The 72,089-nt window shown below is 36.7% G+C and overlaps 1 protein-coding gene and 2 pseudogenes across 2 annotated transcripts in view; 1 reads left to right on the forward strand and 2 right to left on the reverse strand.

Moving 5' to 3' along the window:
* LOC115975493 overlaps positions 1-891 on the forward strand; it is a 12,427-nt gene extending 11,536 nt beyond the window's left edge. Inside the window, exon 9 of one of the 2 annotated variants that reach the window (XM_031096279.1) lies at positions 547-891. In XM_031096279.1, coding sequence (XP_030952139.1) covers positions 547-601 — 55 coding nt within the window. In that variant the 3' untranslated portion in view covers positions 602-891. Of the gene's footprint in view, positions 1-231; positions 495-546 lie in introns of those variants that run through there. The other variant, XM_031096280.1, reaches the window with a different exon arrangement.
* Positions 892-5,843: 4,952 nt separating this feature from the next.
* Positions 5,844-10,715, reverse strand: LOC115975492 (annotated as a pseudogene).
* Positions 10,716-12,566: 1,851 nt separating this feature from the next.
* On the reverse strand, positions 12,567-41,906 carry LOC115963860 (annotated as a pseudogene).
* Between the last annotated feature and the right edge of the window lie 30,183 nt (positions 41,907-72,089).

The following is a 72,089-nucleotide window of genomic DNA, read 5'->3' on the forward strand; positions in this document are numbered from 1 at the left end:
CTCATGGAGGTCTTATATATATTACATATCTAAATTCCTCTTTATATTTGGAAAATCCAAAATTGGATTACATGTTTTTGACATGCACACCAAACTCATTATTCTATCCCTAAATTAATTTTTTTTTTTAAAAAAAAAAAAGAAAAAAAAATTTATAGAACGAAAACTTGAAATTTAAACATTTTATAGATGAGATGGTTATTGATCGATCATCATCTTGATATTTTGCAGGCATGAAATATATAAGGAGACAATTGTCACTAAACAAATCCAATAGAAAGTTATTAAGTATTAAGCGGTGTAATATTGGCAAAAGTTAATAACTTGAACCTAACTAATATATATATAGCGCACTTACTGTGCAAGTATATGGTGTACTGGTACTTAAAGAGGTGGTGGTGTAGAATTCTGTAATTTCTTGGACGTAAACATGTAGGCGGGTGTAGAATTCTGTTTTCTGCTTTATGATGGTATTATATATTAACCCTCGTGTTGGTGAGAATATTTTCCTTGGATTGTAATTATTGGAGAATCATATTGATACAGGAAATGTGTGTGTCTTTGGTCATCCTACGGAGAGACCGCATATGGTGACAAATAGAAGGAAGCAAACACCTTAAGCCATCAGAAGGAAAGAACTTTTTACTGTCTTGAGTATTCAGCCCAAAATTTTAGTTTTTTGTTTCCTCACCAAGTTTTACCTGTAGTAGAACCAATTTTCAATCTTGTTATTTGATAAATCTTAAAGAGTAGTTATTAGTAATAGTGGAATCTAAGAAGAAAAGTTGAGGTTTTGAAATCACTCCTAAAATGAATTGGTGTTTGTAAACTTGGTTGTAAATTGGATTGCAGTTGGATTTGATTTAAATTTATTTACTCCAGGATTTGCTTGCTTAAAAAAATTTTCAAGCTGTTTGGGAGGTCAAGGGGTTGGGTTAGCTGGTTTATACTAACTCGAATTTGGCTAATATATTGTTACTGGCTGAAGCTGGTAACAATAATGGAGATCTAATTATTCGATCATGGTGTTCCTTGAATTTTCATTCATGCATCAATCACCTACCAAATAGAACTGTTGGGAATTGGTAAGATAAATCTCATGATCAAAGTTTACAGCAATACCTGAGTACTTTTGTTTTAATTCTACCAAACAGGTTGAGAATGGTAAAAAAAATAGAGAAGAAGTTATTGGGGATGGGGTTGATGTTTCATTTTAGACATTTGAATTTGAATATGTACTAATGGAGTAATGTTTTATTGCTCTGAATAATCTAAAAGACTAAAACTATGAAAAGAAAATAGGAAAAGTAAAGAAGAAAAGAGGAAGCCCAAGTTAGCATTTATTTTCTTCATTGTAATTTTTGAATGTAGTAATTATCCCATAACACTAGCTTATATATATATATATATATATATATATATATATGATAATAATAGATGTCAGGTCCCAGATGAGATCAATCTCTTTTTTAGTACCTAGCTGAGTGTAGCCTCCTTTTATACTTGGTATTAAAGGGTCAAAGGGAGTTTGCCCAAAAAGCTAAGAATTAGCTTAGCTTTGCAATGGCATCTCCACCCTTTAACTATGGATTGTTAGACAATCACAGAAGGGGACATGCACAATGCTTTGGGTTTGGTAATATTACATTTTTTGCCAAAATGTTGTGCTTATGTTAATACTCAGACAAATCCCACAAAGAGAGACCATAAAGGTGCTTTCTTTGTGCAAAATAATGTTTTTTGGACTTAAAATGACTCCTTTGCCAATATGTTTTTCCTGTGATCTTTCTCCCTGTATTTATAAGCTTAATCTATTTTTGAATTTTAGGCCTATGTCATGTGGCTTTGTGATTAGAACTGATGTAAGAAGTTCAGTAAATCTGACTGTTATTCTGTTCCTTGATTACTTACTCCATCATTGATGGTCTATTTGATTTGGTCTATTTGAATTGAAGGGGAGGGAGGGAGAGAGAGTAGCGTAGAATTGACTCAAAATTAGCTTATTTTTAATCAACTTACTTTACTCCTCTCCATTCCTCCTCAATCCAAACAGGCCTTGAGTATCACATAGGAAAGGTAATGGATTCAGATGTCTCACAATATGTAGTTCCAAAGTGAATATAGGAACCTTCTTTATTTATTAGTTTTGCCAAACTAGAACTTAAACAAAATGGGCAACTCAATATTCTAATTAAAGTTTTTCTCAAAAAAAAAAAAAAAAAAAAATTCTAATCAAAGTTGTTAAAGTATGTCCTATTCTAAAAAATGTTATGTCTTATTCTAAAAATTGTACTTCTCATTATCGGGCATTTAGGACAATTGAAAATTGTGGGGCCCAAACGATTTACGGGCCGGGCCCATTTACCTGGGGAAAATCCAAAGGCCCAAGCCGAGGAGGGCTATGGCCCAAACTCGACCAAATAGCCTATGGACATCGCCGAGGACGGCTCAGTCCTCGGCAGACCCAAAGTTCCCCCTCTGAAAGGAGGGCAGAAACGGTATAGGACCGAAACCAGGACAAAAGATCTAAAATATCCAGGGAAAACTGCTGTTATTGCCATTTAATGCTCTGAACCTGACAGAGCCGCATTCTTTGGCTTTTACAACCATCCCCAACGACTTTGGGGGATAGGCTGATGGGACAAGTATCAATTTTGGAAAGATTGACCCTATACGTGGACGAAGGACAATGAACGCAGGCGAATATAAAAGGAAAAAGAAGTAACCTAAAAGGGGGTTGGGAAAAATGGCCAGAAACCAGGGCCTCCCAGCCCACCTCCAGGAGAAAGACTCCAGGGGTGTAGGAAAGCTTAAGTTCATACGAACACCGCGAAAAACCCACCGCCTATCGAACAAGGCCTAGCCTTCCAAACCCACGCTCTACAAATGATATTGTTAGGGGCCTTTTCACGTGCGAACCCGACACTGTTACGGTCCGTCACGAATCGCGTCCTTACAAAAATAATTTTCTATTGATTAGAAAGATCACTCTCTTTCAGGGTTGAAATATTTTCATACCGAATAAAACAAAAACTTCTAGAATGACAAAAATGTATTTAACATATTGTCAAAATCTCTGTAATGCCATTGAAACTGTCAAAATGACCAAAATACTTTCAAAACTTCTAATATCACAAAAATACTCCCTAAAATCCTCTGAAATGATTAAACAAATCTCTAAAATGATAAAGCTACTCCTGAAAATTTTAAAATGACTAAAATATTGAAAATTTTAAAATGACTAAAATATTTCCAAAATCTACAAATTAACCTTGATACCTTCAAATCACCAAAATGCCTTCAAAACCTTGAAAAAGACTAAAATACCCCTAAAACACACCAAAAAAAAAAAAAAAAAACCCCTCTCAAAACCACAATAATGTTGATCATTTAGTAGGTGTTAGAGACATTTATAATTTCATATCTGATGATATTTTTTTTAGTTAGGGATAATAATAATTGGGACAGTTATTTCATATGTTTTGAGATTGACAATAATCATTCTTTTTCAAGTGAACTGGAAAACTCTTTTTCTAATTCTCTAAATTTTAGTTATCTAAATAGTGTATCAAAGTAAAATAAATGCCTCTTGAAATCTCTAAAATGATCTTGATATACCTCAAAATTTTGGAAATTGCCCCCAACTTTAAAAAATCACACAAAACCAATTCTCAAGAGTTTATAGTTATGCATATAAATGTGTAAGTTTAGTTGATAGTTTTTGTTGTTTGTTTGTTTGTTTTTTTTTTTTAAAAATTTATTTTATTTAATTAATTAATTTATTTTTTATCTTCACCACTTATATTTTGATTGTCAATAATTTTATTTTGATTGTGTTTTTTTAAGGTTGATTTTAGTTGTTTTGCATTGATATTTGAAAGTGTTGAATTAAAATTGTTATTTAATTAATATCAATGTAAAAGAAAATTTGTGATTTTTCGTACAAGTCAAATGTCGGAAAAAATGATTTCCAAAATATTTTCAAGAACACAACTGAACATCTTAAAACAACCAGTTTTTTTGAAAATGTTTTTAGCCAAAAATATTTTCCCACTAAAATCATTTTACGCCAAACAAACTAAAGCGAGTAATAATGTGGCACTCATAATGGTCACTAGTTTCGTGTTACACAAAATATCTATGGGTGGGTCTCAATTCTAGCATGTGACATGTTCTTACTAGCTACGGACATGATTGTTTTTGTGTCAAATATGATCATCTCTTAGTTCTGAGATGAAGTGGTTGCAGAATTTGATTAGCCTAATTAGTGTAAAATGAAGCACATTTCCAATTATGGCTAGTCCTTTTTCACGGTCTTCTTTTTCCCACATAACTTGGAGATTCTAGCCTTTTGCCCTTAATTTTGAAAAAAATTAGCAATATGCCCCTTTTTTGAAACTATATAGGGATATGCCCCTGTTTCGATACTCGATTACTTTAAAATCGAGTTTCATTAAAATATTCGATTCGTAGAAAATCGAGTTATTACAAATAAAACTAAAAAAAAAAAAAAAAAAAAAGCATAGAACTCGATTTTAGGGAAGTCGAGTTCCAAAACGCCGCCATAGGGCTTTAAAACGTCACTATAGGGCTTAAAAACGCCACTATAGGTCCCCTTGAACTTGGTCTTATAAAATTTTTTTGCAGGAAAACGCTGCTATAGGGTTCCAAAACGTCACTATAGGGCTTAAAAACGTCACTATAGGGCCTAAAAAAAAATCACTATGGGCACCCAGAACAAAGCGATTACACTTGTAAAAATTTTTGCAGAAAAACGCCGCTATAGGGCCTTAAAACGTCACTATAGGGATTAAAAACGCCACTATAGGACTCCCTGAATATAGAGCAATCACACTTATAAATTTTTTTTTGGCATGGAACTCGATTTCCTGGAACTCGAGTTCCATGGAAATTTATTTTTTTTTATATATTTTTTTAAGTTTGATCGGGCATAACTCGATTTTCTACAAATCGAGTATTTAATTGAACTCGATTTTAGGATAATCGAGTATCGAAACAGGGGCACGCTCCTATATAGTTTGCAAACAGGGACATATTGCTAATTTTTTTCAAAATTAGGGGTAAAATGCCAGAATCCTCCACATAACTTGCATGATTATGTTTTGTGTAAGTGAGGATTTGACAATCTAATTTCCAAATGTGCTCATGAAACTTCATTTTTCATTTTGTCCCATCACTGTTACTATCGTTACCTTTATTACTGTTTTCTTTTGGAATTGATTATTTGTCTTCATTTTTTTGCTAAACTGATTATGGGTCCGTTTGGATTGAATTTATTGTTGTTGAAACTAAAAACTGAAAACTGAAAATACTGTAGCAAAATAATTTTTAAATGTGTGAATAGTACCGAGGGATCCATTTTTAATATTTTTTAATATATGAACAGTGCAGCTACAGTGATAAACGGTGCATAAATAGTAAAATTTGTCTCATGAACAGTAAATTTTGCTCCCTAAAACGCGTGAAAGCAAAAAAAAAAAGAAAAAAAAAGAAAAAGAAAAAAAAAAAGGAAAACGTGACGCGGGATTCAGCGGAAATGCTGAATCCAAACCTACACTAGGGTCCGTTTGGATTGAGCTTATTGTTGCTGAAACTGAAAACTGAAAACTGAAAACACTGTAGCAAAATAATTTTTAAATATGTGAATAGTGTCGTGGGACCCATAAAAGTATGTAAACAGTACATGAACAGTGCTTGAATAGTATTTTTTTTTCCTGTGCAATGATTTTACTGTTCACGTGCAGAGGGAAAAAAAAAAAAAAAAAAGCATGAAAACGCAGGGCTGAAACGCAACTTTCAGCCCTGCCCAAACGCTCACTATGTCTTCATAATTGTTCGTAGAGCAGATTCAATAGTAGCGGGGTACAATTTAACCAAGAATTGAATATTTGTTTCAGTAAGACATTCAATAGTAGCGGGGTACAATTTTAGACTAGCTATAGACCTTGCCTCTGGTAGTACAGAATACAGATATAAACAAATTAGTTACAATTCCCGTAATTTTATTCCAAGCTTCAATCTCCTTCAGTTCAAAAACATAAGTAGGAGATGTTCAACTAATTAATGGTCTCTAATTTATTTTTTCACCCGAGTTGTCAAGCCTTTGGAGCCTAATTGCAGAACTCGAACATGGAGGCATGTAAGGAGGGGGTTCGCGGATACTCGTCTCACGGGTGCCACCATTTTTCACTATAAAGACAGTGTCCATACCCCAGCTTAGATGTCGATCCAAATGACAGTGCCATAGCCATACCCCTGCAAGAATTTATCCATTTATGAATCTAAGTTAGCATACAAAATAAAAGATAAGAAAATGCAAGCTTCTAGTGTGTAAAAGAAATCACAAATGGCTAACTCCACGGAATAAAAATTAGGTGACATACCAGGATTACTTGCTTTGAATCTAAGGGCAACCCATCCTTTCTTAGGCAGTGAAACTGTATTCATCTTAGGCGGATCAACCAAATTGTAGCCTTCTGGGTCAGTCACATTATCAAAGTTCCCATAACCTGAGCCAACCACATAGAAGGTGTATCCATGCAAGTGCATTGGATGATCTTCTGATGCATCAAAAACATTAGTACCCTGAAACACTATCTCCACCTCTTCATCATAATCAAATATCTTCACCTTGGTCCCTTGAATTGTAGTCGTGGTATAATCGGGTACCTCATCTGCAGTGAAGTTGAAAAGAACCGGTGGATAGTCTGGAAAATCTGGGGTGTAAATCCCACTCATGTTCCTGTGTTAAAAGATTTTGGCATAATGTCATTTAAACTACATAAACATAGTGTTTACTGGGTTAACTAGTTAAGCTCACACAACAATTTAGCCAGAAGTTATTTTAGTTTGTAATTTGATAGTATATGTACAAGAAATTGCAATACCTGTAATAGGCAAGTAGAACATCAGTGGAGGGGTTAATCCAACTGACATTGTTTAAGCTTGAAGCAAGACCACTTTTAGTAGTTCCCTCATAGTCAAAGGTAACAGTGTTCATGGAAGCTGCTATGTACATTCTGGTAGTAATGTTTTTTGGGACATTAACCGGGTGGTCGCGGTTCGCTAAGCTCCTAAGACGACTCGTGAAGCTCATTGCAGGAGCGAAGTCTTCATAGGATGGAAGGGTGCTCGGAAATATTGGATCTGCTGAGGGAGTGTAGTTGCCTCTATATTCAAGAATTGCTGTGGCATTTGTTTGATCATAGTCTGTAACGTCGGACCTAGCACTATCATATTGTCTAGCAGCCACATAATAGCGACCAAGAGGCTGCTTTGCTGTGACCAACATATCCATTGTTTGTCCTGGAGCTATCATCACAAATCCAGTGATTACAGGTTTAACGTATGATCCGTCCAGTCCTACAACGGTGAGGTTATGTTGAGCAATTGCAAAATAGAGTTCTGCATTCATGGCTGCATTGACTAAACGAAGAAGATAGGTCTTGCCATAATCTACTTGCCAGCGGTAAGTACTTTCTGCATCACAAGAATATTGATTGTATTTTGGAATGAGTGGCAATAGTTACACAATGTTTGTACTGGACACATTACTTAAATTGTGTTTTCAATTATAATTGTGAAATCATGAAATTGTGAATTTCACAATTATAATTGAAATTGTATTTTCAAATTTCAGTTGGAGTGTGTATATTAGTAGTGTATAACTTAGCGTGTGCAATAGTAATTAATGTTTAGGAGTTACGTTCAATAGTTTGAGATTTTGTGCATCTTTCCTCATTCAGCGTGAGTGTGTCCACCTACCGTTAGAGCACACACAAAAATCTCCCGGTTGGCCATTGATAGTGTAAGAATCAGATCGAGGAGTATCAGCACCATTTTCGAGGTCTTCGGCAACTTCTTCATTTACGTCACCCACATACCAAGATCCTGCAAGTACAAGAGAAGAAATGCATGATATTAGACATTGTTCGAATGGGATTACATATTTATATCTTTATGCGTGCTAATACATCAAGGTTAGCAAACAATCCGAATACCTAAATGGCTAGGACAGGATGGAGAGATAAAAAATTTGACCATGTTGTCATTGCACCATAGTTAACAATCATATAAGGGGTTTTAAATATATTTATCTGTTTATAATACCATCATATAAGGTTAGATTAAATGGCGTTGAATAAGCGGTTTTATGGAGTTTCAACAAGTACTAATAGTTTAAGCATATGAGAACAACAAACGTTTGCGTTTAGAAATTCTTAAGTTTGAAAAATTCTAGGAGCATTAAGACTGTTTAGATTATATTGAATACCTAACACGAGAATTTCTTCTCCATCAGGCTTAGGAAATGGAAAACCGGTCTCCTCATTTGGCAAAACGACAATAGCACCATGCACACCAGCTCGGGTCCAGTCACTATGAGCATGCCACCAAAGGGTTCCTTCCTCATCCGAAAATATAATTTCATAAGTGAAGTTTGATCCCGGTTCTATTGGACATTGTGTAATGTACTCTGGACCATCCGACCATGGGTTTCCTGGTTGATGCACTCCATGCCTGTAGAAAACATAATTTCTTTAGATATTTTTATAATATCTTTCAATAATTTCATTATTTGGTAATGAAATTCTTTAATTTTGGTTTACCACTATAGTGAAGACCACTAGAAAATTTTCTCTATTTTTTCATGTTTGTTTAGAAAATAAGAAGGGAAAATAAAATTAAGAGCCTTATAATTTAACTAACACTTCCTATGTTTTAAAAAGAAATGTCTAAGTTTTTAATCCCTCATTCCCCAACTATTGAATTATAAAAATAAAAAAAAAAATAAGAAAAAGGAATAAAAATGATAAAAGAAAATAATTCAAAATGTTATTCATACATCGCCAAAATTTTAGTTCTAAAATAATTGGGATTCCGAGAGAAAGTTGGTAACATTTTTTTTGTTGTTGAATTATCTATATTCTTTGTAATATAAATTTTTACTATTTCATTTTCGTCTTTTATACAACATAAACCAATAGAGTGGTAGGCTTATTTATTTTGCTATTTGTCAGTTTTGCATTGTTTTATTTATTTCTATAGTAAAAGAGAACAAGCATATATAGAAGACAAATTTTGGAGCAACATTATAGTTATAGACCTAAATTTTAATACATACTCTTGAATGAGGATGAAGGGGCATTTTTGTTAAGAATCTAATAACTTAGTAGTATAACATGTTTTCCTTTATTAAGAGGATTATAGTTCAAATCCCTCCTTTGTTGAATAACTATCAAATTACCACAAAAATAAAACAAAGTTTTTTCCTTATGAATTACAATGGTGGTGATAAATAGAGGGAGCAAAATAAAATAATATTCCATTATTCCTTTTAGTCATAACATAAATAAATAAATATGTACTAATTATTTACAAAAAAGGATTGGTGTGTGGTACTATTTATTTACTAACCGTTCGTATGTTTGTAGGCTAAAGATCCTTTGTGGCTGTTGCCACTTGACACTCCATTGACCATTGACTATTGACTATTGACCAACGAGTATAGTATATGGAATTACAGTTGATGTATATAACTATATATTCAGGTAGACCTAAGGGTCAATGATAAGACTTACTAAATTGGGAATAAGACAATAAGACATGCATAAACGGAATCTTTTTTTTTATTTTATTTTTTATTTATTTTTTTTTATTGGAGAATCTTTTTCTCTTTCAATACCATAACCATGTAGGAGTACTTATATTAATACTAATATAGGAAAACATCTATGCTAATTTTTTGTACAGATAAATCACTCTTAATGGCTGAGATTAAAAATTGAAAATAACTACTTTTAATAAATAAAAAAATGTTAAAATGGTACAAATATTTTGCGGTACAAATATTAAGTAGTATAAATGTTTTTAATCTCAATCATTAAAAAAAAGAAAAGAGAAATAGAAAAGGTATTAAAAAAAATGTTAAAGTGGTACAAATATTTTGTAAGTGAGGGAGAGAGAGAGAGTCTTTACCAATGAATAGTAACACCATAGTCTCCTTGATTATGTACATTTACATACACAGTATCCCCTTTTGTTACACGGATCACAGGGCCCGGAAGACTTTCATTTACAACCAACAGGCTCTTACTGCTACACAGCCTTGTAAAGTTGGTCTCCGTCAACTACACAATTTGAACAAATAAAATTTTATTTAAATATTAAAAGCGGAAGAGTGTATCACATTTTTACATGAGAGAATGGAATATATATGCATTTATTATACTTTCATAGTATTCAATATGAGCACAATTAATTACACATATGGTATATGTGCTCTATGTCATTTGAAACTGTGGATTCAAAACATAATTTCAATTAAATTATGAAATCATGTTTTCAAGTCATGTTTTCACAATCTTAAATTTATAATTAAAATTGTGTTTTGGAGTAGTGTGTGTACTTCACAGTGTGCAACAACCATTTCTCATTCTATATTACCAATGTCCGGAAACAAAAACCAAAAACCGAGAGAGAGGTACTCACAATAAAGTCATGGTAATGGACTTTAGCTTGAGCCAAGCCAAGGAAAAATATCCCGTAGAGAAGCAGAAGCTTGACGAACCCTGAAGGCAAACTCATAATCTCAGTTCTGGAGCGCCACCCCTATACTGTTTAAGGGTTTAAGGACCAGTTGTTCTAATTTCTGCAATGGCTATTGGCTATGTTGTCTTTGAGAGCTAGTTATTTATGAAGGTTGAACTTATGTGTACTTATTATTTTTACTTGGATGGTTAGGTTGAGTACGTCCTGTCTTAGTTATGTTGAATTCTTGTTACGATGGTTTTAAGTACAGCTTGAAATTTGAACTCTGGTTGTAGGTTAGGTGGGGGTGTCTTCTTTTCTCTGTTACTAGCTACCTGCTGATGAGAGATAACAAAAGGGCAAAATATTACTTTATATTTATTCGAGTATATTTTGTGTATGTAACATTTTTAATTTACACTTTTTATTTTTATTATTTACTGATGTATACGTCTAAAACGTGAAATGAGTGATATTTACACACCATTTACACTAACGAGTGTGAGAAAATAATGTCATATATAACAAAAGACTTATATGTACTTTGTGCTTAGTAGTCCGTTTGCCTTTACATTCTTCTTTTTAATTTCTTATTTAGCTCTAATTTTGTGTGTATAATTTTTAAAATTATTCTCACTATTTTTAAGTACGACATAACTTTATTTAACTTAATTTTGACAAATAAGTAACAAATAATCCAAAAAAAAAAAAAAAAAAAACATTGAAACCTCGATAATTTATAGAGTTTTATCAATAACATCACTTCCACTGCCAGTCATTTACCATTGGTCACTATATGGATAAGCAGCCTATTTCACCTAAAAAAATCCAGGCTCCCCCGTTTTTGGTCATTTTCTTAAAACCAAGGTAGTCGATATGGTATTGGTACCGGCCAGTATGTATCGTACTGGTATCGAAACACCAACGTTTCGTACTGGCCATGTATCAGCTAATTTTGGGCATTACCGGCTAGTACAAAAAAAAAAGCTTTTTTTTTTTTTTTTTAAATTTTTTATTTATTTTTAGTTTTGTAATTTTTGAATTTTTGTAAGGACAAAATGGTAACTTATTTGCATTAACTTATTAGTATTATTTGTTTTCTTAGTATGCAATGAACAATTAAGTTTTCTATTATTTATATTGTGTTTTTTTTTTTTAAATTGATGCTAAAGTCTAAAACCATGAATAATTTGTTATGAATTGAGGTAATGTTTTATGGTAAACTTTTATATTTATTAATACACACACACACACACACACACACACACACACACACACACACACATATATACATTTATAAATATAAAAAATAACGGTAAACCCGAAACGGTACATCGATATTGACTGGTACCGAAATATATCGTTCCACTGGTCAAACCAATACAGCCTCCGGTACAAGATTGACTCCCTCGCTTAAAACACATTATGTGTAATGACGTAACCTCATGGGTTACAATACATGTAATTTTTTTTTTTGGTAAACCAATACTTGTAATTTTATTCAAATAACTACAACGTCTCCTTCAATTTAAAAACATAACATATACTTCATGGGGGAAAATGGGCTTTTGCCCTTATTTTGTAAAAAAATCTAGCACAATATCTTTGTTTTGAAACTATTAAGCACCGTGTTCCTATTTTGAAACTAGATTTTAAAAAAATCGAGTTACAGGTGGAACTCGACATTAGCAATGTCAAGTTCTATGCATATTTTGCCACTTAATTAAAAAAAAAAAAATTAAGTGAAACTCAACTTTGCTAAAGTCGAGTTTTAATTAAAAATTTACATATAACTCGATTTTGAGGATATCGAGTTTTATATAGAACTCGATTTTGTTAAAATCGAGTTTCAAAAACAGGGACACGGTACTTAATAGTTTCAAAACAGGTACATTGCGCTAGATTTTTTTTTTTTTTTTTTAAAATAAGGGCAAAAGCCCATTTTCCCCATACTTCATGTAGATGATGTCCAACTATTTAACCGTATCTAATTTATTTCCATCTAAGTTGCCAAGACTTTAGAGCCTAATGGTAGAACTCTTGCATGGAGGCAAGTAAGGAGGGGGTTTGCAGATACTTGTCTCAGGGGTGAAGCCATTTTTCACTACAAATACAGTGTCCATACCCTAGCTTAGATGTCAATCAAAATGACAATGCCATTGCCAAACTCCTACAAGAATTAATCCATTTTATAAATCAAAGTTAGTATACTTAAAAAAAGATGGGAGAAGCTTTTAGTGTGTTAAAGATATAACTCCACAAAATAAAAGTAGAAAAATGATTACTGATGATGCCAAAAATCGTCAGTGAGCTGCACAGTCCTCACGTGCTCTAGATAGAACTTGCGAAACAGAAATAAGGAAGACCTTGCAGAGAGTATCGGTGTGGTACCGGCCAAATACCCTCTAAAGTTTAAGTTAGAGAGAATTTTTACAACTCTAGAGTGCCAAAGCTGGGAAAATTACGCGTACCTTGATTTGTGAGGACTTTGGGGTTTTTATAGTAGTGTAGAGTTGACATTCGTTTCTTGGTGGAGAAGATCTTTCCTTGTAGGGAAGATCCTCATTAATACACGTATTTTGCGGGATCCTTTCCTTGTAGGGATTCCTTTGATTAGGGTTGACTGAGAGATACAAGATATTCCCTTACATAGATATCTGTGGGGGTCAAGTTTAAGTCAGGTTGGACTCGTTAACCTCTCCACATCTATCAATCACCTGCTTTGTTCAAGAATTCCCGTCGGCCTATGGAGACACCTGTCAATTATTGTGGTGAGGTCGTTGGTTTATGATGTCGTCGCTTTCTCCATTTCGTTTATGCACATGAAGCTGTCGAGCCCGTAGGAATCGTCAGCTTCCTTGTGTGACGAATTTATTTTGCAAGAACACCCTTATCAACTACCCCCTACTTCGTGGTCCCGTCGGCTTTGGCTGACAAGCCGCGGAGTATACGAGCATTTATGACCATTAATAGGTTTTATAGGAGCTTGTGTCATTAAATGGCATAGGTAGCTCTGGGTTAATAAGCGAGGTGACATGTGGTGCTTGCTGGTTGGCCTCGTTTCCAATCATGAGCGTCGCTTCATATACCGCGCTCCTTCTCTCTATAAATAGTTCCATGTTCTTCAGTCATTCTTTTCTAATTTGCTTTTCATTATCTGAGAGCTTGGGAGATCAGAGCTGCCATGTCGCGCCGTCATTTTCGTACAACTGTCACTTTTCGTACAATCGTCATACAATAAGTTTCTTCGCCTTGTCATCTATTTTTATCTACCTTCTTGTTTGTTGTCGCTTGTTTAGAGACTAGTCAAATAGGTTCCTAGAATACCTTCGTCGCTTGTAGGTGAATAGATGTCAGGTGGTAGAGAAGTGACGAGTGAACAGTCATCGTCAGTTTGTGAAGGCACGGGCTATGACAAGGTCTATCCATCAGAACATAAGCTCGAGGAGGATTTATTCTGGTCCTTAGCAAGGGAACCATTCACCCATTCTCCTATTGAGGAGGAAGAAGGCTGCGATGAGGAGGAAGGGGATGTTAAAGGGGAGGAAGGAGATGATGAGGAGGGAGGATATGATGACTAGGGAAATGAGAGTGATGGGGGGAGTGAATAATATGATGAAGGGTCAGTAAGCCGAGTTAACAGTAGTGGAACTAGGCCCTTCATTTTACCAAGTATATGGACGGTAAACGACTTTTACCCGACCATGACTAGGAAAGTTTTTAACACCCTTCGTGTCACCAAATTCTAGACAACATTCCCCTCTGTCTGCCAGGAAAGTTTGAGAAATATTATTCAGGGAAGATGGAAGATGTGGGAATGTATGACGCCATGTTTGTTGCTGGGTTGAGATTATCGTTAACGGCGCTGCATCGTCAGCTTGCCAATTTCCTTGGCCTATTCATTAGCCAGATCGCCCCAAACGCCTAGAGGATCTTTATAAGTGCCGAGGTGATATGGGGTCAACTAAGCGAAGGAAACCGTTGGCTTACACTTGACCCAGTAACTCACTTCGTCAAAAGACATTTACCATTTTTTGGCTAGAAAGTTGTCACTTAGATTAGTGTCCAACATGCCATACTCCAATAGAAATTGGAAGAATATGTATTTTTTCGTTAAGGGGATGGAATGGGTGTGCAGGATTGAAGAGTGGGATGGCATGCTTGACGGGTTTGACAATACTTGGGGTATAGTTAAGGAGTTTGGTGAGTCGTCGATGTCCCTTTTATGTCGCTGTCGCCTTGTCAGCCTAAATTGTGTACCTAACCTTCTGCTTTTTTGGTTTTTCAGCTCAGGTTCGTCTCGAGATAACTGACGAACAGGAGAATTTCCTTAAGAGGGTTTGGCTGATCCCTTTAGAACAAAGGAAGTGGAAGGATTTGGTCACCCTCGACACCCTTTACACTTATTGTGGTGGTCCAGAGCTAACTTCCGAAGCTCGACGATTGCATGCTTCTTCCTGTCATCGTAAGTCCCTTTTTTCGTCTACTTCTATTTTTACTCCTTCTGTCCACATAACTCACCTTATTGCTTTTTCAGAGATGGACATAGGTAAGCAAAGAGCTTTGGTGAGGAAGGTAGCTGCCACTTGTAAGTAGCAGGAGTAGGCATTGAGATCAGCTCCTAATGTGGGCTCTAAAGCCACACTTAAGGGAAAACACAATGCCAAATATGACCCTTCATCGAAGAAAGAGATGGGTCCACTGATTGGGGAGCAACAGCAGAAGGCTCCGTCACCCCTTCCCCCTCCTCATGGATCTGGGAAAGGTCTAATGACGGGGAAAGGGCTTGTTGATCTTGACCCCATCCAGAGGCTTGTTACTCACAAAGATTATGCCGTCGAGATGGTCACTTCGATTATCAAGGAGATGGACTTGGATCTGTGTGGGGGGCATACTTCGGAGGACTTGGGGGCTTCTGGCCTCTACAACTTGTCAAGGGTATGTTCCCGTCGCTTATGTTGCACTTTAATTATTCTTTTGATTTTAACCGTCATGCTTTGTCTCAAGCATTGGTGCACATGAAGGCCCTTCAAGATAGGTACGTGGCCAGCGAGGGGATGATCCGACGATTTCACAAGCGCCAGGAGATTGAAAATAAGGAGCAAGCTCAATACTCGGAGGCCGTCTGTACCTTTAACCAGGAGCTGATGGCTGAAACTAAAGTGCTTGCGGAAAAGACTTGTCGGCTCGAGGAGTGGAGAAGGAGAAGACCAATTTGGCAACGAAATTGGCCTCTCTTCGTGAACAGATGTAAAAGGCCAGAGCCGATGCTGTTTTGGAGTTTTGCATTTCCTAGCCCTTCTTTGATGCGTGTGGCATCTATTACGATGAAGGGTTCAAGGATTACTTAAAGCAGGTGAGAGCTGCTCACCTCAACCTTGACTTGTCCCAGATCGCAATAGACACCATCGTCCCGCTGACGCCTGGAGGAGAGGACACCGTCAGCGATGAGACCGTTGACTCCACTCATACAGTTGAGCAAGAGGTAGAGATTGACGGCGTGGTCATTGCCCAACCTGCTCATGGTGGTCCTGACGGTCCGCCCACTGAGAACCCTACTACTGCCGATGGTTTGCCCACAGTGAATCCTACTGTACCTGATGCCCTTCCGTCTTGATTTTTCTTTCTTTTTTGTATTTAAGTATTTTGTGAAATCATTTGTAAGATAGTAATTAAGGCCCTCTCTTTTTGGGATTTTTCATGTAAAGACAATTACTCGTTGGGGTTACATTTACAATCTTCTATCTGTTGCCTATACTTTGTTATATTTTGTCTTCATTGTAATCATGTATGCCTCTATTGTATTGGTACTGTTGATATTTTACTCTATCCGTCCACCCCGCAAGTTGGGCTAAGTAAAATTTGTAAGACCAGGTATCCATCAGTATCCTGGATCATTCGTCCACCCTGTAGGACTTAGAATATTGACTAGGGAGCCGTTGGTTATTGTATTTTAGCCCGTCAATTTTAATAAGAATATTTCAAGGTGACTGTCATCCGTCCACTTTATAAGTTGATCTAAGTAGACTTTTGAGGCAAGCGGTCCGTCCACCTAACGGACTGGTAGAATTTTAAGTTGTACATGGATATGTTCGTCCGCTTAAGGGTGTGTTCGTCCACTTTAAGGACGTGTCTATCCACTTATGGACTTGTATAAATTTTTAAGCCATCCCTTGGGATGTATTCATCCACTAATGGACTTTAATAAATTGCAAGGCATCCCTTAGATGCACCCGTCCACTAATGGACTTTAATAAATTTTTAAGCAATTCCTTCGGATGTGTCTATCCACTAATGGATTTTAATAAATTGCAAGGCATCCCTTAGATGCACCCATCCACTAATGGACTTTAACAAATTGCAAGGCATCCCTTGGATGCACCTATCCACTTAGGGACTTGGTTGTAGATGTGGTTTTGTACAGTCGTATATATGCGCATGATATATCTGAATAACTCCTCTTATTATGATAAACACGTGCATAAGCCAAAAATTGTTCTAAAAAAAAAAAAGGCTACCCTTTGGGCTAAAAAGTACTATAGATAATAAATACAACTAGAATGAAATAAATTGGAAATGAGGAGTGGTCTGCATGCCGTCGTCTACTGGTAGTATTTCTTTAGGTGCTCGGTGTTCCATGGATGGTGCAACTTTTGTTTGTCGAGTGTCTCCAGGTGATAGGTGCCTTTCCTCTGCCACAAAGTGATTCTGTTTGGTCCTTTCCAATATGGTCCTAGCTTCCCTTGGGAAGGATCTCTTGTAGCTCCCGTCACCTTCCTCAAGACAAGATCTCCAACTTGAAAGTCCATGTGTCTGACTCTAGAATTGAAGTGCTTGGCCATAAGGTCCTGGTATCGTGCTAACCTTTGTTCGGCTATTACTCTGACCTCGTCTACTAGGTCTAGCTGTAGGCGCATGGCTTCGTCGTTCCTACTCTCATCATGGTTCTCCACCTTGTAGCTTGTGAGTTCGACCTCAGTGGGAATAACGGCCTTGCTCCTGTATGCTAGCTGAAAGGGTGTTTCTCCTGTAGGTGTTCTGGTCGTCGTCCTGTATGCCCACCATGGTTTTAAAAACCGGTACGGTGAAAGAACCGAAAAATGGACTGGTTACCGGTTTTCTGGTCGGACCGGGGTTCAACTGATGGTCAAACCGGTGACGTCATAAATAATTATAAAATTCATAATTATAAAAAAAAAAAAAAATTTATAACTAATCATTTTAACTAAAAAATTAAACAATAGTAAAATATTAAACTTTGGCTTATCAACTTTTAGACACCACTGAACACAATTCAACCAAAACAAAAACATATACAAGCACCCACAGCCTACAAGCCTACTATAAAATATTGTAGATATTTTTTAACCTTTCAAATAACAAAAAGTAAGTGCACCATGAGTAACAATATCATTGCCCATTTGATATTTTTTCCCCTCCACACATTCTTGATTCTACATATCCCAAGATTCCTAACAACCACACATTTTGAAATCACATCCACACGTTTTGGTACAACAGACAACAATAGTTCCCATCTTACTTTTTGCTTTTCATCTCTTTCTTCAATACTCTCTCTCTCTCTCGTGAATATGTGCACTACAAGAGGCAAAAGCAGCAAAAAATAAGCCTCAGTTGAAGCAGATAGGCAAGACGCAAGAGCAGCAAAAAATAAGCCTCAACTGAAGCAGACAGATCATTACAAATCTGCTTATCTTTGGGCTTCTTTGGTTCTTTCTCAACACAATATAATAAATCTGATATTTTTTTTATTTTCTTTTGAGCAAAAGGTAAGTAAAGTAAATCTGATGTTTTTGGTTCACTGTGAGTGTTTTAGGCTTCACAACTTCATACTTAAGAGAGCATTTTCAAAATCAAAATCTCTCTTCTTAAATCTGAAACAAGATCTCTCTTTTTAATTAATTATTATTTTTTTTTGGGTTAACAGCTGAAGTATTTATGAAGAGATGCTAAAACCGATTTAACCGCATTAGTTTCCGGTTATGCCGGTTGAACCGACGGTTTTCACTGTTCATCCAGTTTTTCTTTCATTTCCGGTTTTAACTAGTAACCAGACCGGATTAAGATCCGGTTCCCGGTTGAACCGACTGGTCCGGTTCGGTTTTTAAAACATTGATGCCCACAGTACACTTGGCAGCTCGTCCGACCTTATACCCTTTGCCCCCTCGAGCTGAGTCTTGATGATTTTGAGTAAGGATCAGTTTGTGACCTTAACTTGTCCATTGGCTTGAGGGTGGGCGGGTGAGGAGTAGTGATTCTTGATCCCCAATTGTGAGCAAAAATTTCTGAATGTTTCGTTGTCGAACTACTTTTCATTGTTCGAGACCAAGACCAAGACCAAGACTCTAGGAATCCCATACCTACAGATGATGTTTCTCCAGACGAAGCTTCGTACATTTTTCTCCGTGATGGTGGCCAGGGCTTCAGCTTCCACCCATTTGGTAAAGTAATCTATGCTGACCACTAGGAACTATAGTTGCCTTATTGCTGTTGGGAATGGGTCCATCATGTCCAACCCCCATTAAGCAAAAGGCCATAGGGCCGTCATCGGAGTGAGCTCTTCTGTTGGCTGTTTGATGATGTTATTGAACCTCTGACACTTGTTGCAAGTTTTGACATAGACTTGGGCATCCTTCTGCATGGTAAGCTAGTAGTATCCTACCCGAATCAGCTTTGCACTAGTGACTGTGACCTCGAATGGTTCTCGCAGATCCCTTCATGAACTTCCCTCATGACATAATTCGCTTCATCAGGGCTTAAGCATTTAATGTACGATCGGGAGAAGCCTCTTTTGTACAAGACATCCTTTATTAGGACGAATTGTGCCGCTTGAACCTTCAGCTTTCTTGCGGCTGCCTTACTGTCAGGTAGTGTACCGTCTTTCAAGTATGAAACTATTGGTGTTGTCCAGTTGCTTTTCGAGCCTATTTCCTACATGTTGACGCCATCTATTAAAGGTGAAAGCTGAACAAAAGAAAGTACCTTACTGGGGATGAGCATGTGTTCTATTAATGCGGCTTTGGCAAGATGGTCGGCTTGCTCGTTCTCTTCCCTTGGGATTTGAACAAACTTGGTCTGAAAGTTGCCCACCCATTTCTTTACTTGCTCCAGGTATTTCTTCATCAATTCGCCTTTGCATTTGTAGTTATCGTCACAATAAACAACTATACTTGTGGCCCCTGCTGCTTAGGCGAGATCCAGTCCTGTCACTAATGCCTCGTACTCCGCCTTATTGTTGGTCGTAGGAAAATCGAGATGAACCATGCACTCGATTTCATCCCTTTCTAGAGAGTAAAGTACTATTACCGCTCTGCCAGCCCGTTTGTTGGACGATCCGTCCATGTGGATACTTCATTGAGGATGCTTTCCTGCCCCCCGGCCTTCCATATTGGTGAATTTCACAATGATGGTGGTGCGCAGACGGTATTGTACGTTGAATTCGCTTAATTCAATTGCCCATAGCATTATCCGTCTAGCGGCTTTAGGATTACTCATCAGCCTCCATAAAGGCTTGTCCGTTAGAACGACCACAGTGTGGGCCTGAAAATATGGTTTAAGCTTGCGAGTTGCAGTCACTAAGGCGAAGGCTAGCTTTTCCATTGGGGGGTACTTCTCTTCTGCTCTTCGAAGTGCTCGGCTAGTGTAGTACATGAGCTTCTATATCCTGTCTTCTTCTTTGACCAAGGCTGCACTGACAGCAGTTGGGGAGACGGCCAGGTAAAGAAATAGCTCCTCCCCAGGTTTGGAAGGACTCAACAATGGTGGGGAAGAGAGGTATGCTTTTAGGTCGTCGAATGCTTGTTGACACTCGACCGTCCATTTGAAGGACTTCTTCCTGTTGGTCTCTAGTTCTAGTCGTCTTCCATCTCTTGTCTTGCCATGCATCTTCTTGCCTTTCCCTTTTCTTGGGTTTTTCCTCTCGGGTCAGTAACGCATCCTTCGCGTTCATGCACTTAGTGGCTCAATAAAGCACATTTGACATGGTCTTTGGCTTGTTTTTGTACAAAGAGAACAAAAACTTCCCCTTCCGTAATCCATTGGTGAAGCAGTGACAAGTATCTTGTAATTAGCTTCGTCTATTGACAGGGCTGCTTTGTTGAAACGTGTTATGTAAGACCTTAGTGTCTCGTCCTCCCGTTGCTTGATACTCATCAGGCATGCTATGGACTTCTTATACTTGTGCCCCTCGATAAAGTGCGACGCAAACTGCGCACTTAGCTTCTTGAAGGTACTGATGGAGTTAGGCACCAACCTGCTGAACCATACCCCTGCGGGACCCTTCAGAGTAGTTGGGAAAGCTTGGCACATGATCTCATCCGCAACAACTTGTAAGTGCATGAGGGTTTTGAATGACTCAAGGTGATCTAGGGGATCCTTAGACCCGTCATAGGCTTCTATCTACGGCATACGAAACTTTGGTGGAAGGGGGAATGAAGTGATGGGTGCAATAAAGGGCGAGTCTGTCGAGGTCGTTCGACACCCATCCCCTAAGAGCATTCATCATGAAGTCCATCATCTCCTTCATCATTTGCATCTCTACAACCATATGCGGTGGTTATCTATGACGGATGGAAGTTTGGTGTCTTGTCCCTCTTGTCTGCTCGGGGCATTGCTGCCTTCTAGTCCTTCTCGGTCCTTCATTTCAACGCTGGTGCCTTCTTGCTCCTCTCCGTGATTGTTAGGCCTAGCATCCCTTTGGCGTAGCTGTTTCTCCAGGTCGTGGTTTTGCTTAGTAAGGCATTCCACAGCCTCGACTAGAGTCTGTACCTGTCTTTTGAGGGCAGTAGTGCGTAGTTCATCTCCTTGGTGGTTGTTGGTTGCCATCAAGCGAGTGAGTATCATACAACTCTTTGTTAGGGAAGTGGTAGTGTGGCTTTTACTACTAGAGTCTTTCCCACAGACGATGCCAACTGATGATGCCAAAAATCGTCAGTGCGCTGCACAATCCTCATGTGGTCTAGATAGAACCTGCGAAACAGAAATAAAGAAGACCTTGCAGAGAGGACCAGTGTGGTACCGGCCAAAATACCCTCTGAATGTTAAGTTAGAGAGAATTTCTACAACTCTAGAGTGCCAGAGCTGGGAAAATTATGCGTACCTTGATTTGTGAGGGCTTTGGGGTTTTTATAGTAGTGTAGAGTTGACCTTCGTTTCTTGGTGGAGAAGATCTTACCTTGTAGGGAAGATCCTCATTAATACACGTACTTTGCGGGATCCTTTCCTTGTAGGGATTCATTTGATTAGGGTTGATCATGAGATACAAGATATTTCCTTACATAGATATCCGTGGGGGTCAAGTTTAAGCTAGGCTGGACCCGTCGGCCTCTTTAACCCCATCGGCCTCTCCACATCTGTCAGTCATTTGCTTCGTTCAAGAATTCCCGTCGGCCTATGGAGACGCCTATTAGGTATTGTGGCGAGGTCGTCAGTTTATGTTGCCATCGCTTTCTCCATTCCGTTTATGCACATGAAGCTGTCGGGCCCGTAGGAACTGTTGGCTTCCTTGTGTGACGAATTTATTTTGCAAGAACACCCTTATCAATTACCTTACACTCACTATTGCAATTTTAACTGAAATTGTGTTTTCAAAACATGACTATCACATTATTTCACAATTTACTATTTTAAAGATAGTGTATACGGAATGTGCAATAGCTAGCATTTAACAAGATTGACATAGCAGAATTGTTTGATTCGAATCTAAGGGCAGCCCATCCTTTCTTAGGTGCTGAAACGATATTCATCTTAGGCAGATCAACCAAATTGTAGCCTTTTGGGTCAGTCACATTATCAAAATTTCCATGACCTGAGCCAATGACATAAAAGGTATATCCATGTAGGTGCATTGGATGATCCTCCGATGCATCTAAAACATCAGTACCTTGGAACACTATCTCCACCACTTCATTATAATTAAGTACCTTCTTGGTCCCTTGGAGTGGCGCTGTGATATTATCGAGAAATTCATCTGCCGTGAAGTTATAAGGAGTTGAATAGTCTGGAAAATCTGAGTTGTAAATCCCACTCATGTTCTTGTGGTAAAAAGGTTTTGGTATAATATCATTTCAACTATACACTACAAAAAACTGGTTTCACAGCCGTGTTTTTGTACATAAGCATAATGTTTAGTGGGTTAACTAGTTTTGCTCACATAACTATGTAGCTTGATGTTATTTTACTTTGTAATATGACTATATATAAACTAGAAAATGTAATGCCTCTACAGTAATGATTATTACATTCTTGCTATTGTACACTCACCGTATACAAATTGTCACATGGGCTAAAATAAAACACGATTTTACCATTTTAATTAAAATAGTGTTTTCATGATTTCAAAGGGAGTGTGTAAAAGATTTTCCCATACCTATAGTAGGCAATTAGTACATCTGTGGAGGGGTTAACCCAACTGATGTTGTTTAAGCTAGAAGCAATACCAGTTCTAGTATTTCCCTCATAATCGATGGTAATGCTATTCATAGAAGCTGTTATGAACATTCTGGTAGTAATGTTTTTTAGGACATTAACCGGGTGGTCTTGGTTCACTAAGCTCCTAAGACGACTTGTGAAGTTCAATGCAGGAGTGGAATCCAATTAGGTTGGAAGGGTGCTAGGAAAGATTGGATTTGTTGAGGGAGTGCAGTTGCCTCTATATTCAAGAATTGCCGTGACATTTGTTTTGTCATAGTCGATGATGAAACCAAAAATCATCAGGTGGGTCACTCGTCCAAATCTGGAGCATTTGACGATCCTTTAAGATCAACAAGAAAAAAGAGAGTTGATCAAAGAGACCACCAGGTTGTGCTCGGTAGGGGAGTTTTCGATGCTTAAGTCAATATCAGCTTATATATTTTGTATATGCATGGTGTTTTGTAGTCTTTTTTCTCGTACCTTAGCAAGTGAGGTAGATTTTCCCTTTTATAAGTGACTTGGGTAGCTGTTGTACATAATGAGAGGTGATTATTACCTCGAGTGTAATGTCCATCGTCTTGATGGGAGTTTAAGGCCTTTGAGTAATGGTCACCATTGAACAAATTGAATGTGCTTGAGCTAATACTTATCTTTCTTTGATAGCTTGCTTGTGCCTTAATGTCATCTATCAAGGTGGATGACCAATTGATTTTCCTGGACTCATTAGTCTTATCATCAGGCCTAACACTATCATATTATCTTGCAGTCACATAATAGCGACCAAGAGGCTGGTTTTCTGTGACCAAAATATCCATAGTTTTGTAAGTTCTAGTTAGCTCAATTGGTAAAGTCTCTGATAGTTGAATAAGAGATCTGGGGTTCAATTCTCGCCTGCACCAAAAACTGATTAGTGTCTTGGTCTAATGATAAAGAGCATCATCAGAAATAGACGTCATAGGTTAAAACTCTAAAAAAAAAAAAAAAAAAAAGTTCCATATTTTTGTCCTAAGTTATCATCACAAGATCAGTGACTACGGATTTTACATATGATCCACCCAATCCCACCCACCACGGTGAGGTTATATTAAGCAATTGCAAAATAAAGTCTGCGTTCATGAGTGCATTAATTGACTAAACGAAGAAGATAGGTTTTGCCATAATATACTTGCCACCGATATGTATTTTATGCAACACAAGAGTAATGATTGTAGTTAGGAATGATGTTCAATATACTTATTCCCTTACATGGTTTGAGGTTTTTTGCCTCTTTCCTCGTTCAACGTGTGTGTCTACGTACCGCCAGAGCATTCACAAAAATCTCCCGGTTGGCCATTGATAATGTAAGCAGATTGAGGAGTGTCGGAACCAGTCTGAAGATCCTCAGCAACTTCCTGATTTGCGTCACCCACATACGTACCAAGATCCTATAAGTACAAGACAATGAATGATTACATTTATATCTTTATATATTCTAATACATCAAGGTTAGCCACAGTCTAAATACCTTTGTTGTCATTGCACCATAAATAACAATCATATAAGGTTTATATCAAAGGGGGATTCGCTAGTCGAACTTATGCAGTTTATTTGTATTAAAAAACAAAGATATATTTAAACTCGTTGAATTACAGATTTTTGAATTACATGAGAGCAAAAAACAGTGACAGTTAGTGATGTTTAGTTTCTAAGTTTGATAAATTTTTGGAGCAATAAGAATGTATAGATCAGGGACGGACCCAGGATTTCAAACTGGGGGCGGAGATAAGCGAAAAAAAAAAAAATTCAAATACGCATCTATATAGTATTAATAAACTATCAACCAAGACAAATACTAGAATCTAGGTAATATGCATGATGCATTTAATTATAAATTTAGTAGTTCTCACTTCTTTTCAATTTATAAATTTATCTTATTTAGCATTATGAGTTAATAATAGGCGCAAGTGAATCACTGTTATTTTCTTAAATTTGTGTGACAATTTACTATATTATATGATTTGTTTTTGTCTTTTGTCTTTGTGTTGCTACCTTTATTTATCTCTTTGTCTTTGTCTTGTCTCCATATTTTTGACACTCACCCAATCCCCCTACCAACACTATGAATTTATTCTGCACTACCAACAAAAACTTTTCCTAACTTTACCATTTTTTTTTCTGTCACTTGTCCCTATTATTGCCATACTACCAGTCAACAAACAGTCAAACACTACACTAATATATTCTCTAATCTCTACAAACTCTACTCTCTCTCTCTCTCTCTCTCTCTCTCTCTATAACATAAGAGAGAGAGTCACAAACACAGAGTGACAGAGAGTCACAAAGCCAAAAAGCCAAAAAAAAAAAAACACCACAAGCAATCAGGCACAGATTCAATTCACAATCACGGATCACCAAAATTAGTATAAACACAAACACCATAAGTCCACAAGCACAGATTGTTAGATTATGAGATTCACAAACATTATATAATGTTTTGAAGGAAATGATAGATTAAATACTTGTGAACTGTGAAGGCTGGAGTAACGAAGCTGGGCTGGGCAAATCAAGTAACTGATGGCAAGATAGGTCTCGTGTGGTGGTGTTGGTGTGGCCGTTTCCTGTTTGGGTATGTGACAACTGAGAGGGACGGGTTTGTGAGATGGGTCTTGCATGATGGCAGCATGGGCAGTGAGATGGATCTCTCTCGCGTGGTGGCGACGTGGCGATGTGGGCAGCGAGATCGTCGAGATGGGTCTTTACTCTGAATACTCTCTAAGTCTCTTGCCTCTCACTTTATTTTCTTTTCTTTTTTTCCTTCGTTTTTCAGATTTTCCATTTGGTTTTGGATTGTTGGTTTTTTTTTTTTTTTTTTTTTTTACATGGGCTCCTGCCTCCTGGGCTAGCCGGCTAGGATAGGGATGGTTCATGATTTTTGGAGGGGGGCTAAGCTACAAAGTAAGGGGGGCTCAAGTCTTTTTTTATTTTTTTTGGGGCCCAGGGGGGTCTTGGCCCCCCCTTAGGCCCCTACCTGGGTTTGTCCCTGATTTAGATCATATTATATACCTAACACGAGAATTTCTTTCTCCATTAGGCTGGGGAAATGGATAACCGGTCTCATTATTAGCTAGGCAAAACAACAATGGCACCATGCACACCAGCTCGTGTCCAATCACTATTGGCAATTTGGCATGCCACCAAAGAGTTCTTTCCTCGTTTGAAAATATGATTTCATAAGTGAAGATTGATTATGGTTCTATTGGACATTGTGTAATGTATTCTGGACCATCTGACCATGAGTTTCTTGGTTGATAATACTCTAGTAGAAAACATAATTTCTAGCCATTATGTTTGTCCTTTAGCATTTGATGTCTTGTTACTTGTTAAAACTGAAAACATTTTGTTAAAATTATTTATTTGATGCATATATAGACGTGTTCTGTACATGGACACTATTTTTTTTTGTCATTTGGAATGGCTACTGCACAAACATGAGTTTGTGTATATGTCTTTTTTCCCTTTTTTTTAAAGGAAAAAAAATGTTGAGAGAGAGAAGGTGGCGTCTCTTACAACGCTATGTGTGCATCCCCACGTGGGCTAGATACAAGAGTGTTTTAAATCCCGTACTTAGATTTGCCTCACCCCACCTATTAGTGAGACGTGAATTCAAGTACTCATGGTGAGAAACAGGGCCGGTTCAAGGCATTGTGGCCTAAGGTGACTACTTTAAGTGGGGCCTATTCTTACATTTTGAATATAAATAAAAGATTTATTTAACTTTAAATATTTAATTAATTTAAATTTTATTTTTTTTAGGTGCAAAATTATCAATTAAATCAAATCAATCGTATTAGTCAATGACTATACAACTAAAATAAACACTATCTATTGAGTGAAGCAACCAAAAACTAAAAACTTATGATTGAAATTTTAAATTTATTTACTGGCGGGAGATTAATAAGTTCTGTAAGGTTGAATTTATTCAACCATCTAATTGGCTTTATTCCGTACCAAATTTGTTTGTATTTCAGCATTTAGTAACCCTGTATTTAGGTGGGCTTGTTGTAAGGGTAGTGAGTGAGATAGAGTGAAGTTTGCTCAAGAGTGTGCAAGAAAACAGAGACTCGCGGCTTGGCCTCGCGGGTGACTCGCGGCTGCAAGCCACCAGACGCAGCATACGTGCCAAGCATGCCGGAAGGTGAACAGTCATGCTAGCTGGAGCACTACAGGACAACTGGCCATACGGTTATCTCGTAACTGGATCTCGCGACTTAGTCAAGTCGCGAGGTCAAGCCCCGAGCCACCCTTGTTTTGTAAAACCTGACGTTTCATATTCCTCTTTCACTCCAGTATAAATACCCCTTTTACCCACGAATGTAAGAGAGCTTCCAGAGAGAATTTTGAGAAAGAAACCCTAAAGAAAAACAAGATTGATTCACCCACAATCTATACATTAGAGTCTCTTCAAATTCCTCAACTCTCTTCCTCTCCATTGTCAAATCTTTGAGAGGCATTTTACCAAACCTTATTCTCACCATATTCATCATTGTGAGAAGAGCTGTTTGGATTTCTGGGAAGCAGTTAGGAAGGAACCAATCTTCATTGGTTGATGCTACGGTCTAGTAGCGGAATTCGGGAAGCTAGAAAAGAAAAAGGTTCGGCGCAACCTCGTTGGAGCAAGAAGCTTGGAGGGCTTAGGTGCACTAGGTAGATTAGGCTTGGAGGGTCTATTGCTGTCCTTGTATCCCAACTATATTTTCTAGTGGATTGTTTACTGCTTGGAGGGCGGCGGAGAGGTTTTACGCCGAGGGCTTCGGTTTCCTCTTCGATAACACATCGCTTGTTGTCTTTGTGTTTGCATCTTCCTTCCCTTTTATCTTTGCCTTTTATTATTTGCTGTGGGTTGAGATTTTAATTTGGCTTAGCTAGTTTTTCCAATTCCATATTATAGCTTATGTTAAGTTTCCGCACACTAGTTGTTTGACATAATGCTTGAATTGGTTAAGTTGTAATTTGGGGGTCTAAACGTTCAAGGGTGTTTATACACATATTTGAAATTTCAATTGGTATCAGAGCGGGTACACTATTATTGGTTTCATTACCATTGTGTGATCCTTGACTCCCTTTTGAGATGAATCGGTCTCAATCCCTAAATGCACCTCCATATTTTGATGGTAGTAATTATGCTTTTTGGAAGGTTCGCATGAGAGCTTTTCTGTGTTCTGTTGATGAATCTGCTTGGGATGCTGTTGAGATAGGTTGGACCAGGCCTGAGGAAGCCAAATCCACATGGGATAAGGCAGCACTTGCTGCATCTAATGCTAACAGTAAAGCACTCAATGCTATTTTCTGTGGTGTGTCTCCAGATGAATTTCACAGGATATCTCACATTACCGTTGCCAAAGAAGCATGGGAGATATTGGAAACCACCTACGAAGGCACGAAGAAAGTGAAAGACACCAAGTTGTAAATGCTGACCACTCGGTTTGAGGAGCTCAAAATGAGTGAGGATGAATCCTTTGACTCTTTCTATGGGAAGCTAAATGAGGTGGTTGTCAGCAAGTTCAATTTGGGGGAGAAAACGGAGGATTCTAAAATTGTAAGGAAGATCCTTCGATCATTGCCGGAAAGTTTTCATGCTAAAGTGACAGTGATTGAAGAGAGTGTTGAGGTCTAAAAAAAGGGTCATAGTGAAATAAGCCCAAAAAAGAACAAGTCAAGCCCAAAAGGAAAATTCAAGCTAAGCCCAAAGTAATAGATACGAGAGACCCACGAGAGAATAAAAGAAAGGCCCAGAGGATCCTGAAGCCCAGAAAAAAAGAAGCATCCAAAAAAGAGGACCACGGCAAAGTATAAGAAGCAAGGATCCTCAGGAACCATCAATAAGCACGGATCCCTTCAGGCACAAAGAAAAAGGAAGACTGGGACAGATCGATAGAAAGAAGACAGAAGAAGAAAACAAGAAATAAAAGCAAAACGCAAGCGACCTCTCATGGCACAGACAGAAAGGGCCTCGGGGAACCAGGACAGGGAAGAAGAATGATAACAAACGACCTTCAAAAATGGCAGAACAGGATTCCGCCCAAATAGGAAAGAAAAGGGAAAAGTGGAAGACGCCAGAAATGGGGATGCTGAGAAGGGCATACCTCAGCACGTCCCAAAGAAGATGGCCAACCAGAAGCTTTCAAAAGAATCAGAACTGAGAGAAGGAAAGAATGAGAAAAAACGGAAAAAGGGACTTACCGAGACGATGGGGACAGGACATGCTCTGTTTGCAAAAGAGCAAAACAGGGGAACCAACGGTTCCCCGGGAAGCCCAGAAAACTCCATTATAAAAGGAGGGGATGGGTTGTGAAGAAGGCAGCAGGGAAAAAAAAGAAAGAAACACAAGAAAGAAGAAATTCTCTAGGAAAAAACTATCAGAAAAATCTGTGTAGAAAGGAAAATACTAAGGGAAAAACAAAGATTGCTTCCCGGTATCCTATAAAAGCCACTATTGCACATACTCGGATTCAACGAGAATCAAACTTTGCAAGTTTTGAAGGCTGAAATTGCCATTCAAGACTGCAATTTTTGAGCTTGATTGAACCTTGTATTACGTCTTAGTGAGCTTTCTATAATCAAACAGATAATATATTAAGGAAACATTGCTTCATATTTCCCAGGATCCCCACAGCACTAATTTTATTACTTTGCTAATCCTGTTTCTTTCCTTCTGAATTTACCTTGTTAATTTTTGGCACTCTTCGATATCCTTGTTTGTCATTTTCTTTATATTGTCAGGAGTATTCTCTGCATCCACTTGATTCTTAAACAGCTCGTTAGTTGCGGTGAGTTAAGGCCCGGTCCACCAAATCCTCCTTTTCATTTAGGCCCGGGATCCTTGGGCCTGAGTGTCATGAAAAAGGCACTCTCACAGAGAGTAAGGACCTTGATGACATCAAAGTCCAGGAGCTGGTTGGTTCTCTTCAGACTTATGAGATGTCGCTGCCCAATCAATGGAAGAGTAAATCTCTTGCTCTTAAGACCATTAATGAGAAGGTGGAAGATCAAGATTCATCGGGAGAAGATGTGGTTGACAAAGATGTTGCATACCTTGTTAAAAATTTCAGAAAGTTCATGAAATTCAAAAATAATGGCAAATTTGATGATAAAAGAAAATTCCAAAGTTTTGGAAGGGAAAAAGGGAATTCAAAAAGAAAGATGGAAAAGAATCCCAACCTACACAAGGTGTCACTTGTTTCGAATGTAACGGGCATGGACACTTTAAGAAGGAATGTCCGAATTATTTGAAATCGAAAGGCAAAGTGTATGCCACGACATTGAGTGACTCGGATTCATCTGACTCAGAATTTGAAGAAAGTTGTGATGGAGAGGGGAACTACTCAGCTTTTATGACTATTGCTCATGTTGAGTCTTCAGACGAATTGAATCTACTTGTACGAGACCTTGGAGAACATAGTGATGTAGAATCACTGGGAATTGTTGAAGAATCAGATGCTGAAGAAGATGAAAGCATAGCCAATCTTCAAGAGAATTATAACTCACTCCTGGAGAAGTCGGGTGAGTACACAAGGGTGGCCAAGGCTGCTGTAAGAAAAATGAAGAAGGCAGAGGAGGATTACAAAAGTCTCCTAATCCGATATAGGGAGGCCAAATGTGAGATAGAAACACTGAATGGTGAGTTGTCAGAAGCTTACACAAAAGTGAGATTTCTTGAACAAGAGGTTGTACAAGCAAATGCTAAAATAGAGAGGGTCACCACCAAGAAGCTAGATGATGTTATTTCATCTCAAAAGAGTTTTTCAGACAAATCCGGATTGGGATATACCGGAGGAAGTAGCTCACCTGGAACTGTCACTAAAGAAGTGAAGTTTGTAAAGGCTAAAGATCCAGTTGTAGTTGACCTTACTGCTGAGAAGCTCAAGATGGAGGAGAAGAAGAATGTGGAGAACCAACGGTTGTTGAATCCCCGCAATCAGTATGTGGGCAAGTCTGAATCTCGTGCCAAGTCTCGTCCACGACCACAAAGAGGTCCTAGATCAACTTATGTGTGTCATCATTGCGGACTTCAAGGGCATACTCGACCAAATTGCCAAAAGCTGAGAGCAAAGAATAGTGCAACTCCTCAAAGGTCAGGAGGACCTAGAAATGATAGAAGAAATTGGGCAGGTGAACAATCTAGAGATCAAAATGGTGATCCCGGAATGATGAACGTGATGAAGATGATTGGTGCATTCACCAACTGCTTGGAAAGCTTCTCACGAAGGTTTGAAAGCCCTAACTCCCGTACCCAATCCTATAAGGAAATCACCCCAAACGCAAGTGACGTGTGGGTGAAAAAGGGTACTCATGCATAAGCATTACAACATGTCCATGCATTAATACTTCCTATGCTTTGCGACGATGTTTGTTTGTTTGCTTGTTGTTTTTGCTGTTGGTTGTTTGCTTGTCTACTTGTGCATACTTTTAATTTTTTTGTTTTTGATCAATCTTTTGCTTCTAGTGTCAAAAATCCAAAAATCACATAAAAATTAGAAAATCAAAAAGTTTGATTGACATTGTTGAGCTTTTGTCTCAAAACCTGTTTTGCCTTGTACCTTTGTGCTAATGGCTTTGTGCATTTTCGAGCATTACTTGTTTCTTTGCACTCATATCACTGTGGGAAAAATCTTGAAATCTATGTGATTGTTGTAAATAGATTTTCAAACTTGTCATGAATGATTAGTGAATGGTTATGTTGATCTTGAGACATGCATAGACTTGTGTCTATATATCTTCCCATTCTTTATTTTTGTTGTTGCTAAAAAGAGCTCACCAAATGTAAATCTCCAAATGAAAAGAGATATTGAGCTGCAAAAACCTGTCGTACATTCTAGTATTCGACTAGGAAAAAGGGTAAGCGACCTTATATTAAAGAGAATGTTTATTCAAAAGGCCAAAGGCTAGTTCTTTAATGTGAAATATCATAAATCACTCTCACAATGAGAGGTAATTGTCTCAAAGGATCAAAAAGATCAAATGGTATGATTGAAAGTGGAGTCAAATGTAAAGCTCCAAGATATGTTATCAAGTTTTGTGGGAGGTCATATATACATATTTCTATAATTGAGATAGATCACATTATCTAGTGCTAATTGGGTATGCCTTGGTTGAATTGATCATTGAAACTTCACATTAGACTAAGGACTATCTCATTGTTGATATCCACACACAACACACAAGTTTATGTTCAATAAATGTCATATTCATTTGTGTGATTGTACTTGATGAAATGTGTTTTCACATGCTCAATCTTTGTTAATTCAAACACAAAAAGATTTTTGAGTGTTTTAGGTGTTTTTTTGGAAAGTATTTTGTTTTAAAAATTTGAAAATTTCAAAAATCCAGTTTTGCCCTGTTTTGGCGACTCAGTCGCGGGTAAGTCAAATCGCGAGCCTCAGTCGCGTCTTCGCAGGTCATTTTTGGCGACTTGTTCGCGAGTGAAAGGTCCAGTCGCGAGGGTTACTCAGAGATTTTAGCGGCTCAGCTCGCGACTCACTTGCGGGTAGACCTTCCAGTCGCGAAAAACACTTAGAAAAATTTTTCAAATTTTTGTCTTTGAGTGTTTTGGCGGCTTGAACTGGCGATTTTGTGGCGACTCACTTAAGTCGCGAAAAACGCGTTTTTGGCAAAAATAGGGGCAGTTTTTAAATCTTTTTCAGTTTTTCCCTCAAACTTTTGTGACTGTTCATCTTCTCTCTCAACTATCTCCTTCCCAAACACTCCGTGTACCCATTTTCAAACCTCATTGGTGCTTCATTTCTTATCCAAATCATCAAGAAAAGGTATGGGTCTTGTTTTCCTAATCTCATTTTCCCTATTTCATGGATGTTTTTATTACCATTTGGATTGATATTGTGTTCGAAACATTCCTCTCTTTGTGGGATGGGTATGGCTTATTATGTTTGTTGTTGATTTCATCCGTTTTCATGTTGAGTGGTCAAAATGTGCTTTTTCATTGTTCTGATATTTGCCTGTTGTTGATTCTGACAATCTTTTGTTAAATGGGTTTGGTATTTATATGTCTTGCTCCATTCACTTGTTTGTGTGTTGATGTTGGTTTACGGCATTGGTTTACTGTGCTTTTATGTTAACATAACGTGTGGATGTTGGCATCTTGAAAGTATTCCTTGAAAACAACTTCTTTTTCTGAATGTTGTGTCTCACAGCCCTGTGCTCTAGTTTGGGTACGCTGATCCTTCATTTTGAAATTTTTTTTCCATGTTCATATCTTATGTGGTATGTTTTATGATATCTGTTCTTAATGTTTGAATGCTGTCTTTGTATGCATATCATGGTCATGGTAAATTGTCTCATTGACAGTTCTGTTTGAACTTGTCTCTCTATGCCTTTTTGCACTATCACCATTTTGCTGCACCCGTCACATTGTGCACCTTAGTATTGATGGAAGTTTGGTTGGGTCTGCACTATCTTAAGTTTGTATTTATGTATTGAAATCTCTGTTTTTCACTTCTATTTGCATCGAATCATGTTGATATTTATCTTGTGTGGTACTGTTGTTGTTTCTTTGCTGTGGGCCTATTCTCTTGCAGATGTCTCGTCGACCTTCCAGGGGTAAAGACATTGTTGCTGACGATCCAGCAACACCAGTTGCTAAAAGGACTCGACTATCATCACAGGCATCTCAAGACTCCAATGAGGAGAGGTTCAGAACTCTGCTTACCTCACACATATACTCAAACATCTTTGACAAGTCAACTCTCATAGTGGAACGGGTGGTGGAGTTTAACACCTTAGGGACCACTTTTATCCCTCGAATCTTTGAGCAACGAGATTGGGCAAACTTGTTTGGGAACTTTGACGATCCAATGGATGAGCTGGTCAAAGAATGCTTCTCCAATGCAACTGATCTTAGAGCTGAACTTATTTTTTGGGTCAGAGGAATAGAGTTTGGCATTTCCCCAAACTCCATCGCAGATCTTCTCGGCATCACTAGACCTCAGAATGTGGATCTAACTCCGTACGATGATCGAACTCCAGAGATTCAAGAAATTCTACAAATCCTAGGATCCGATCATGAAGTATCCAATATAGGAACATCCATCAGCACCGTAAAGTTTGCACCAGAGCTGACCACACTGAAGTTGATCATGTTCACTAATCTCTACCCACTGTCCAACACTACTTTCATCAATCTTGGGAGAGCTCTATTCCTTTGTGATCTTATTACAGGAGCCCCTATTGATATATGTGCTTACATCTATTACACCATGAGGAAGACCACGGTTCGAACTGCAGCTCGAGGAATTATTCCATTTTGCAGTCTCATCATGAAGCTCATTCTTCGTGAAGGCATTGTTCCTCCTACAGATGGAAAAATGTTGACCTGTCAGCGTCCTATTTCCATGTACACTCTTCAAGCTAGCAAAAGTCACTCCTCTAAAACACCAAAGAGTGCACACATCTCTCCGGTTACTCCATCTGCCCCTGAGTCAGAGACACCTACACATACCACATCTACTTCGCATGCTGTTCCTGAAGTTCCACAAGCTAGTATTCCGCAAGCACAGACTGCTCCTCATACTGATAGAGTGGGCAGTTTACTTGAGCATATTCAGAAACGCATTGATGAGATTGTGACACTTCTCTACTCCACAAACAACCATGTCCAAATGCGTCTCGAGACTATGGAGAATCAGCTAGACGTTATTCAACAAAAGTTGGACGACAGCCTTTAGCTATTCGTGCCAAAAAGGGGGAGAGCATTCAGTAAGGGGGAGAAAGTTCAAAGGGAAGTGTGCATAGTGATAGGGGGAGTACACACATACTTTTGACATATTTTTTGTTTTAAGTCTTATCCTCTAAACTTATAGGTTTATGTTTTTGGACTTTTAGTGTTTATATGGGTTTGATACACTGTGGTTTTGGTGTATATCTGTTTCTAACTCATAACTTATACTCTTGGTTTAATCTTTTATATATATTGTTGATGTTATTCAACCTATTATGTTTTGTATTGTGTTTTGTACCTGTTTGTACCCATGTGCTTATGTAAGCTTTTAGGCTTAATGTTTTATGCATATTTTGTAGGCTTTATGGTTTGTACCTTGCTTAATGCAGCCTTTTATGCTATGTTGAAATCAGTACTTCTATCTAAATGTCTTGTATTTTGATTTATGTACTGTCACTCTTGTGCCCTTGTAGGATTGTTCCTAGATGCATATACTTTGTGTATTATGCATTGGTTGAGTGTTGAGCATACAAGTATCTTGCCTTGTGCTTGTTAGTTTGTATGTCCTTGTATTCATTCCAAGTGTGAATGAGCATTGTGGTCACTACCTTGTAGTGATTACTTGGTTGATCAAGCCATGGTTTGTTTCTTAACTCCATCTTTGCTTGATCATATATTGCCTGTTTCATATGCATTTTACGATTTTCTGCTTACAATGATCATGGTGTATTGTTGTGTTTCAGGAGTCTTATGTTCATATGATTCAAGTGCTTCACAGCTTCTAGAGTTAGGTGTGAGTGAGTTTTGCTCAACTGTTCCCAACTCACATGTTAAGTCTAGAGTCTGTTTTAGGGTTTTGTCACGGAATAGCCAAAGGGGGAGATTGTAAGGTTGAATTTATTCAACCATCTAATTGGCTTTATTCCGTGCCAAATTTGCTTGTATTTCAGCATTTAGTAACCCTGTATTTAGGTGGGCTTGTTGTAAGGGTAGTGAGTGAGATAGAGTGAAGTTTGCTCAAGAGTGTGCAAGAAAATAGAGACTCGCGGCTGCAAGCTGCCAGACGCAGCACACGCCAAGCATGCCGGAAGGTGAACAGTCATGCTAGCTGGAGCACTACAGGACAAAACAGGACAACTGGCCATACGGTTATCTCGCGACTGGATCTCGCGACTTAGTCAAGTCGCGAGGTCAAGCCGCGAGCCACCCTGTTTTGTAAAACCTGACGTTTCACATTCTTCTCTCACTCCAGTATAAATACCGCTTTTACCCACGAATGTAAGAGAGCTTCCAGAGAGAATTTTGAGAAAAGAAACCCTAAAGAAAAACAAGATTGATTCACCCACAATCTATACATTAGAGTCTCTTCAAATTCCTCAACTCTCTTCCTCTTCATTATCAAATCCTTGAGAGGCATTTTACCAAATCTTGTTCTCACCATATTCATCACTGTAAGAAGAGCTGTTTGGATTTCTGGGAAGCAATTAGGAAGGAACCAATCTTCATTGGTTGATGCTACGGTCTAGTAGCGGAATCCGGGAAGCTAGAAAAGAAAAAGGTTCAGCGCAACCTCGTTGGAGCAAGAAGCTTGGAGGGCTTAGGTACACTGGGTAGATTAGGCTTGGAGGGTCTATTGCTGTCCTTGTATCCCAACTATATTTTCTAGTGGATTGTTTACCGTTTGGAGGGCGGCGAAGAGGTTTTACGCTGAGGGCTTCGGTTTTCTCTTCGATAACACATCGCGTGTTGTCTTTGTGTTTGCATCTTCCTTCCCTTTTATCTTTGCCTTTTATTATCTGCTGTGGGTTGAGATTTTAATTTGGCTTAGTTAGTTTTTCCAATTCCATATTATAGCTTATGTTAAGTTTCCGCACACTAGTTGTTTGACATAATGCTTGAATTGGTTAAGTTGTAATTTGGGGGTCTAAACGTTCAAGGGTGTTTATACACATATTTTTAGATATTCTAAGTCAATTTTGCTAATATTTACAAATTTAATATACTTTTATTTGTATTTTAATTAATTATGATATCATCACGGTTTGACATTGATTCGACTTTAAAAATCTTGAACCTCTCAATTTTAGGTTCTTTGAATGGTCCAGATTTAAAAACTATGATCATAGGGTTTGAAAGACTTTCATTTACAACCAATAAGCTCTTGGTGCTACTCAACCTTGTAGAGTTGGTCTCCTTCAAGTACACGATTTGAACTAATAAAGTTTTTAATCAAATAGAGTAGACATTGCATTTTGTACCTTTTACAACTTAGGCCCCCATTCCCCAATGATGTTGAAATTCTAAGGCCCAAGATTGGTTTAGGGCTCAATCAAATTCTAAATTGACTTGGGAAATGTTAAAATGAAAAATATAATTTTTTATGAGCAAATAAATCTGTTTTTGGAAAATAAAGGCCAAGGAAACCCTTGGCCTACGTACACATACACACGTATGCGTACGCATGTTTGATGCATGCGTACACAAGCACGGACCTGCATACGCAGCTAGGGTTACAGAGAGCTATGAAAGGCAAGTTTTTTGCATTAAGGCTGAGGTTTGGAATGAATCCTATATCGTCTGTGAGCCGTTTCAAACCCCAAATTTTCAACTATATAAAACTTTACATGGTATATTTCAAAGGACAGAGAAAATTCAAAGGGAAAACACAAGATTCACTAGAAATAGTGAATCAAAGAGGGAGTTTTTCACAAAACATTCTCAAGTCAATTTTCTTTTGATTGAGGCCTTTATTGGTCTTGATCTTCAAATTTTAAAGTTTACTAATCAATTTTGTTTGGTTGTGAATAGATTTGACTGAGGAGAACGATCAAAATCAAGCCAAAGAGTTTTTGTTTTTGAGGCATAAGTTATAAACCTTTTTTTTTTCTTGCTATTTATTTGTTTTAATCTTTCTATTTCCTTTGTTTTTCTTGATTATTCAAGTTATAATATGCTTAGCTAGTTTAGGTTTTCCTTGCTTTATCATTTCTTGCATGCTAGATTGCTAGTTTAAGTTTCTGCTTTGTTTTGTGTTCTTTTTTATTTTTTCCTAGGTTAGGGTTTTCCAGGGCGTGTCTGTGAGCGCATGCTTCCTGCATGCATACGCAGGATTGAAGTATGCGTACGCATACAACTGGCCTGCGTACACAGGCCTATGTATGCGCACATATACTCATGCCTAGAAACCCTAATTTGAGTTTTCTACTTCTGTTTCTTTGTTTCTTTTATGTCATATGCCTCTGTTTTGTCATGTTTTTATGTTCTTGAGTTGCTGTTTCTCTGTTTATTTGTTTGTTTGTTCTTAACATGATTAGATTAGGGTTTTCTCTTATGTTTTCTTTGTTTTACCATGAACATGCAAATGATATGTCCATTCATTAATGCATAAGTGTTGTGATGCTGTAAGGTAAGTCATGCATTCACATGAACATGCATTTGTTTGTTATAGGAGCTTTATCTTCTTTTGATGGATATGTATATGCAAGGTTACATGCCATGATCTGAATAGGATAATATGTTTGCTGCCATGTTTGGCTTCTGCCATGATTTGTTTGTTGCCTTGGATGTAATGAGATAGGAACTTGCTAGGGTTTATGATGATATGATGCCATGATAGATGTATGTTAGGGTTTTGGGATGACGGATGCCATGTTGTATGCTTAGATATATGCTAGTGTGTGTGTGTGACTATAGAATGCAATGTTGAATGTGCCTTTAATAGGATTAAGACGTAAGATACAATAACTAGAAGCCGACCCACAGGTTAGGGGTTTTAGGTGGCTAACACCTTCCCAAAACCGTACCTAAACTCTAAACCCATACTCTGGTAGTAAGACTTAATCCTTCCACGTAGGGGCGCTATTAAATGGTTCCTAGATTTAATCTAGATGGTGACTCCAATCCTTTCTCCGTCTCGATCTACTCGGCTGAGGCGTACTTCCCATTTCCTAGGGAGGAAGCCGTTGCGCTCACAAATAGTAAAAAAGGTGGAATAGTGCACTCTAGTAACAAACTAGTATTTGTTCATGTAAAATAAAATAAAAAAAAAAAAATTTGTGAGAGAGAGAGAGAGAGAGAGAGAAGGATACTTACAACAAAATCATAGTAATGGACGTCAGCTTGAGTCAAGCCAAGGAACAATATTCCATAGAGAAACAAAAGCGCAAAAAAAACCAAAAAGCATGGCCACAATCTCAGTTTTATATATATATATATATATATATATATTTTTTTTTTTTTTTCCTTGAAGGCTACAGCGAGTTATATACAAGGGTTTAAGCTTATGGTTCTAGAGTTGGACTTTTTCTAGTTAGAGAACTCGCATTAGTGTTTGTATAATAGAAAAATGGCTACATTTTAGCTAGTTAAACTCAAAATTCACTCACATCAAGTCATACAAAAAGTTGTGTAAAAATACATGTTTGCTATAGTAATCGTGTAAATTTATATTGATACTATTCATTTTGTATTTAGTTTTTTATTACTTCTTTATGTATCTCAATGATAAATGAAGAGAGTAAATGGTGGTTATTGTGTGCGAAGAAAAAGAAACAATTAAAAAAATATGAAAAATTTTATTTATTTTAATGAAATGTAGTGTAAAATAGCTAATCTGACCTGAGGTGTCTTGAAAATTGAATATGTAAATTGATATATTTGAATTCGTGTTGAGAGTTTTTACTAATGGGCTTGAAATATGAATCCTGGTTGAATGTTTGGTGAGCACGAGGGAGGCTTCTTTATTTATTTACCGCATCATTGGTGAAAGATAAATAAAGTAAATAAATAACCAAATATATAAATAAACTTGTAGTTGTAGTACACAAGATAAATACTATATTCTTTTAAAGGCTAAACTCACTCGACGCAATTAATGGGGTTCGCGCTTTAGAGCATTCTCATAAGGTGTGCCAAATATCAAATATTTAATATTTGCATACCAAACACCAAAAAACAAGATTCATGAGATGTTTCATATGCTAAAAGTTTTGGCATTTTTAGCAAACTTGCTACAGTACAATTGTATTGATAGAATTGTACTGTAGCATGTTGTATAATTAAATAACAATTTTTTAATTATCTATTAAATAACAATTGTACTGTAGCATGAGGTGTTTCAAATTAAATAACAATTGGTACTAGTAGAATTGTACTGTAAAATTGCTAAGGTACAATTTTTTACTGCTACGGTACAATAGCTCGGTTTTTTTTAATTATTATTTTAATGTAGTGTGATGTTAAAATAGAATATTTGATATATAGCGTATTGTAAAATGATGTGCTAAAATTGATAAAATAGATTTTGATGTGGTAAAATGACATTTGGCATAGCACACCTGATAGGAATGCTTACAAATCTTATTGTTTAAAATTTAAACTAATTAACTCAAACTTCGCACATATTATATATACACACGTTCTTTGATATGTTTTTTTAATATGTTTTTTTTTATATGCTATAGACTGTAATTGAGTAAAATATCACTAATTCAATATCCAAGCAATGGTGGTATCAATGGTGAGTTTAGATCATAATCAATAAAAACTTACAAATTTAATCATTGTGAAAATTTTTGTGTCAGTAGTGTTACTCTTTTTTATTAAAACATGAAGAGAAAAGATTAAGGCCCCTTTTTTTTCCGATAGCGGTACTCTTTTGTTATCTCTTTATTTCCATAATTTATCTTTCCCCCTTCCCCCTTCCCTTTAACTCTTCACACACGTTTACACCTCTGTATCTATTATCACATTACATCATTTTGAACAAAACTTATCATCTTCTGGATCCAGATCCTTTCCATTTGCCTTTGAAATGGAGAGGCTCCAGTACACGGTAAGGATTTGGAATGGAGAGTATCAATGGTCCAAAACGTGCCACGTCATTTAAAATGTTAACACACACTTAACTCAACAAATTCAACTTTGGTTAAACCAAGATTAATAGCCGGACCCCTTTTCTCTCACCAGCTGTTTAAACTCTCTCTCTCACCAGCCCATCTGAAATTTCAAAGTTCAAACTCTCATCTCCAAGGATTTTCTCTCTCCATCCCACGGTCCTCACCATCGCCGGTGCTACCAGCCATCGTGCTATTCTTTTCGCTCACCAGCCCATCTGAAAAATTGGGTTTCCTACCTAATCACCTTCATGCACTCCAACTGTTTGAAAAATTGCCTTTGAAAAAATTTGCACACACAAAAATGATACCAAAGCCAATTCGCCCGCTAGCCACCGTAGCCGCTGTCATCACCGGTGGACTAATAACTCTCAACCTCGCTTCCACCACCACTATCAAAGCGATTTGTTTCGCTAGAGAAGCAAAACGGATAAAACTCAAAAGCCAAACCATCTCTAGCTCCCAAACTTTTTTTTTTTCTCTCTTTTTCTCTTTTGCTAGTCTTTTTGCTTCTGAGTTTGATTTTCTTGGTGGGTTTTTTGTGCAGAGAAAGGTGGCGTTGCCTTGTGGGGTTTGTAGAGGAAAAGGGTTTTATAAATGCAAACTATGCAATGGAAATGACACCATAGAGTGGTCGCCTATGTATGACCCTGTAGCTATCAATCCTTGCCTTTGCCCCACTTGCGAAGGAAACAAGTTGCTCTCTGATTATTTATTATTATTTATTTATTTGTTGGAGCTCTATTTCAAGTGCTTGGTCTACAATTTTTCTTCTGTGCTTTGTTTGGTTGCTGAGAAAACAATTTCCTTTCTGCTCTTTTATAAGTTGAACTATAGGAAAAATGCATTGAATAGATTTGGGTAGTTTTTTTTATTGTGAGCAATGTACACAGAAAACAACTATGTAGAAAGTGATTAACTGTGCAGAAAGTGATTAACTATGCAGAAAGTGATTAAAAGAAAGTGTAAAAGAAGATTAGGGATATCAAAATCTGCTGGTGATTAGAATAATTCATTATTACAAAACTTGCATCAATGTAAAGTTCTAAATTTATACATCACTTTAATGTGTTCATTTGCAGTTAGATGGCATTAGATTTGATGATGGAGTCTCCATTGGAGACCTCTCAAAGTTGAAAATGTAGATTTTTTTGTGCACAAATAATGTAGCATTAGTGGAATGCTTACCTTTTGTACTTGTTGGTTGTGATCTTGCTAGTAGTAATCTGGGTTGGTTTTGATGTAGCTTGTTGGAAAGCTACAGTAAGAGCTAAAGACCATGGGCTTGATTCTTGTTGCAGTGATACTAGGCAATTTGACATTGATAGTAAACAAAAGGTACTAAAGCCAGATGCAATTTGACAATGGTAGTAAACAATAGGTACTAAAGACTGATGCCTTTCATTGTGTCATTAAATATTCATAATATGCATTGGTTTACAACATTTTTGTGGTAATGTGCTCTCAATTTGTAGTAATACTTGAAATTGATAGCACTTAAACCTTGTAAAGTAGGTTTGATAGTTCATGTACAAGCAAAATTGGTTGTTTCTTTGCTAAGTTCAGTGTATTCATTGGCTAGCTATGCTAGCTCTTGATATAAATCCCCCCCCCCCCTCCAAGTCTGTTCATCATCTTAATGGTAATATTCTTATTTTTCTTAACATTGTTCAATTTTTCAATATTATCTTCTATGTAGTCCGAATTTGAAAGAATTATTGCACTGAGTCACAATACTAAAGGTTGCTAATTTTTGATATCCACTATGCAGGTGATTTCTTAGATGCAATTGAGTGCTAAACCTGTTTTTTCTGAATTGGTGGCTCAATAATCTCAGCATGGTTACGTAGAGGCTGGCACTGACGGGCTACCATAGTCAATAGAACTCTTGTTTTCTTGTTATTTGGCCTTGTAATCAAAGTATACATTTCAATGGAATTTGTACTCTTTTGGAACAATCATTTATTTATTTTTTATATGCTTGTTTTAATATTGCATTTGTCACTAAATTGGTTACTCAATTATCTGCTATCTATTGATTTTGATAAATAAAAAGTTTCAAGAGAAGTCTCTTATCATCCTTTTTATGAAATCAAAACTACCATAATTGGCTAATGGCTTGGTAACATTTCAAAAGATAACTCATAAAAATCATTATAGATATTGAAATATCAAGAAAAGAAGAATTGCATTTTATTACATTCTCTTTGGTTTGTACTATAAATCATTGTAATGGTTTTTGTATACATAAACGAGGACACTCAAGTGTCAAAATTGGATAAGACAACATAATACTCAAGCAAGTCTTTTTTGTCACAACACATGTTTCAAAGTAAAAAGAAGTTCACTCATATCAAGTCTAAAACTTTAATAAAACTGAAAATTAGTCTTGCTAACGTCAAGATATCAATCCATAATGAATGCTTCAAAACCTTTTCTGGCAATATAGCTTGGCTGGATCTCTATACTCTATCATCCTGTAACGTTGAAAAACAAATTTCAATCAATACAGTAACATCTTAGAAGACCAATCCTCAATTTACTTGCAAAAATCTTATATGATTCATTGGTTTCAAGTGAAATAGACCAACAATTTGACTGGAACTTGAAACATAATTGCTATATATAAGCACTATTCTAATGCCCCACACAACTGACAACCCAAACCTTTTGAAATCAGAACAGCCCTTATTTAAAGCTTGGCTAAAAACATGTTGCAAATACCATGACAAAGGCAACCCAATAGAAGAAAAACCACATCTACCATAATTCAATAATTTATCTATAATTTACTGCAATTAGAGAAAAAGTTAGCCTAGCTGCTGTATACTTGAACAGATGCACCCCATCAGGTAGTTGCAACTTGAACCAACCAAGTGATATAAGAATACTGCCAACTCATGCTCAAATTTGTAGTGGCACCTGAAGAAACTAAGACAATGCATATCTCTACAGTATTAACATCTGAAGAACTAAGGAGGCAATATTAACATGATAAATTCTAATATTAGATAGAAAAATATTCTATTTGCCAACAAATGGTATTTTCACAAACTTCACAATATCAGGTAGTTGAACAGGAATAATAGAAGAAACAGCCTTGTCTATGAGCACATCCTTGGCAAAATCAAGACCAAGTATGACACTTGCACACATATGAAGCCTTCCTCGTCAGATTGAATTTGGGTGTTATTAGGAGTTAGTAGAAATGATAGAACTATTAACAAATTAATGGGTGAAATTAATAAGAAAAACTCAGAAGACAAGTTTTCAAAGGAAAACCAAGAACCCAAAAACTCAAATTACAGCGATCTTCTCTTGAAGAAACTATAAGAGCAACACGAAGAAAATAAAAAAATAAAAAAAATCTAATTGGTATTACTTGGCTCAATGACATCAACTACGGACTAAAATTCTTCATTTTTTCCATCCTAACCCACACCATCAAATAGAAAAACCAACAAGTGAAACTTAACAAAAATAAATAAATAAAAAACCTAACCCAAAATAGGGTAAAACAATATACCCATCAACAATTTATTGGTTCTTAGTACAAATCTACACCATGAAAATGAAGAAATTAAAAAAAAAAAAAAAATCACAACTTTATAAAAAAACAAGACCCAGAATAAAAGAACCCATAAATCTTACAGCCAAAAGACCCACTATCTGATTTCAATCCCTAGACTCAGAACCAACTAAAATAAATAAAAGAAAAATTGCAATATCAATTTATTTTTTTTCGTGTTCCCAATATTTATGAAAAGTCAGAGAGAAAGAACTTACTGGGAAGTGATTGTGCCAGCGATACAGTTTGGAGATGCTAGGCAGTGGAGCAGGTGAAGGCGTAGTAGAAGTTGATAGATCGTTGGGGGAGAGAAAGACCGCAACGGTGGCTGGTGGGTGGCGAAATAGTGACTGGTTTGAGACTTGCTCCAGTTAAGTGTGTGTTAACATTTTAAATGATGTGGCACGTTTTGGACCATTGATACTCTCCATTCCAAATCCTCACCGTGTACTAGAGCCTCTCCATTTCAAAGGGAAATGGAGAGGATCCAGATCCTCATCTTCTCTACGCAAGTTTATTGTTTTACACCTCTATACCTATTATCTTTTGGGTTGATGTGATACATCAATCCACTTTCATTATTTTGTTAAAATTTATTAAATAATTTAATCAGTTTTTTAAAACAATAAATTCCTTATTAGTTTTAACTTTTCCCATTTGTATTGGTCAGTTTTAAAAAAAAAAAAAAAAAAATAGAACTAGTCTTTTTTTTTTTGTCTAAATTATTTAATTTGTATATTTTGGGTAACAATACCTATTATAGTTGCATATGCTTAAATTTTTTTTTAAAAAAATTAAAAATTAATAATCATATTTATGATTAACTATATCACAAGAAAAATAAGGGGATTAACCATATTATCAATTGAAAATAAAATTTTAGCGGAACTTGGATACGAAAACTTTATTATTAATTTTGCATCTTAAAAATAAAAAAAAGTAGGTTTTAAATATAAAATTGAAAATGTTATTTAATTAATAATTAAATATAATAAAAGAAACAGCTTATATTTTTCACCATAGACCTCAATTAGATGAGCTAGCCTTGGAGATTTTATTAACCCAAAGAAACCAGGAATAAGAAGAAATGAGCCCTTACTGAACCCCCATTTGGACCCAAATAGACAAGTCAGAGATGGAAATAACATCTAGTATTTTAGGATGAGAACGACTTGTATCTGGTGGCTAGAAAATTGAAACCTTGTGGGCAGAACATTAGGCATTGTGGGTCAAGGATTTGAATCCTCAAACATTTTTTTTATTTTTTTGAAGGGATTTGAATCCTCAAACATGTGGGTCCCACTTTTAAATGATGCATTTGGTAAGAGAACTTTGAATAGAGTATTTAGAATCAGCTTTCAATTCATAGGGTTTCAATTTAGAGGATTAAAAATATGTGGTATTTTAGAATTCTAAAAATAGTTTTCAATTAAAAACGTGGATTTCACGTCGTGTCACAAAAAGTAATATTCTTTTTTTCTTAAAAACTCATACTCATAGTGAATACTCTTACCAGTTTTTGAAAAACATTCTAGAAATATGATACCAAACACACATTTGTGCATCATGACTTCCTTAAAAATAATATTTCAACGCACTTTTTTGAAAAATATTTTCACAATGTTTTGAAAATAAAAATACAAATATCCTTGGCAAACAAAAGACACATTCCAAAAATATATATATATATATATATATATATTGCAAAATTCTTTTATACTAGACATAGCTGCAACAATTATCCAAGTAAAAGAGATTGAGGAGTCTTTGACAGGATCCAAAAACTTCTTTGCATGCCTTCAAGGATGATATTAGAAATTTTTTTTTTTTTTTTTTTTTTTGGAGAATCAATATTAGAAAATTTTAATTGAGCGGAAGAAGAGACAATTAATGGGGAGAAATTATTTTGTTTCCTCCCCATCTTTTGAAAAACTCAAACTTGGACCAGGCATGAATTAAGGCTACTACTTACTTTTTTAATGCACGACATAGCTTACACAACACAAGATATTGTTTTATTGAAGCATCAAAATTCAACTTTATGATGCAATTTGTTGCTTGCTTGACTCAGAGAATTAATGCCTGCAAAAAGGGGTCAACTAGAGGACGTGTCGGCCGCTACGTACTGCTCCGATTCTTATATCAAAATTTGTGACTTTATTTAAGGCAATTGAAAAGGAATTTGAGCCTAGTTTGTGATAAATTATTAGGTACATATAGGGGAGGATTGTTGATGTGGTCTTTCCTGACCATTGAGATGATGCTATATGCAAATTTATGAGTGAGTTTTTTAATCAGTACAATAAATAAAAAATAAAAAATTATCACGTCAGTAATCCTCCTAATGGATTTAATAATTTCTTCAAATTGGTTCCTTGAGTATCTTTTCTATAAGGTTATTTTATGTGGTTACTGATGGAGAGCCATTAACGGCGCCGATCTCAATGTTCATGTCTTTAATTATTGGCTTCTATATAGGCAGAGATCATGGTTACTATCAGGCGTAAAATAGGGCATTTGATGAACTAAATATCAGCGAGGCTTAGCCGAGTAGCTAGGCGGCCTAATTCTTTTGAGTAGCTGACAATGATATGGCTCTTTTGTAAGAGATTGCGTCCTTTCATGTTGGGCCAAACCATGTTAATAAGTGAAATCGTCTGTTCGTGTCTTTCAAAAGAGTGGAGGTTTTTATACAGGATGCATATATAGACATGTTATGCGGTACACTAATTTTTTTTCATATGGGAATAGTTATTGGACAGACATGAGTGTGTGTATCAGTGTATCAGAGGGAGATAATTTTTTTTCAGCTTCAGAGACGAGAGAGAAAATGTTGGGGTTTTTTTTTTGTTGTTGTAGAGACTGAGGAGAGCTTCAGACTTGAGAGAGAATAAAAATGCTTAAAGGATGAATTTACATATTACTGTAGCATGTTGTATAATTTGGATGCAATTAATGAATGACCAGATCAATGTAGTGGTATTTTGTGCATTTCATGCGAATAGTATTATTTATAATGCATTTTTGTGGGTTTTGCATAACTCAGTGGGTAACAAGTGATTTCTTTGACTTGTTTCTCAATTTTCTAATTTTCAAGATTGTGAGCAGTTCCTTCTTCTTCTTCTTCAGCTCCTTTGCTCTCCTGTGTGACTTTTAATGATCCATATTAGGCATCTGCCTAGACTGCCTTCTTCTTCTTCATTTTTTTTCTCACTAGATTCTACGGGTTTTCTGCTTGGCTTCCATTTCGTCCAATTTGTGACTTTTCATTGACGATTGTGATTTCACCCGTTGATTTGGGATTTTTTGTTCATTGAGGTTAATTTCATATTTCTAAAGGTTTGTTCAACTCAGATCATCTTAGTTTTCCGTTAGGTCACAATAGGATTAAAACTAACAGGGATGGTTAGAAAGACAAAAAGAGAAAGAAAGAAAGAATGATTGAAAATAAAAATAAAAATAAAAAACGAATTTTTTTAAAGTTCTAAGATAAAAACAAAACCTCTGGTAAAGTTCAGGAACAAAAACAATATTTTTAAGAAAAAAACCTTACTGAGTTTGTTTAGTTAATGGAACAACCTCCTCTTCCTCCTTCTTCTTCTTTTTTAAATTTATTTTATTTTATTATTATTACTTATCAGAAAAATGTATGTCTCATTATAATTATATTTAAAAAAAAAAAAAAACTCTATAGTGTGTGGAGCTTCTTAAACGGATCCAATTCAAGGTAATGTAATTTGCTATAATTCTTATAATATATATATATATATATATATATCTTGTTGGGAGGACCAACCGACCAAATCCCATTCCAAACTTCTTGTAGTTAGGTTGAGCCACAAACTCATCACGTGGGTTTCTTTTTCATTTTCAAAGAATCACAACTAAAATTCCAAGTTAAAGAAACTCTTACTGCTATGAGCAACTGCTCACGTTGCACGTGATTATTAAACTTAATAGTTATGGGTGATACCCACCACGTTTTTTTTTTTTTAGGTCTAGCTTCACCCATTTCGATAAACCCTAAAAAATTTGGTGTATGTCAGTGTCACTATTTAATTTGCACTGAGCAGGGTATTCTTTAATAAAAAGCTGAAAGAATAGTTTGTTGTGAGCCCATGGAAATTGGAACTATCTTAGTACCCATTTGGTTTCAGCTGAAAGTAGCGTCTACGACGTTTTATCTTTTTAATTTTTTTTTTTTTGCATGTGAATAGTAAAATCACATGCAGGGAAAAAAATACTATTCATGTACTGTTTATGCACTGTTCATATACTGTTTATACATTATTCACGGGTCCTACAATACTATTCACACATTTAAAAATTATTTTGCTACAATGTTTTCAGTTTTCAGTTTTCAGTTTCAGCAACAATAAGTTCAATCCAAACAATAAGTTTAATTTATTACTATGCCCAAGTTTTCTCTTCTTTTTTTTTAGCTGAATGATTATATATACGAGAAATGATATGTCTACAATATTTTTACAACAAATCTTAAGTGGCAGGTTGTTACTGGTTATTATTGTTAAGGCAAAAAAGTAATCTTAGTGTTAGTTTCAAATTTGAACCAATAATAACTAACTACCTGTGATTTGTTGTAAAAATGTTGTAGACGTAGCATCTATATATATATATATATATATAACTGAAGTTTTTGACTTTTTATTGACATTTCTAGAACTTGCTACATCATTATCATTGTTTTAAAACAAAATTATTTAACTTTTTTTAATTAACGATATCAACTTCAACCCGAGGAGGACTAATCTTTGACATTAACAGCCAAAGTCCAAACTAAATAAGGAGTGAAACTCTATCTCAAGTTCAACTTAAACTCAAACTTAAATGTTGATAATTTATCTCCAAATTTGCGAGATTAATCATGAACACTATAAAAGCAGTGCAAACCCCAATATATATTTTTTAAAGCCGAGTTGAGGTATGAGCTATTCTTATGTTATTTTCTTCTCTTCTACTTTGTTAAAAAAAAAATTATTTTATGGTCTTTCATGTATTTTTTAAAAAGTGATTTTCGTACATGAACTTATTACTTTATGGGTTCGTGTACTTTTTCATTTTTCTTATATTTCTCTTTTGAATGGTCATATATTTTTTGAATTGTTTCAATAACTTATTCTTTAATTATATATCTTTTTTGGCATTTTGAAAGTTTTAACATTTGAATTTGTGTTAGTTTTTGCAATATTTGAACATGTTTAATAGATTTCAATGACTATACCATGTATTATTCTTTTGAAGGTAATCAATTTTTCTTTTATATTTCTCTATTGTATAATCATATACATTTTGTTTTATTTCAAAAATTTATAGGAAGTAAACCTTATAATTCTTTAATATCTTTTGGCCTTTCAAAAGTTTTAAATTTGAATTATTCTTTTGATGATAACACATCTTTCTCTTATATTTCTCTGTTGTGTAGTCTCACACACACACACACACACACACACACACACACACACATATATATATATATATTATCTATAATTTGTAGGCTTTGAATCTTTTAATTCCTTTCAATAGTTATAGCCATGAATTATTCTTATGAATATAACTCATCTTTCTCTTATATTTTTCTATTATTTAGTCATATATATTTTTTTGTTTCAATAATTTCTAAGCAGTGAATCATCTAATTTTTTAATATTTTTTGTCTTTCAGAAGTTTTAATATCTGAATTTTTTAGAGCAATAGCTTACAAAAAATTGTAACACAAATTGAAGCAGGGGCATCTCTACTTGGAGCCCAAGGGGTTCAAATGAACTCCCTGAATTGAACCAAAAAATAAAAATTATTATAATATTTTTTATTTTTTTTTTCCTGTATTGACACTTAAAATAAAATTTTGAACATCCTAACCTTAAGCCCAACTGAAACAAATTTAAATATAATCATCTTAACAATATCTTGACCTTTTTAAACACAAAGAAAAATCTCAATAACAAATCAATTTGATCTAAAATCTAGGAAAAAATTTTAATTAGCCTAACAACAAAAGTAGAATTTGCTAATCTTAAACCTTAGGAAAAGCTCATTTAGATCTTAAGAAATTTTAAATAAATCAATCAAATGAGAAATTAGTGCATGAATGATTGCTTGACTATGTACATTGAGCATATGTAGCTAGTAGGATTGATAATGAAGATATCATGCAATAATTTCAAAATACGAAACATTGTAGAAGGTAATTGTAAAACTTGACGTATTAAAGATTTTTTGTTTTTGTTTTTGTTTTTTGCTTTTGTTTTTGTTTTTTGTTTTTTGTTTTTTTTTTTGTGATGCCGATATATTTAATTTATCTTTTGTTTAAAATTTTGTATAATTTATATTTCTTATTGAAACCTCTAGAAAATAATCCTGGAGCAGCCACTGAATGGAAGTCATACAAGTGCAAATCATGCAATGGTGTAGTTTCTTAATCAATTTAAGATTTTATAAAATTATTTTAGTTTATCTCACAAATAAGTAGGTTTTTGTGCATAACACAAGTTAGCGACTAGTTATTATTATACCTAAGTTATTGGGGGAAGTATTTGATTTTCATATCCACGTGCATGGCGGGTATTTTAATTAATTTTCTCAAAGGCTTCCCTTTATTTGTACATATTATACTGTAGTCGAAATTAAAAAAAAAAAATTATTATTTTTTAAAAACAGAAATCTTCTTTGTAGAATATATAACATCAATTAAAATGTCCGTCAGTTTTTGTTTGGACACTACTCATGTTGTATTAGTCATGAAGAACCCTACTAATTTTGAGCTTTAGCTTATCGTTTTTTCCACCTTGAGATTCGAGTCTAAACTAAAGCATATATAATTAGATTTCCTTAGAGGCCTATGCAACGGAATCAGGGACCCAATTGATTATGATTCTACTAAAAAAAATTGCTCCTCTCCACATAATGAATAGAATTTCCGGTACTATTGGGACCTTAGAAGATTAGATTAGACCACGACTGAGTTTGTATAGCGTTTTAGGCCTAGCGTCCAATGTTTACGTTTCATTTCTGTGGATCCTGTGCACTGTTTACGGGATCCGCAAGTACGAATTTCGGCAACTTTTTCTTTAAAACTAGGTCTTATAGCATTATTCACACATTTAAAAATTATTTTGTTATAGTGTTTTCAGTTTTCAACAATAAGCGGTATCCAAACAAACCCCACATCTAACTTTCCGAGTCAATTGTTTTTTATGGCTTTCAGGAAGCAGGAAATTAAACATAACCAAAATCAAAAGAGTAGGCGGTAAACGAGTCGAGTTGAACTGAGTATTTAAAGTTTAGACTTGTTCATCTAATTTGATTTCAAACACAAGTTGAACTTGAGTACACCACTAAACAAAATTACATGTTCAAACTTGTTTCATTTACTTGTCAAGCGAGCTCTAACTTGTTTATGAGCTACTTAATTAACATATTGTTGTCCTGTATATAGTAAAATCATGACTAAAATATTTTAATTCTTGACAAATCTATAAATTTTACTACAATTGGATTGTTTATGTTATGGATAAACTACAAATAATAATTTTATATCATATGAACCAATTTACAAATTTATATACCACCTAATTTCAAGTCTATATAAATATATTTTTAGACAAGTATACATATAAATATATAGTATTATATATGGTTAATTCGAGCCATCATGTTCACAAGTTTATTCACAAACATATTATTATGTTTGAGCTTGACTGGTTTAATAATCAAGCCTAAATAAACTTGGTTTGTTTACTAAACAAATAAATATAAACAAGTTTTTTTTCTCAAGCTCTTCATAAACAGTTTAATTCATTTACAACCTTACAAAAGAGTAATGCTAGAAACACAAAATTTCACAACATAAATAGTTTTTTTTTTTTTTTGAGAAGCACAACAGAAATAGTTAAGTTGACAAATTTTTACTAGCTCTCATTTTGGTTAACCATCTATATCATTTTTTTTTTACATGTCACTAACAATACGCAACGGTTGTCAAAAGTTTTAGATAAAAATTGTCAAATCAAAATTTGTTCCCTTGTCTTGTTGTTCATGTCGAGGGTCAAACGTTGTACTCCTAAGAGCATTCACATCAAGGGTTTTAAAAATTTTAACATTTAGCATCTTAAAAAGTCACTTTATAACATTTAACATCTCACTTTATAATACACTCAACATCAAAACTTCAATTTTTTTTTACAAATTCATTTAAATATTATTTCTTTATTATTTTTTATTCCTTTTTTGTTTTTATTTTTTTCATCCTCTCTCCCTCTTGGCCAGCCACCAGCCACCACAATTCCAATGACCACCACGATGATTAGAGACCCATGCCGATTAGAGACCCACGCCAATCAACTCGATGACCCACACCGAAATCCTAGCCGATGACCTACACCGATCTCCCTTCAACGCCAATGCCCACACCAGTCAGAGACCCACGAACCCACCAAGTCACAAAATCAAATCACCCTGCTGAAATCAAAACATAGAACCCAGACCCATGAAATCAAACCACGGAACCCAGACCCACAAAATCAAATCACCCCATCGGACCACAACCATCGGACCATTAGACCACGACCCATGACCATCGCTGGACCACAACCATCGGGAGAGAGAAGAGAGAAGAGAGAAGTGAGAAGTGAGAGTTAGTGAGAATATAATCATTTATTTATTTATTTATTTACAATCTAGCTACAGTAAGCTGTTATCAATAACAGCTCACTGTAGCTTAATGCTAAAATTCTTAGCATTTAGCATCTTTATTGTAGGTGTGTTTTTGTGATTTGAGGTGTTAAAAATGATAAAAAATAGCATTTAGCATTTTTAGTACCTTTAATGAGAATGCTCTAAGTCATACCTAAATTTACAAAATACAAAACGGAAAGCCAAATCTCATTAAACACAGTGACTTCAAGGCCCAGGAAGTAATTATTAATGGGAAAAAAAAGTTTTTACGTTAAAGAAAGATTTTATGGGAAAAAAAAAAAGTAATGTTTTGACAGTTTTTTTCATTTCCCATAAAAGTAGTGTCAGAACTTTCTTCAAATGGATTGTTAACAATTACCCTAAATGCACTCGTTAGCATGACCCTTAATTAATGAATTATTCCAAAAACAAATGGTTTCAAAACAAAACAAAACAAAAACACAATAAACAGCCGATGACTTCAAAAGCGAGTGCGATCAGCCATCAGGTAGACTGGGTTGAATGCCTACTATTACTGCATGTTTCATTTCAAACAGGGATCACCTATTTACCTCCTCAATATCTATTAAAAAAGAAAATATAGAAAACATAAAAAGTAGGTGTGTTTTGGATTGAAACTGTTTTTGAAGGTTTTCTTTGGTGATAATTAAACTAGTAATGTATTGGTATAATGTTCCACTTAATCAAGAATTATATATAAATTAAAAGTAATATTTTAACAATATAATTAAAATTGAATAATAAAATAAGTAATAATGTGTAATATCTTGATTTTATCATCACTATTTGATTAGTCAGAAAATGTTTCGTCCAAATGATAATTGTGCGTACCCAAAGCCCTTAATTCTACTGGGTCTAAAGTTTGGGCTCACAATTCATTTGTACAGTGGGTATTGGGTATCCTACTAAGGGTAGTCCCTGAGCGAGCTCAAGAATAGAATACACACAGGAACACTCTTTGGGGCGTGCTCGGTTGCACTCTTAATCTTACATACAAATTTCCAACCCCTATCTCATTGTTCCTTCTGCTATTTATAGCTTGAAGCTAGTGGTGGAACTATGATTACTGTCTAATTCCACTCGTGTGGGTGGGGCCCAAGTTAATTATTCCTGACCAACAATAAATTTCATTGGGAATGAGAGTTATCACGTTGGAACTGGTGCTAGCCACCAAAACTTGGTCGGCAACACAATCTCCCAAGGCACTTATAGTCAGCTGAGGATTAACCAAACATTGTTGGTGCCCTAGCCAACCATGGGATAATTGAGGTGTATTTAGATACCAAGATATCGATCAACGGGCTAAGGTTCTTGGGCCACTCATGGGCCGAACATGAGGGGATAAGCCCAAGAGTGATATTGTTCATGGGCCTTCCCTAACTGGGGCTCGATGAAGGAGGCTTCTGACTATATGCCATACAATAATAAATGGACATTAATGCTGATTTATGTACATCAGTAACTAACAAAACCTTCAGCAGGTTCTGTAACCGTTGATCATTAAAGATGGTCAACTTAATTTCCTAATACGTTACAAAGGCAATAAAGCCTGATTTATGGCGTAATAAAGGCAGGTTACAAGGTCTAGCTCCTATAAAAGGAATCAGACAAATGAAGGAAAGTTACACACACAAAACATTCTAGAAACCCATAAAAAGCTTTGATTATCCATTACTAGTTAAAGTTATAATTCTGACTTTATCATCAGAGGGTTTTAACTTTTAAGAAAACACTCCACTGGTGTTTTCTCCACCAAAATCTCTCTTTTATTTTGCAAGCATCTAAAGAAGACGTTGGCTCCGTTGGACGAATAATTATTATTTAGCTTTGAGAGGTGATGTGAATAAGCACGTAGTGTCATGATAGGATTATTTTTATAGTTAGTTTTTGGATATGCTACATGTAAGATGTAATTTTGTGGCCAAACAAAGAATTCTACCCAAAGTAAGAGATGAAACAATAACCTGCACAATTAGGAAACATGTAGTCCTCATTTATTTTTGTTTTAGTTACAAAAAGATAAGGGAATTAAAACTTTTAGTCTTCTTATCATTTAAGGAAAAAGATAAGAGAATAAAAACCTATTTGAATAAGAAGTCTAAGAGTTATTGGAATCCTTCAGAGTTCCAGCTTATCCAAAACAGGTCAGTAGTTAATAACACCTTAAATTGAGGTTAATTAGAAGCTATAAAATCTTGGAAGGCTCTAGGGTGTCTTCATTATATGCATTAACAAAAAGCCGAAGAAGAAAAAGAAAAAGAAAAGTGCAGGGACGGTTGGAGGCATTGTCTATAGGCTGTAGCTAGTATTAATCACTCCCTAGTTTTGACAACGGCAGATCTATTATTTTATTAGAACTATTGTCATATAAATATTGGCATGTAATTGCATTAAAGATTAATAGAATTTCCGTTTAAGTGTATCGTTGCTATGATTTGATTTGGTTATTAGATTTTGGAGCATGAAAGATTTTGGTTTGAAGGACTAGACTAGACTTTTTTTTTTTTTATAGAAAACAGTAATACTTATTAGAACATACAAACACGAAAGTAGTATATAGAATTTTTTAAACAGGCTTATAATATATTACAAAACCAAAGTACCACTACAAAAGGGCCTAACCTTTATAGTAATAGCCTAGGATTATAAGGACTGAAACTCGAACACATACAACCAATGTGGGATAAACATCTATATATTATATATATATATATATTTTTTTTTTTTGAGAAAACAGTAATACTTATTAGAACACACAAATACGAAAATAGTATAAAGAGTTTTTTAAACATGCTTATAATATATTACATATCCAGAGTATCACTACAAAACAAAAGGGTCTAACCTTTGTTGTAGTAGCTTGGGATTATAAGGACTGAAACTCTAACACACACAACCAATATGGGATAAACATCCCTATTTTTTTTTTTTTTTTTTTTTTTTTGAGGAAACAGTAATACTTATTAGAACACATAAACACGAAAGTAGTATATAGAGTTTTTTAAACAGGCTTATAATATATTACATAACCAAAGTACCACTACAAAAGGCCCAACCTTTGTAGTGGTAGCCTGTGGTTATAAAAACTGAAACTCTAACACACACAACCAATGTGGGATAAACATTCCTATAAATATATATATATATATATATATTGAGGAAATAATAATACTTATTAGAACACATAAACACAAAAGTAGTATATAGAGTTTTTTAAACAGGCTTATAATATATTACATAACCAGAGTACCACTACAATACAAAAGGGCCTAACTTTTGTAGTAGTAGCCTGGGGCATAGTTGTCAGTATCGTACGATACGCGATACGTATCGTATGTAAAAAGTTCTGTATCGTATCGGCGTATCGTAAGTGCTCATGAATCGTACGATACAATGTACGTATCGTATGAATCGTATCGTATCGTAAAATTATACATATCGTACGATACATAGAAAAATGTTTTAAAATAAGATTTTTTGTTAAAATTTGTACTTTTATTTGAATCTAACAAGTTGCTAGACTTGTTTTTAACACAAAATTATTAGTTTACTTAATTTTGCCTAATAAAATAACATATTCATAAGTTTTTTTCCCTCTCTTTTCCCTATAAAATTTAGACTATATAGTACACATTTACACTTCACTTTAGTACTTGCAAATTTATTTTCTATACTATGAATAAGGTATTAATTGACAATATAATTATTTTTGTATTTTTGTCATTATTGTTATAAGGCCAAGAAACTAGGGGGCCGTTTAGTAATGCTGTTCTAGTAACGTTGTTTGTATTTTTTGAAAATACGTGTGGATGAAAAAGTGTAGAAATACATACAATGTTGTTTAAAAACTGAAAAGTGTTGCTCAAATAATATACCAAACAGCCCCTAGAATGCCAAGAAGATTTTTTTTTTTTTAAATTATTAAAATAAAAAGAACAAGAAGAGATAGTAAATGTTAATGACGATGAAGAAAATTTTAACGAAGAAATAAGTTTGCAAAATGATAAACATGATGACAGCATTGACTTAGATGGGGTTTATTAGGCAATATGATGAAAATAAATTATTATTTTTTGATCATTTGTAATATATTATCACTTTTAAATTTAAACCATTTGAATGTGTATGTTATAAACACATGCTAAGTTGATTTATTTAGTTAGCTTGTTAAATATTATTACATAAGTGATAAATAAATTAGTCATTAGTTGTATATATTTAAAATTTATAATGAATATATCATTTATATATGTATATCTATAATTTTTTATAAATTTTATTAAGTGTTTGTGTATCTTACGATACACAATACGATACGATACATGATACGAAAAAATAAAAAATCGATTCACGATACGATTCACGTTTTGACAACTATGGCCTGGGGTTATAAAGATTGAAACTCTAACACACACAACTAATGTGGGATAAACATCAATTTTTTTTTTTAAGGAAACAGTAATACTTATTAAAACACACAAACATGAAAGTAGTATATAGAGTTTTTTAAACAGGTTTATAATATATTACATAACTAGAGTACCACTACAAAAGAGTCTAACCTTTGTAGTAGTAGTTTGGGGTTATAAGAACTGAAACTCTAACACACACAACCAATGTGGGATAAACATCCATATAAATATATATATTTATATTTTAGGAAACATTAATACTTATTAGAACACACAAACACGAAAATAGTATATAGAGAACCTAAAGAGAACCTTCACAAGGTGGCGTTCAATAATAATAACATGAAGTCTTGTAGTTGGTTTAATTTGATATTTGATATATGGTCAGTTACTTTAGAATAACGATTAGGTATAGTATATTTGGATTTGATGTTTCTACATATAAATAGTTCTAACTAAGGTTGTCAAAATCGGGATCCTATGTAAGATCGTGGGAGGTAGGTGGAATTGTGGATTGTAAAATCGGATCGTGAATTGTAAGATCCTACATTATTTGAGAAAAAAAACAAAAAATATACATTGGTATGTTAAATAATCACATAAATTAGACATTTATTGATATAATTACCATACATCACTACATCCATTTGTAAGCATCATTTAAAGAAGCCAAAAATCTCAAAACATGACACTTTATTGGGATATTTTTTATTTGGGTCCAACTGATACTCTCTCTACATTAGAGTGGAAAAACTTGGTCCATTGGGATTTTATTTTTCATTTGGGTCCAACTAAGCCTTCTGTCAAGTTAAAGATAATTACGAGAAACCAAAGTCGTTTAGGATCGTCAGAATCGTACGATCCTACCAATCCTGAACGATAGCAAAGATTCTTGAAAGATCCGGATTATTTTGGGTAGGTGGGATTGTAATATTGTAGGATTGTATGATCCAGATCGGGATTTTGACAACCATGGTTCTAACTATATTATGATTCTAGGAAAAAGAGAAGGTTGTGGAGGATTTTAGTATTTTTAGAAAATAGTTTATGATCGTAAAATTTCATGCTTATTGATTAAAGTATTTTTTTTGTTTAGAGCTTACAGAAGACTAAAGTGGAGGTAAGTAATTATGCATAATATGCATAAGTTTTTTTCTTTAGGCTCTTAGAAGTTTTAAGCTTACATTTTCTAAAGTTTATCAAAAACATTTTTACATCATTGAAAGAGAAACACTTTTTTTTTTTTTTTTGAGAAACATTGAAAGAGAAACTTTGACTTTTAAATAATGTTTTAAAGAGAAATTTCGAATTTTAAATAACGTGTTGAACGTTTGAATCTCATTTAAAAGATGATTTCTAAAATAAACTATTTTCATAAAAGAATTGAGTTTCAACGTAAGTTTTCTAAAAAGGTTCTTGTTCTTTAAATTTGTTTAAAACCAAGTGATTTCATAGTTATATTCCTATTTTCCAAATGGTATTTAAAACATTTCTTTTAGCAAATTGAATTTTCAGATTTACTCAATAATCGTAAAATACTTGTATAAACTCCTTAGTTCCTATTCATTCCCCAAGAGAGTCAAGCATCCTTTGATTTATGTTTCAATTTGATATTTTGATCTTCAATATGCCTCTATATTTGGAGTGATTGTTACCATTAAGTGAATTATTCTACTTTTGTATAAACTTTGCTTTTGTGATATGTGACTCACTAAATGTTTTTTTTTTTAATAAATTGATCAAATATATATGTAAGCCCACTCACAGGGTTGTGTGTGAGATTAAGTATTGAACCCTCACCAACAAGAGTTAAATGTTGGTATCCACTCACAGAATTGTATGTGAGAATATGTGATATGTGTATATGTGACACTGTGCTCTGAACAATTATCTGTATGTGTTTTCGAATCATTTTAAGATTTGATTATATATGTATTATGAGTGAATTTGTGAAATAAAAAATACTTGTGCTTTGCTTGACTCTATTATGTTGTGTATTGTGTATAATTGCTTACTAAATGTGTGGATTACCCCCATCAATTATAATTTTCAGATTAAAGTTTAGTTGGGAAGCAGAACCTTTGGATCACTTCATAAGGTGCAAGATAGAGCGTGGAAGTTTTTAGGCGACTTCAATAATGCTTGAAGCCTTATAGGACTTTTAATTATTTTTATTTAGCTTAAGATTTTACAGTATTTGGTGATTATTTCTAAATTTTGGATTTTAGATATTGTAAGAGGTTTATTAAGAGCATTATTTATTTGGAGTTTTATTTAGTTTGGAATTAATTATGTTTATTGAGTTATGCAAGATTAGCAAGTTAGTCATATATCTAAATTCATGATCCATGGATTTGGGTCGTGACATAATGAGTTTACATAAATAGTGTTAATTTTAATTTTGTGTCAAGTGTCAAGTGTTAATTTTAATTTTCTTAATTCCAAGTGACCCATTCATATAATACTGATCGTAAAAACTGAGATGAGCATCTCACTTACCTAGATAAAATCATCCATCTATTGTTAAATGTTTTCGTACTTAAATGTAAGTAAGAGTTTCAACCTATTAATTATAAGGTAGAAATGTTATATATACAATATACTTATAATAAAAGGTTGGTCTTAGAAGTGCTTTTTTTTTGTTGAGAAAACAGATTGATACTTTATTGAAATTAGCTTGCCAAATTGGCTACATCTTGTTGAACAACTGTGAATAATGGATTGGGAACTCCCTCCATCCAAACTACATAGCTTGAGACATTAATAGAATATTTTGCTAGACTATGTGCTAATCTATTGCCATCTCTTCTACAATGAGAGTATAGCAATTTTGCATAACGACTAGAGAAAACCATGGCATCATGAAGTAAAGGCTCCACTGAAGCAATTGAGTGTCCTCCTCCTTTAAGTGAGTTTATAATAATCTCTGAGTCACCTTCAAGTACAGCCTCTGTTATGCCTATTTCCTCTCCAAACTCCAGAGCCCGAGCAGCAACTACTGCTTCAATCTCAATAGGCTGCATAGCAGGTGCAACGGTTTGAGCAAGAGAGGCCATAAGAGCCCCTGTGTGATCACGAATAACCACCCCAATCCCGCTCATATTTTCCTGCTTGAAGATTGCGCCATCGAAATTTATTTTGAAACTTCCCGCATCAGGTGGTTTCCACTTCATTCTCTGTCGAGGTAAGGGCGCTGGTTTAACTGGGATTGTAGCCATGAATTCCTCCAATTTTTCCTTCGCCTGGGCTTCAATCAAGTCCGATGGGCAGCAAGGTTTGTTGAGTCGAATCTGATTCCTCTGATTCCATAAGCTCCACGTCACCATCGCAAAGAGCTTTGGATTACCATGGTTTTGCAGTATCCACGATAATAGCTCCTTAAAGTTAACGGGGCTTATGTTCTGGCAGCCGTTCCACTCTGATGACGTCCAGGCAGGCCTGTTCTTGCTGCAAGACCACAATGCATGTAACGTGGTTTCAACCTCCATCATACAACGCTCGCACCTGCCGTTTTCCTAAATGTGTCGTCGTTGCAAATTTGCTTTTGTTGGGATTGCCTCACGGCATGCTCTCCACAGAAATTTTTTAATCTTGTTTGGGACTCACAAATCCCAAATGCTGCGCCAGAAATTTCTGTCCTCTGCCAGTGCTTCCGTCGCCCCTGAAACTTCATCTTCATACTTTAAAAATCTGTATCCAAATTTGCAGTTGTACTTCCCTGTTTGAGTCCATGGCCAAAATACCTTGTCTTCAGTGGGGAATCTTGAGAGCAGGATTGATTTAATGATGGCAACTTCCCTCGGAACAAAAAGGCCATCAATCACATCATCATCCCAAGTCCTTGAACCTTCCTTCATGAGTTTGTCAACTAAGGCTTCCTTCCAATCTTCAAGAACGGGTGATAAAATTCTAGCCGGTGGTTTAGATGGTAGCCAAACATGATGCCACACCTTCACTTTCTGCCCATCACCTATTCTCTAACATGCACCCCTTTCGATCACATCTCTTCCTTGGAGTATGCTTTTCCAAGCATAAGAACCTCGGCTAGATTCTGGCGCCTCCATAATTGTGCAATTTGGAAAGAAACGAGGTTTGAAAACCTTGTAGAATAGGGAAGTTTTATCCTCCAACAACCTCCAAGCTTGTTTGGCCAAGAGGGAGTCATTGTCTAAGGCTAAATCACGAAAGTCCATACCCCCTTCCTTTTTGGCTTTTTTCATCTCATCCCATTTTAGCCAATGAACCTTTCTCTTCTCCCCTCGTTGTCCCCAACAAAACTTCCTGACCATCACATCAATTTCATTGCACAATCCCAAAGGTAGTTTGAAGCAACCCATTGCATACGTAGGTATGGCTTGGATGACCGCCTTAATAAGCACCTCCCTTCCGGCTTGGGAAAGGAGTTTTCCTTCCCATCCTTGCAGCTTCCTCCACACTCTCTCCTTGATATAATTAAAGCTTGCTTTTTTTCCCCTTCCAGTCAAAGATGGCAGCCCCAAGTATTTTTCATAGTGATGGATTTCACGGACTCCCAGAATGCCTTTGATGATTTGGCGGTTTGCTTCTGTAACTGCTTTGCTGAAGAATAAGGCTGTCTTCTCCCTATTTAATTTTTGGCCAGAGACTTCTTCATACACTGATAGCAACTCCAAAACTTTACTGCATTCTTCAGAATTGGCCCTACAAAAGAGAAGGCTATCATCTGCAAAAAATAAGTGGGTTAGTTTGGGTCCTCTTTTGCACAAACTGAATCTGTGGATGTCACCATTATTTGTTGCTTTATTTATAAGGCCATGAAGGCCCTCAGTGCAAAGGAGGAAGAGAAAAGGAGAGAGAGGATCTCCTTGTCTAAGCCCTCTTGAGGGGTGAATCATACCCTTTGGTTCTCCGTTTACAAGTATAGAGTAGGTGACTGATCGCACACACACCATAATAAGCCCAATCCACCTTTCTGAAAATCCCATTTTCCTCATCACATTTTCTAATAACACCCATTCAACCCTATCATAGGCTTTACTCATGTCAAGCTTCAAAGCCATAAAACCCAATGCACTTAAATTATAATTTTTCATGCAATGTAAAGTTTCGAAGGCAATAAGGATATTATCTGATATGAGGCGGCCTTTTGCAAAAGCAGATTGGTTTTCATTGATAACTGAATTGAGGAATTTTTTTAGTCTATTGGCAAGGACTTTAGCAAAAAATTTGTAAAGCACATTGCATAAACTAATAGGGCGATAATCTGACACTAAGCTTGGGTTTTTCTTTTTTGGGATTAGAGTAATAAAAGTATGATTCAATGGGTGTGGGATAGTACCTGAATTTAACCAGGATAGCACCGAGTGAGTAACATCACCTTCAATCATAGGCCAAAAATGTTGAAAGAACATGGGGGGCATTCCATCTAGTCCTGGTGCCTTCATAGGTGCCATTTGTTTCAATGCTTGGAGTACTTCCCATTCCTTGAATCTACTAGTCAATTCACTATTCATATCATCGGTGATCACTTGAGGAATGTGGCTTAGAGCTTCATGTTGAGTGGGCGGATTTAAGGTAGTGAACAAGTCACTGTAGTAGTGAATGAGGATAGCTGCTACTTCATTCGGTCCTTCCTTCCAAACTCCATGGCTATCATTCAGCCCCAATATCACATTTCTCCTATACCGGTGAGAGGCTCGACTATGGAAAAATTTTGTATTTCCATCTCCATTTTTTAGCCAAAGAATTCGAGAGCGTTGATTCCACATCCTTGTTTCTCGGTCCAGCAACTCATTTATCTCTCTTTGCAATTCTCTAATCCGTACATTGCTTCCAGTTCTCAATGCCACTGCTTCCTCTTCAACTAGCATATCCCTCTTCTTTTTTAGCTCCCTCCTCACATTCCCAAATACATTGTAATTCCACCATGACAAGTCTCTGCCACATTTTTCTATTTTTCTAAGGATTTCCTTATTAGGATCTAATGATACACATGACCTCCATGCTGCTTCAACCACCTCCCCACACCTACTATCAGCCAGCCACATCTCCTCAAACCTGAAGGGTTTTTTATAGGATGGAATTTCAATTCCTGAAGGGTTGATAAACAATGGGCAATGATTCGAGGAAAGACAAGGTAAATGGTGAACTTTAGTGCCCGAAAACCGCAAGAACCACGAATTGGTTGCTAATCCACGGTCTAGTCTCTTCCAAATCGAATCTCCATCATTGAAATGCTTTGCCCAAGTGAAATTTGGGCCAATGAAACCCAAATCAATAAAACTACACTCATCGATAACATCCCAGAAAGCTTGCATTTGACTATTTTCACGACGTACACCTCCTCTCTTTTCTTCCTGTCTTGTAATTTCGTTGAAGTCCCCTGCACACAACCAAGGAATGTGTGGCTTATCATTTAGGGTTCGAAGCTTTGTCCATGCCTCATGCCTTCTATGTGTCACTGGTTTGCCATAGAAACCCGTGAACCGCCATTCTTGAGGTGTGTTTTTCTCAACAAGTGCATCAATACAATACTTTGATGAATCTTCCACTGAGACTCGAATATCTTCCTTCCACAACAAAACCAAACCACCACCTCTTTGGCCACTAGGAACTGACCATTTATTTCTGAAACTAAAATTTCGTAACACTTCATCTAGCCTTGCATTGTTTGTCCATGTCTCGGCTAAAAACACAACAGCAGGATCTTTTGCCCGAATGTAATCTCCAAGCTCTCTCACTGTACGTGGGTTCCCAAGCCCACGACAGTTCCAAACTTAGAGACTCATTGTGTAAGGCGGGGCTGAGCATCAGCCTCCGCCAACTTTGAAGAAATAATCTCAACAGAAACCGCGCGTTTTTTACTTGGTAAACCATTGGGATTGGATAGTTCCTCATACACTCTTTTGGTTGATAGCACAGATTCAATAGTGCTAGATTTTCCGATCAACTTGCTGGGTCCATCTGCTTTGTTCAACCTTTTCCATGACCCTTGTTGCCGTGGAGATGGATTATTCTGTGCTTCAGTAGTTGCTGCACGTGGGTATGCATGATAGACACCCTCTAGGACTTGAGAAACCCTAGCCGCCTCCTTTACTTCCTCACTAGTCACGTGCACATTGATTGGAGCTTCAGCATTCAATGAATCAGTAACTGTAATTGGCCCGGCCTTTAATTTAGATAGCCCCTCATCAATTTCAGCAAGCTCAAAAAGGAAAGCTTCCTTTTGCACCGATTCCCTTGATTTCATAACTTGATCCGGGTCATTATTGGAAGGGAGTAAATGTGGATTAATTCTTGGTGGGCTGGCAGTCCGTTCCCCTACAGGTGGCTCGTCATTCTTCTCTACATCACCTACCTCTCTCTCTAATTTATTCTCCAATGGACCAACCTGAAGATTGCTCTTCTCAAAAACTGTGGGAGAATTAAGTGCATCAGCTGTAACTGATCCACTTAAATGGTCCGTTGATTGTTCCACGCTGCAATGGTCCACGTCAGCTGGTGTTGTTTGAGCTGCCGAGGACACCATGGACTTTGCCGGGGCTTGCCTTGGCTGAACCGGAGCTGTTTGAGTAGACGTGCTTCCTTTCTTTTTGTGAAAAATTCCGGGCACTAAGATTACATTTTTTTGTACTCGACGTATAGGTGGAGCACGAAGCTAAGGGCCAAATTTCTGTTCTTCAACATTTAGGGAGCCTTCACTATCAAGCCACACCTCACAATCCCTATCATCATGGTTAAGACAGCCGCACTAGTAGCAAATATTAGGTAGGCGCTCATATTTGAAAGAGACCCACTTTTCTCTGCTTTGTCCAACTGATACCATTCTTCCTCAACTTAGTGGACGAGTGATATCCATGTTGACTCTTACCCTCATAAAACTCCCACCATTCATCTCCGTCTCAGACTTCCGGACAACCGTGCCCACAGTACTACAAATCCCTTCCGCCACCTTTGGATTCATGAACCGCACTGGGATGTCATGTACCTGCACCCAAAATGTTGTACTATTAAATTTCAAATCCTCAATTGGCTCATCCTTGTCGTAACATTGCAGCACCAAAAGGTGCTTGTCAAAGCTCTAAGGTTCATTTGAAAGAATGGAGTCCACTTCATGTTTATTATCAAACGTGAAGAGGACTATGTGGTTCCCCATATTTTTTACTTTGAAGCCATTCCTAGATCTCCACAATGGCATAAAAGTCGAAGCTATAGCTTCCATATTCAGAGCCCTTCTTGTGTAGAATTTACCAGCAATGATATATTCTGGCGTAGCCAATTCCTCCTCAAGGTCGAAAGTTGGCCCTTCTGTGTCCGAAATCGACAAACCTTTACAATGGTTTGTAAGATCCTCCATGAGTTCACTGTTTCCCTAACCCCCGAAAGAAAAAAACCACTAGCCTTAAGGATAAACTTGTTATCCTAAGGGACAAAAGCACCTACACGTAGGGACAAAATATTCTACAACCTAGGAAAAGTTCACAGAGAAACTTTCGCTAGTCAGAGAAACAATTTTTACCAAAGACCTTGTTGTTAAAGAAATAAAAAATTATTTTAAAGTGCTAGTTGCACGCAATGACTATCTTTCTTTGCAATAAGTGTCTACACTTTCATTAATTATTTAAGTAAATTACCTCATATTAAACTTTATTATCAACAGTTTGGTCTACGTAAAACTCTATTACTCATGGTAAATAAAAGGATATATATATATATATATATATATATATTAATAGGTAAAACTCAAAGAAAATTCAATTAAAATTTGAAATTAGAATCCAATTTTGCGCCATGTGTCTAAATTTATGTGAAGACTACATCATAATTATCTACTTAAGTTTGTGCCATGTGTCTACCTAAGTTTTTAATCTTTGTACTAAGTGAGTTAATGAGTGCAAAATATTAAGAATCTAATATTAATGAACTATAAAATTTAAAAAAAAAAAAAAAAAAAAAAAAAAAAAAAAAAAAAAACCAATCACATATACTCAATAAAAATCACCATACAATAAAGATCACAACATGTTCTATTTTGTTAAAAATTAGGAAAAAAAATGATCATAAGTAGTATTAAATTTAGATAAGAGTTTTAATATGTGACTAATTACGTTTACTTTTTAAAAAAAATAATTTGAATAATTATTTATATTTTCATAATAAAAATTGTGTTTAATTTATTTGTATGCATGTGTTAAATGCTATTTGTAAGATCTAGATTTGGAAGCCCAAACCTACTTAGAATAATGGTGCCTCGCACTTCAACCCAGGCCGAACAATAGAGTTATTTTAGTATAGAGATGGGAAGGCAATCACAATACAGTTGTATATCAAGTTTCTAGCTAATGATGCAGGTCACAGTCAAGGAAAAAAGAGTCAAATAAGTAAAAAAGATCTCCTTGGTCCTCCCTGAGGATGTGTTCTTATATAAGTCTTTCTAAGGTTATTTCAGTTTATACAATGTTCTTTCTCCTTTTTACTTTTTTCCCCCAAAAAAGTCCCATCATCTCAGAACTTCTTTCTTCTTATATATCCTATTTCTTTGCATCATGACCTTCCATGTGTACATCCCAAAACTCTCCCTCTAGTACTTGTCCCATCAAGGCTCTGCTGAAGGTGGTAGAAAGAGTTGCTAGCTGTGAAAACACTGCTCAGGGGTCACCTCTTCATTTATGCAGCGGATAAGTTTGCTACAGAGCATTTAATGCGGGGGTGGTAGGTATATCCTTTCAGGTAGCTTCCTACACTCCACTGCTTCTCCCTCAGAGTGTTACCTCTCCTTATTGGGCACTCATAAGACACCATGCCTCTTTCCCATCCTCTACTCGGGTTGGCCACCTTCTCGGATCTGAGGCACTTTACAAATGGTTTGGTGAGGAACATCCCGCTCCTCGTCCTTCTCAGTCCTCGGACACACAACACTATTTTTTTAATAATTTGAATAATTATTTATAATCTTATAATAAAAATTGTGTTTAATTTTAAATGTATTCATGCATTTGCATGGGTTATATGCTAGTAAATAAATAATAAATAATAAATAAAAACTCCTGAGTTTATATGCTAGCAATTATAAAACTTTATGTATTTGTGGGTTTATTTATTTATTGTGATGTCAATATATTCAAGTTCTCTTTTGTTTTAAATTTTTTTACTAATCCCCTAAAAAAAATCCATTGGAGTCACTACTGCTAGCTTCATTGTTCATGAGCTCTACAAGAACACCATCTTTAGCCTTAGTGTAAGCCGCCATCACGAGGTTTGAGCCTTCTTCATATTCCACTCTATTTGACATTATGACCATAAAATGTTCCAACAGGCATCAAGAACACCATTGAAGCCCAAAGGAGAAATCCATGGATGTTGTAAGAACCAAGTATAAGACTTCTGGGTCTTGAACCACTTGGGCTCACAATTTATTTGTAGTGGGCTTGAGGATTTCCTACTATGGGTCGTTCTCGGCAGAGAGACTCAAAGCAACGCCCAGTTGATATTCACTCTCTTGACTGTTTTCTCTCAAATTTTCTGAACCCTTTTCTCTCCCAACTTTCTTCTATTTATAGCCAAGGTTAGTGGGGAGATTATGATTACAGTCACCGTTAGTGCTACTGAAGGTCCAGTATTATTTGATTAAAGTGGATGTTTAGGTGAGAGGGCGGTGCTGCATTTATGATCTTGGAACTTGGTTTCATCTTGACCGATCATGTTCGGCAACTCAGTTTCCCGTGCACACAACGTTTTCCCGGGAACGGTTCATATACTTGACCGGGAACGTTTGACCGATCACCTCTTGGAACTCAAGGCCCTACATTCGTCTGTTCATTAAGGAAGCTTCAAGAAGGGCGCAGGATGACTAGACCTTTCTACTGGGCCTGCGCTCAAGGCCGGTATGGGACTAGGCCCAGGGCCTGTATGGGCCTGGGATCTCGGTGCCGTACAATAGCCCCCCCTTAATTCATACTCGGTCGCCGAGAAGAATCAAGGAGCTACCTGGACCTTTTGACCTCGGGAATCTTCTAGCCTGGGATTTATGACTGTTACTTCTTATTAATATTCATCTCAAAAGACGCGCCATTTCGCAGCGCCAGGCGCAGTCGTCATTATTGCCTGACGGTTCGTGAACCCAAGCGGCGCGCATATCGGTTACGCTTGGCATTCGCTGGGTCGCTCGTAAACTGTGCCCATTTATTGCTTGATTAAGCGTTTCTTCTTCTCCCATTTCTTTTTGGCTCTATAAATAGTCTCCCTCTGAACACCATTCCATTTTTCCTTCGCCTCTGATCTTTAGTGCTTACTCTCTGCCGACCACCTTTCTGTGCGCTTGCTTGCCCAGTGTTCTTTTCCTCCTTAGAACCCAAAGTAAGTCTTTCTTCCCCTTCCTGTTCCTTCAGTTTTATTTCTTTGAGTTCACTTTTGTAGTTTTAGGCGTTATAGATGGGTTACTCTTACCTTCTAGAATCCCCGGCTGCTTTGGCCACCTTTAGGAATAAATTTAACATTCCCGATGACGTGGATGTGGCTTACTGCCACGAGAGTGATATTGAACTCCACCGAGGGCAGGGTACAACCTTCTTTCCTTTGATGTCCATTTTAGAAGGTGGGGTCAGGTTCCCCGTAGATCCCCTCTTGATAAACACACTCACTTACTATGGGCTGTGCCCTGACCAGCTTCCCCCCAATTTTTACCGGGTAGTTAGTTGTGTCAGTAAGTTGAACCACACCTTTAACTTACAGTTAGACCATCATGACATTAACCAAATGTATAGCCTCTGTGGGAGCAAAGCCACCAATTATTACCTAAAGACAAGAGATGCTCGGGTACGGCTGATATCATGCCTACCTGATTCGAACAGGAACTCCGCCGGGGAGTTCGTTAGGGTGCGCGGCAATTGGTTTGCCGGGGAGATCCCTTGCCCCCTTACACGGCATGAAGTGGGTTCGTACCATCCCCTTCATATAATTGCTTTCCTCCACCTCTTCTTTTCTTCTTATTGGAGTAAAAAAATTTTATTATTAGAGACTAATGCGTCACCTGTTCTCTTGCAGACGGCAAAGTGTTTGTGCAGGACCTCAGAGCCGTCCACGCCAAAGATTTAAACTTCGTCCTCCGTTCCGAGATATACGTGCATTGGGACGGACAACTCCGGGCCTCGCACTTGATCCTCGGAGTGGAGCCGGTTTATTCTACTTGGCAGCCTTTCAAGCAGGCACTGATAGTTGACAGCCCCCTGCTATCATATATAGACGTCCGGTACGTAAACTTTTTGCCGTCGAAGCTTACAACCGGGGAAGCGAGGGAATTTAGTCGGCGGTTTACTTGCGCAGACGAGCTAGCCCCTTTGCGAGACGAATCCGCAGAACAAGCATCCCGGCACCTCAGGGAGATAGCCCACGAAGCCATACAGCAAGAAGACCAATCACAAGAGCAGCCCATTCCCGAGAATCCAGCCGCCGTGCCTCAACAACAAGTGACAGAAGCGGCTGCCCTGCTAGCTGAAGCTATCCGACCTAGCGGAAAGATGGTATCAAGGAAGGTGATGACGATAGACCGGTTTGTGCCCGGTGCCCGACAACCCAATCAGCCCCCGCCTTCCCAGGGCCGGGGTCAAGCGTCTCAGCCCCCACCCTCCTCGCAGGCCGGACGTGCCCGAAAGAAACAAAAAGTTACCGATCAACCCTCCACGGGCCCGGGAGATGCCGCAATCCAGACTCTTCCCCGACCAACAGGTGGAATCGTTATCCGCGAGCCGCCAACCGAAGCTGGCACGGGGGGCGCGTCCTCCTCCCAAGTGGCTCCAGCGTGGGAGCCAAAGTTCCTTCTGGACGGTAAGCCATTGCCCTCAACCGCCTGTATTCGGATGTGGGATAAGGGCGAGGGTGGCCGTATTGCCCAAACTTTGGTTGGAGCTCTCCAACTTCCCGAGGACGTGCATGCTTTTGAGGACGGATCCGAGGAGTCTGTGGGGCGCCGGTTAGAGTGGCACGCCATTGCGGTAATTCTTTTATCTGTCTACTCCATACAGATTTCCTTTTGCTTCCTTTCTAACCTTTGTGCTTTCTAGGCCGCTCAAATGGCTCACATTGTGGCTGCCCGGGCACGAGAGCTTGCCGAGGAAAACGAGCGCGAGAAGGAGGCGCGGGATTCAGCGGTGAAAACGGCTAAGGAAAAGATGAAGGCTGCTGAGTCTGCTGAGAAAAAGGCTGCTGCTGCGGAGAAGAACCGGGCATTGGCTGAGAAGAGGTACGCGGAGCTCCTGACTCAGCAGAATGAGACGGAGGTCAAGCTAGCCCAAGCCATCAGCCTTAACACCTCCAACGCCGAGGAGATTTCCGACCTCAAGGCAGGCTTGGCGGCCGCGGAACAAAAATGGTACGATGTCGGTTTTGCTGATGCCGAAAATTCCGCAGAGCCGGTGGTGGCTCGGGCTCGGAATATGGGTTTCGAGGCCGGGTGGTTTGCCGCTCTCCAAGCGATGGGAGTTCCCGAGGATTCGCATCTGAGAGACCCCGGCCAAATTCCATTCCCGAGCCCTACTCCTGCCGCCCATGATGCCCCGGTTGCTATTGACGAGGAGGAGACGGCCAGTATGAGGGAGCTGGTTGAACAAATCGATGCTCACGCCGAGCCCGAGGAAACGGAAGCCACCAGTATCCCGACTGTGCAGGAGCTTCTCGGTGAGGTCCCGCCTTTTCCCCTGACCGTCCAGCAGGAAGTGACACCGCCGACCCAACCTCCCAACTGATTTTACTTTTATTTACTAACTTATTTTTATTTTGTTGGTTTTATTTGCCTATGCCACCGGGATGTGGTGATTGAACAATTGTCTTAATTTGTTGGTTTTATTTGCCCACGTCACCGGGATGTGGTGACTGAACAATTGCCTTAATTTGTTTTAATTAGTAGTCCGTTTTCTTTTTCCGTTTCGATTTGTCGAATGAATTTATATCTATTTATGTGTTTTGCTTGAATCGTGCCAGTGCTATGGCCGCTTAATAGAATGGTACCCCCGAAAACCTGTTGTGCGGCGCTTTGGGTAATTTGAGAGTGCTAATGGACTTGGTATTTGTAAAAGGGTTAGGTTTTCATCAGGCTTTGGTTTAACCGAGAATCGTGTTTTCATCCTTAGAGTATTCGCTTGTAAGGTTCCCACCTGCTCGGCGATTTTGATCGAGCAGAGGGTCAGGTTTCTGTCCCTAGAGATTTATTTGTAAGGTTTCCACCTGCTCGGCGATATTGATCGAGCCGAGGGTCAGGTTTCTGTCCTTAGAGATTGATTTGTAAGGTTTCCACCTGCTCGGCGATATTGATCGAGCCGAGGGTCAGGTTTCTGTCCTTAGAGATTGATTTGTAAGGTTTCCACCTGCTCGGCGATATTGATCGAGCCGAGGGTAAGGTTTCTGTCCTTAGGAATTTATAGGCGATTCTCTTGGCGTGCGGTTACGGAATCAAAAACAACATATACAAAAAAAGTTCATCATGCTCTTAATTTCAATGGAATACAGGTTCTGGCTTACACCGATGATTATGCGTAGAATTTCTTCAAGTTGTTGGCGTTCCATGGTCGGGGGAGCGGCCTCTCGTCAAGGTCTTCCAAGTAGTAGGCCCCTGCACCCGCGATGGCTGTGACTCTGTATGGTCCCTCCCAACTCTAAGCAAGCTTCCCTGCAGCCATGTCCCGCATGTTCCCCACTACCCTTCTTAACACTAGTTCCCCGGCACTGAATTCCCTGCCCTTTACATTTCGGTTGTACCTTTGGGCCAGCTTCTGCTGATACTCGGCAAGCCGTACGGTCGCGGCCTCCCTGCATTCTTCTAGCCAATCCAAATGCTCCAT

Source organism: Quercus lobata, chromosome 2 (assembly GCF_001633185.2).
Source record: "Quercus lobata isolate SW786 chromosome 2, ValleyOak3.0 Primary Assembly, whole genome shotgun sequence".
In the NCBI taxonomy this organism is placed as follows: domain Eukaryota; kingdom Viridiplantae; phylum Streptophyta; class Magnoliopsida; order Fagales; family Fagaceae; genus Quercus; species Quercus lobata.